The sequence below is a fragment of the Macaca fascicularis genome, chromosome 15, assembly GCF_037993035.2.
Source record: "Macaca fascicularis isolate 582-1 chromosome 15, T2T-MFA8v1.1".
Lineage (NCBI taxonomy): Eukaryota > Metazoa > Chordata > Mammalia > Primates > Cercopithecidae > Macaca > Macaca fascicularis.
Genome location: NC_088389.1, coordinates 9,770,889 through 9,841,713, shown reverse-complemented (window position 1 = coordinate 9,841,713; position 70,825 = coordinate 9,770,889). Strand labels below are relative to the sequence as shown.

The following is a 70,825-nucleotide window of genomic DNA, read 5'->3' as shown; positions in this document are numbered from 1 at the left end:
TGACGTCCCGGAGTCCCCGCTTCCTGGTCCTTGGCGTCCGCGGAGGCTGGCGGGGAGGGCCTGGGACCCATTTTAGTTTTCAGTTTTGTCACGAGCCGGAAGGCGACAGCACATGCGAGCGCAAGAAACCCTTTTTGTGAATCCAGCGGAAACGCGAGGGGCTGCCGGACCGCCTCGGAGACGCCAGGCGGGAACCCAGAGCACCCCCGCCGCGTCCTGCATTGCAGCAGCCGGGACCCCGCCCACGCCGCGCGGGGCACGAGGCGACAGAAGGCTTGCAGGGACCCCGCCTTTTCTTCCTCGACATGCTGGGTGGTGGCGTGGGGCGGAGTTGGGGGCCGGGGGCCCACTTAGGAAGTGATCGCGCTGTACCCTCGCTTCGGAGGGGAAGCCCGGCCCCGTCCTACAGCTCAGAGGCAGAACGACCCCCGAGGGCGCTCCAGGCGACCCCCTCTGCCAGGCTCAATTTAAAACATAAACCGGAGGGAATGGAAAGCTCACTATCTTCCGGATGGAGGTTCCTACCGCCATGTCCCTTCCTCCTCCGCCCCACCCAGCAAGGACCCCGGGGCTGCCTTGACGACTCACGCTGCCCCGCAGGTACCCCTGCACTGCCGCTCCCGGGCACCGGCTTCGACCCAGTTCTCCCGATCGCTTCCCCACTCTTCTCCCCGGTTCTTCCCATCGCTTCCCCATCTTTCCCCGGGTCCTCCCATCGCTCCCCCCCTCTTCTGCCCTGTCCCCCCATCCCCTTCGCCCCGTTCTCCCTCTCTCCCTCCGTCCCTCCCTCGCCGCCTGGAGGAGGTCACGCACCTTGAGCATCCCCGCCGCTGGTCAGCACGCCGATGGCCTTGCCGGCCCCGGAGAGGTGCTCCAGGAACTTCCGCAAGGAGCCCTTGGGGGCCCAGGAGTCGTCCGCGTCTTTGGCGAGGAGGCCGAGGGGAGTCGCTAGTCCTGGTGTGCAGCAGGCAATGGGGACCCTGCCCGCGCGCGCCCGACTCGGAACCGCTGCCCCGCCCGCGCCCCCGCCCGGCACCAGCGCCAAAGGGCGGAGACGGGCGGGGCCAGAGCGAACGGGAGGGGCTGCGGGGGCGGGGGCGCGGCTAGGGGCAGGATCAGGGAAAGGGGCAGGGGCTGGCGGGGGGGGGCGGGTATGGGCAGGAGCACCTACGCGGGGGTCGTCCTAGGTGGGGGCCGCGCTAGCGGTGGGGGAGGTCGCAGAGGCGGTGGTACCGCCACAGGTGGGCGGGGTCCCTGCTGGTGGGGTCGCGTTACTGGTGCGCGAGCCTCGCGGGTGGGTTGGAGGACTCTGGTTGGGGGTTTAGAGATGCCCGGAGCGCCACGGGTGGGGGCAGGGGCAGCGTCCGGGGGAGGGGAGTCCGCAGTGGGGCGAGGTCATATCGTTTGCGGGGCGCTCCAGAACGGGGCGGAATGGAACACGGGGAGCGTCTCTCGGGAGGGCAAGGGAGACTTTGAGTGGGCGCGAACGCCGGGGCGGGTGGAAACCCCGCACTTGCGGGGTGCTCCGATGGCGGGGCGGGGTGGAATTGGGGCGCGGAGACCCCACCTGGACGCGGAGGCTCGCGGCAGGCCCGGCTGCTCCTGCTGTTGTCGGCGCCGAGCCCGAGCGCACGCACAACTTCTTGTTAACCGCAGGATTCCTCCTGGGGCTGCGCTGGGAGCACCGGGGCGCGGCTTCCTCGACCCCCGCCCCCAAGTTTTCTCTGCAGCCTGAGGTCGGGCAGGACGCGCGGAGAGTGAATCCTTCAGGTCGTGGGAAAAGCTGAGCGCGGCGGGCTTGGCTATGACGAAACTGCGATTTCCCGGGCCCACGGGGGCTGTGGCGCTCCTGGGCCACCAGCCCGACCCTATGGGAGAAGCAGCCTTGGGGTGGAGGAGAGTGTCTGGGCGCGACCCTCAGAGACGCCTGGGCGCGTGAAAATCAGAGTGGGGCAAGAGGAGACGCAACAGGACTGGCCTGGCGGGGAGGCGGGACGACCCTTCCTCCCCACGGACACGCGCGCTGCTGTACGCTGTGCCGACCTGGGCTGACTTCACTGGCCAACTCCACGTGCTGAAATACGCACATGCAATGCGCTGTGCGGTTGTGCATCCACAGCTTAACAGCCTGGTGCCAGTTACCCTGCGATGGGAGAGGGGACAGCCCCGACAAAAGCAAGGGCTCATGGGGCCCCGGTTCCTTCGGTGCCACCCCCACGAAGTAGGGCTCCCAAACGGCCCCACTCGACGGCTTACCGGAAGATGGTCTTGTGCAGTGAGTGTTTGTTGAACAGATAAGAGACAACAAAAGAGACTAAGAAGAGGTTTGTTCTATGAACCGGGGAAAGTGAAGCAATCGCAAAGGAGAGTATCGCCAAAGGGCAATCCTGGTGAAAAGATGGAGAGGCATGGATTTTTCTTGGATGTGTGCCTCATCCTGGGGCTGATCCCGCTGAGCATCAAATATTCATTGCAAAAGAGGAAAAAAAATATGCTGCGGACAATGCTGGATGGTCTGCTCTCTCCCTTGGCCAGAATGAACGGGGAAATTCCTAACCTCTCGTGGTCCTCAGAATCACCTGTCCTACGCACATCCCCACTAAACCACTGAAGTCCAGTTTCTGGGAGAGCAGCCAGGGAATGTGTATTTTTAAACAAGCCACCTAGGTTACTCTGATGAATGCAAAGTCGGAGAGCGTTGCTCTCATGCACTGAGCCTGAGCATTATTCTATTAATAAAAAAGGAGAGGAAAATCCTGGGTGTCTGAAGGTGGCAGTTGAGTGGCCTTTGCATTCTGGCGGGCAGAAGAGCAGACCGAGGCTCTAAGCACCTGCACCCACCGCTGGGTTCAGGATCCGTGCTGGAGAATAGAAGGGCTAATTTAATTATTCATGCCTTTTTAGAGCATATTACATGTGGAGAAGGTGGGGCACACTGAATTTTATTTTAGCCAAATACCCCTTATCTCCTTATACAATTGATATTTTTATATTGAACATTAGGGGCTTGGTCATTTGTCATCAAATTGTCTATAATACAGAAAACGATAGACACAACCTAACAGTTCAAACACAATGAGTTAAATAAATGATGGTAAAAATAGACGCTGTAATAATGTTTATTTGCTGTTACCGCTACGAAGATAAGTGTCTACTGACACGGAAATATGTTGAGGACATACAAATAAGTGAAAAGGCAGGCCTAGACACAGTGCGAGCCTGTGCGTGCGAGTGTGCGAGTGTGTGTGTGTGTGTCTGCATATATATGTAAATGTTTCTGAGCATTTTATTTCTTTTCTTTTGCTTAGTATAGGTAATGCCATTTTTTCTCTCCGATGAACAGGTATTGCTTAGGGAATAGAAATAGTTAATGAAAAACAATAAAATTTAGAGTGTCAAGACCCCCAAGGTTACAGATTATGTTCAAAACTTTGTCTGTATATAAGGGCTGGGGTCAGGGTGGTCACTGACGGTCCTCACACATCTGTTCTCATGAGTTTGGCCCATTGCTCAGTCAGTCAGGGAATTAACATATATTAATATATACCTGTAGCTAAATGGAAAAGAATAGCTATGGCTCTTTTTTTTTTTTTTTTTTTTTTTTTTTGGCAAGTCATGTATTTTAATGGTGCTACAACTAGAGGTTTTTTTTTTTTTTTTTTTTTTTTTAATCTTTGGCCTTATCAATTAATCTTCTTTTTTTTTTTTTTTGAGAGGGAGTCTCGCTCTGTCGCCCAGGCTGGGATGCAGTGGCCGGATCTCAGCTCACTGCAAGCTCCGCCTCCCGGGTTTACGCCATTCTCCTGCCTCAGCCTCCCGAGTAGCTGGGACTACAGGCACCCGCCACCTCGCCCGGCTAGTTATTTTTTGTATTTTTTAGTTGAGATGGGGTTTCACCTTGTTTGCCAGGATGGTCTGGATCTCCTGACCTCGTGATCCGCCCGTCTCGGCCTCCCAAAGTGCTGGGTACAGGCTTGAGCCACCGCCCCCGGCCAGCAATTAATCTTCTAGTTCAACAGGAAGATATTGTCATGCGTGTCCCTGTGAAGAGACCACCAAAGAGGCTTTCTGTGAGCAACATGGCTGTTTATTTCACCTGGGCGCAGGTGGGCTGAGTCCGAAAAGAGAGTCAGCAAAGGGAGATAAGGGTGGGACCGTTTTATAGGATTTGGGTAAGTAAAAGAAAATTACAGTCAAAGGGGGGTTGTTCTCTGGCGGGCCGGAGTGGGGGTCACAAGGTGCTCAGTCGGGGAGCTTTTTGAGCCAGGATGAGCCACGAAAAGGAATTTCGCAAGATAATATTATCGCTTAAGGCAAGGACCGGCCATTTTCACTTCTTTTGTGGTGGAATGTCATCGGTTAAGGCGCGGGATTGCATTTGCACTTCTTTTGTGATTCTTCAGTTTGTTCAGGCCATCTGGGCGTATACATGCAAGTCACAGGGGATGCAATAGCTTGGCTTGGGCGCAGAGGCCTGACAGATATTACATGCCGTGCTGACCGTACAACTTCCCCCCAGTAGGACCTGAGGTGTGTGTTTGTTCTTTATTGTCCCTTGACAGGTTAGTCCAAACTGTGGCCCACACCAGCACACAGTTATACCACAGGAGTGTTTACTCCTTGGGCCAGGAGTTCAGGCTTCACTGGGCCCTCTGCCCCAGGCGCTCTCCGCGGCTGCAGCAGGTGTCTGTCCAGGGCTGCCGTGTCTTCTGAAAGCTCAGGCTCATCAGGGGAGGAGCTGCTTCCACGCTCGCTTCTGTGTTGCTGGCAGGATTCTATTGCTTGCAGGCTGTTGGACTGAAGGCCCCAGTCTCTCCGTGGCATCAGCTTCAGGCCGCCCTCTGCCCTGTGCAGGTGACTGGCTATGCCAGAACTAGCACCTATGAAGACCCAGGGGGAGAGTACCAGTGGATGGAACCTGCAGCCCCTCCCAATCCAATCTCAGGAGAGATCGCCATCTCTTTTGCCTGCTTCTATTCATTAGAAGTGAGCCGCTGAGTCCAGCTCTCTTCGAGGGTCTGGCTGTGAACACCAGGGGCAGGGGCCAAGGGGAGCCACTTGGGAGGGGAGGTGCTGCCTGGGACCTGCCTAGGACAAGGTGAAGGAGAACATGCATAGGGACAGATGCCCTTCCCACTTCCCCTCTGTGGTGAGCGCAGGAGCTGCAGATGTGCCCTAAAGGAATTGTGGCATCCCAGGAGGGAAGCAGCTCCCAGCCATGAGGGCACCATGACCCAGTGCCCCAGCAGGTCGGGCTACACGTTCCAGGGCTCCCTGAGCTGCAGCCTCTTCCCCTTCCCTGCCGTCTCTGCCTGTGCATGGAGTGGGCATCTCAAATCTGCAGGGCCCACACTGAGCTCAGGCCTCTGCACCCCCGCACAACCCGCCACCGCTCAGTCTTCCTCACCTCAGCTCCTGGTGACTCCATCCTCCCAGGGGCTCAGGCTGAAGCCTTGCAGTGCTCCTCCGCCCCGGCATCTAAGTCCCTCAGGAAAGTCCCTCTTGGCTCTTCATTGCATCTGGAGTCACTGGGGCCAAGCCACTGCCTCTGATCTGGACCGGCACAGGCTCCCTCCCCATCCCATGCTCTGCCCCCACATCCACCCCACCTCCATGCCTCGGGTGTGCTCAACTTCAAAGTCAGGGTGCACCTATCAGGAGGTAATTCAGGCATCTTCTCTGCTGACTTGGAGTCACAGGCCCCACACATAGTACACTGGCCTGTCCTCTGGTCCCTTCAGATCCTGGTGCTGCCCAGAGGCCCATGCGGGCACCCGACAACCTCAGGCCCAGCCTGCTCTTTCCTCAGCTCAGGCCCTCCTCTCCCTACCCACTCTGCCCACCTTCCTCAGGTCTGTCCTGCAAGGTCTCCTGCATGGTGAGGCCTCCCCAGATCACCCTCTTAGAAATTTTGGGCTCCATGCACACTCCTGTTCCCTCCCTGCTTCTCTTAAAACATCCTCATCATTGTCACACATGGGGCATTTCACCTATCTACTGGGCTTCTCCAGAGGTCCCCCTGCTGGACTCTGAATGCCGTGGATTCAGAGATCTTTGACTATTCCCTGCTGCAGGCCCAGGGAAACAGCAGAGCCCACGACAGTCAACCTGTCATGGCTGCTGCTTAGTGAATGAATGAAGGAGTGAGTGAAGAAGTAAATGAGTGAGTAAATGAGTGAATGGGTGAGTGAGTGAGTCAGTCAGTGAATGAGTGAGTGAGTGGATGAGGGAAGAAGTAAATGAGTGAGTGAGTGGGTAAATGAGCGAATGAGTGAACGTGACTGAGTGAGTGAATTGCTGGGTGAGTGAATGAGTGAGTGAGTGAACCGGTGAGTGAATAAGTGAGTAAGTGAATGAATGAGCGACTTAGTGAATGAGTGGGTGAATAAGTGAGTGAGTGAGTGAGTGAATGAGTGAATGAGTGAGTGACCGAGGGAATAAACGAGTGATGAGTGAGTGAGTCAATGAATGAATGAGTAATGAATGACTTAGTGAATGGGTGAGTGGGTGAATGAGTGAGAGAACAAACGAGTGGGTGAGTGAGTGAATGGGTGAGGGAAAGAGTGAGTGAATGAGTCAATGAGTGAACAAGTGAATGAGTGAGTGAAGAAGTGAGTGAGTGAATGAATGAATGAGTGAGTGAATGAGTCAATAAATGAGTGTGTGAGTAAAGGGTGAGTGAGTGAGTGAGTGAGTGAATGAGTGAAGAGGTGAATGAATGAGTGAATGATTGAGTGAGTGAATGAATGAGGAAATGAGTGAGTGAGTGAATGGGTGAGTGAGTGAAAGAGTGAGTTAGTGAATGGCTGAGTGAGTGAATGAGGGAATGAATGAGTGAGTGAATGGGTGAGTGAATGAGTGAATGAATGGCTTAGTGAATGAGTGAATGAGTGAGTGATTGAGTGAGTGAATGGGTGAGTGAATGAGTGAGTGTGTGAGTGACTTGGTTAGTGAATGAGTGAGTGAATGAGTAAATGAATGAGTGAGTGAGTAAAAGGGTGAGTGAATGAGTAAACGACTGAGTGAATGAGTGAGTGAGCGAGTGAATGAGTAAACGACTGAGTGAATGAGTGAGTGAGCGAGTGAAGGAGTGAATGAGTAAGTGAGTGAATGAGTTAGCGAGTGAATGAATAAGTGAGTGAATGAGTGAGTGGGTCGCTCATAGGAGATGAGGACTGGAGCTGCCCTCTGACTCTTACAGTAGACAGGAGTTGAGGGAGGAGTCTGAAGGGCGGGATGTGCCCACTCGGTACATATACCCTGCTCCACACATCCCCAAGAAACCCAATCTCACCAGAGTTGTCTCTTGAGAATTATTAGTAACAACCTTTTTTCCCAGTATTTCACATGTGCAGGATGATTTCTTTCTTTCCTTTAAAATGCCAATCGTTTTTTGGACTTGGAATTCTCCACTGCTGGTCCACGCCACTGTATTCTCCCATAGGGGCATCCTCCGAGTTGGAGAAAGAGTCATTCCCAGGAATGGATAAAAGCCAGAAGGGCATCATCAGGTGGGGCACCTTCTCCTATCATCCTCCCCTTCCTGCCTGGGTTACCCTGAGTGACTTGGTTTGGAGGTCTACAAAATGCGGACGCATCAAATTTGGATAAAAGCCTAAGCAGTTTAAGAGGTTGCAGTGCTAGCAGGAAGGTCTTTGGCTCTCAGCACCCTCCTCCCCTCCAGTCTCTGCTGGACCCAGGACTCTGACTCCACCTTCGGCCTTGGGGGTTTCCTTCCTTCCTTCCCAGCCACTGAGCCGCCTTGGACTAATCTGCAACCTCAGAGACACAGCCTTCCTCCTTTCCTCCTGCCTCTTCCTCCCTTCTCACTTTCCTTCTGCATCTTTCAGGACTTTGGAAAGTCCAAGAATAAGCAAAACCGTAGGCCAGAAAACGCTGCCTTCAGCCCATTCCCCTCCCACCAGCTTCCCTTCAGATTCCTTGATCTTTCAAAATGATTTTGCTTTGTATCTAGATGCTAAACTTTATATAGAAAACAGGTGGGGTTGGTTCCTTGACCGGGTACAGTGGCTCACACCAACAATCCCAGCGCTTTAGAGGCCAAGGCGGAAGGATTGCTTGAGGTCATATGTTTGAGACTAGCCTGGGCAACACAGGGAGACCTCGTCTCTACAAAATTAAAAAAAAAGAAAAATTAGCCTGGAGTGATGGCACTTCTGTAGTCCCAGCTACTTGGGAGGCTGAGGTAGGAGGATCACTTGAACTCAGGAGTTTGAGATTACAGTGAGATATCATTATATCACTGCACTCCAGTTTGAGCAAGAGAGTGAGACACTATCTCCTAAAAAAAATAAAAATAAAAAGTGCTGGATTCCATATCCAAGCCGACAGCCAACTGCGACATGCGGATCTTTTATTTTTATAATCCGCCTCTCTTGTCTAAGTGCCAAATGGAACTCACATCGTGTGTAACTACTTCCACCTTTGTCTGGCTTCTCTTTCCTTACGTATTAAGAATCAGGTTGCATAGAGTTCTGAAAAAATAAAATAATAAATCAGCTGTGTGCCGTGGTTCAGGTCTATAATCTCAGTGCTTTAGAAGGCTGACACAAGGATTGCTTGAGACCAGGAGTTCGAGACCGGCTTTGGACACATAACGAGATCCTGTCTCTACAAAAAATAAAAAAATAATAATACAACATTAACAGGACATGGTGGCACACCTGTAGTCCCAGCTATTCGGGTGGTGGAGGCCTGAGGATTGGCTTGAGCCTGGGAGGTTGAGACTACAGTGAGCCGTGATCATACCACTACACTTTGGCCTGGGTGACACAGTGAGACTCTATTTCTAAATAAATAAATAAATAAATAATAAACAAAATAAAACCAGGTAGAAGCTTCCCAAGACTTTGATGCAGAAACAGGTTGCCCTGAACCAATTAAAATTAATACCTGAAAACTAGAAATGAAAGAAAGAAGTTGCATTATTTCTGTAAAGTATGAGGCCATTACAAGTTTTACTTTCTCTAGGACATTTTCTCAGTGTTGTTAACGGAAGTCCACTTCACAGAATGACTTCATCTCCTGAGCACGTTGGAGAACGATGATTAAAGAGACTTCCTGGGACTCCCGATACTTTTAGTGTCACATGGAAACAGCAAGAGCCGTATGTGTGAAAAGGATGGTATAAAAGCGGAAGACACTGGTTTGTTCTTTCACGAACATCATCAGAACATTTCCCTAATGACTAGCATTACATCAGAAAATGGGGGGAGAGAGAGATGGTTCTTTATTGGCAAATAAGTTACATGAATTTCCCAGTTAGAAAAACAATCATGATTTAAGCCATGTCAGATGAGGTCAGATATGTCCTATGCTTCAGTTATGCAATGCTACCTCTGAATATTGATTGACAGGTATCTTCCAGAGACCTGTGACCTGTCACTGTGTACAAGCTTGAATTCATAACTACCAGTCCTTGAAGCTCCCTTGCTGCCCGAGCTGAACTGAAGTGGCGCCCGACTGAGGCATTCAAGGGAAAATTCACTGAAATATTTGAAACCACCGCCATGAACAAGAATGCTCTTCCTGTGTGCCAGGATGTACACCCACAGTGTTATCTTGTTAGTTGTATATGCCAGCATCCTGCAGGAGCTTTTATGTTTTTTGGGTGTCAACATTGAGATTCTAATGTAAGCTGCAGACCTCTTCCTCTGCCTGCAAGCACGCCCACCCACAACCACGTGTTGCCTGGTTTAGAGAACTCCCGAGCCTGAGGCTGCGGCCCCCTGCAGGAGGAGGAGTGAAGCCCAGACCAGGGACAGGGTCAGAGCTGCGGTCACTCATCCAGGGGTGGACAGCTCTGCATTCTTGGGTGAAGGGGTGGCCTGCCCCTCCACACCTGTGGGTGTTTCTCATTAGGTGGAACGAGAGACTTGAGAAAAGAAATAAGACACAGAGACAAAGTATAGAGAAAGAAAAGCGGGGGCCCAGGGGACGGGCGCTCAGCTTACAGAGGACCCACGCTGGCACCGGTCTCTGAGTTCCCTTAGTATTTATTGATAATTATCTTTACCATCTTAAAGATAAGGGAGTGGCAGGACAATAGGATCATTGTAGGGAGGAAATCGGCAGTAAGACATACGAACAAAAATCTCTGTGACATTAATAAGTCTAAAGGAAAATGCTGTGCCTTGAGATGCATATGCAAACATCTCCATAAACCTTTTAGCATTATTGTTTCAGTCTATCACATGGAGAGAAACCTTGGACAATACCTAGCTTTCCTAGGCAGAGGTCCCTGCGACCTTTGGCTGTGTACGTGTCCCTGGGTAGTTGAAATTAAGAGAATGGTGATGACTTTTAACCAGCAAGCTGCCTTCAGGCACTTCTTTAACAAAGACACATCCTGCACAGCCCAAAATCCATTAAACCTTGAGTCACCGCAGCACATGTCTCTTGCAAGGACAAGGTAGGGGGTAGGGTCACAGATTAACAGTGTCTCAAATACAGAACAAAATGAAGTCTCTTATGTCTACTTCTTTCTATATAGACACAGTAACAGGCTGATCTCTCTTTCTTTTCCCCACACTTGGGAGGGCCCAGATACCTTCTTCTCTTGGAAGACCAAGCCCAGAGCCTTGGTGGTCTTTGAACCCAAATAGACTTTGTGGTCTAGGGAATGAGAGCCCCACTCACCAGGGAAGAAATTGGGAATCTTGGTCCTGAGTTTGTGGGGCAGACTTTTGCCATTTTCCTCCCCCTTTCCCTGCCATGCCCTATTTGAAAAGAAGTCACTTCCATTTCAGTAAGCCAAGATTGCGCCACTGCACTCCAACCTGGGCAACAGAGTGAGACTCTGTCTCAAGAAAAAAAAAAAATCAAACAACAACAACAACAAAAAAAAACAAAAAAACAGATCACTTCAAAGCCTCCCTGTTCAAACAGTTGATACTTCAACAACAGCATTTAAACCGTGTGGGTCACTTACTTACACATGGATTTTCTTTCACTTCTGTCACCCCTTAGACAGCAAGACCAACCCCTCCTCCTCTCCTCCCACCTCCTCCTCCTCAGCCTACTCAATGCAAGAATGAGGAGAAGAACCTCTATGATGAGGCACTTTATGAATAGTAAACACATTTTCCTTATGATGGCTTTATTTCCTCTAGCTTACTTTACTGTAAGAATACACTATACAATACATATAACACACAAAATGTGCGCTAACCGACTCTCTACGTGATCACTGAGGCTTCCACACAAGAATAGGCTATTAGTAAATTCCTTTTGGCGTAGTCAAAAGCTATTTTCCGAATTTCAACTGTATGGTCGGTTGGTACCCCTAAGCTCTGTATTGTTCACGGGTCAATTGTATTGCTTAAGAGGTGGTCATTGGAACACTCCTTAGGGGCTATTTTTTTTTTTTTTTTTTTGAGACGGCGTCTCGCTCTGTCGCCCAGGCTGGAGTACAGTGGCCGGATCTCAGCTCACTGCAAGCTCCGCCTCCCGGGTTTACGCCAATCTCCTGCCTCAGCCTCCTGAGAAACTGGGACTACAGGTGCCCGGTACCTTGCCCGGCTAGTTTTTTGCATTTTTTTTAGTAGAGACGGGGTTTTACCGTGTTAGCCAGGATGGTCTCGATCTGCTGACCTCGTGATCCGCCCTTCTAGGCCTCCCAAAGTGCTGGGATTACAGACTTGAGCCACCGCGCACGGCCCAAGGGGCTATTTTTTTGTTTAAAAAAGTTTTTGCCACAATGGGCCACTCATTTAAGGCCCTAGGATTCCTCACTTCTGAGCTCCTGCTGCCATAGACCAAGTGCTGGTCATTTCTGTTGCTCAACATACTTGTCACTTCCATCCATCACAGGACCCACTCTGACCTTCCAGGAGCTGCTCCTTCCACTGCCTGTGATCCTGAGGGTCAGCACGTCCAGTCAGGCCAAGTAGCAAGATCAGTCCTCTCCTCTGCTCCAGTTCATGGATGGGCACAGGATGCGAGTGGTGGGGGTAGTCCACACAGTTCCTGCTAATACCACTGGATCATCAGGTGGGGAGAGTCAGCTTGCATAGTGAAACCAAAGAGAGCTGCGAGATGGAGAGTGAGAGTGAGAAACCAAGAGAATGAGACACACACACATGGAGAGAGAGAGAGAGAGACAGAAAGAAAAAAAAAGAAAGAAAGAAAGAAAGGAAGGAAGGAAGGAAGGAAGGAAGGAAGGAAGGAAGAAAGAAAGAAAGAGAAAGAAAGAAAGGAAAAATAAAGAAAGAAGGAGAGTGAGAGAGACAGAGAGAGAGAGACAGAAAAAGTCAGAGAAGCAGGGACACAGAGAGACATGGAAAGATGGAGAAAGAGATGAGGGGAAGAGAGAGACAGAGACACACACAGAGTCTTAAAAAGAGACAGAGAGAGACAGAGCAACCAGGAGAGAGGCACAGAGAGGGAGAAACAGAGACAGACAAAGTAAGAGGCACAGAGAGATGGAAAGAGAGATGGGGAGAGAGATGGAAAGAGAAATGGGGAGAGGGACAGAAAGAGAGAAGCAAAAGCACAACATTCCTTGAATTGCTTCTCCCTGAAGTCACCATTCTATTTCTGTACTTCCAGTTGCCACCAAGAATCTTTCTAAGTCACCTGTCCTCCTTCCTTCGCCATCTTCCTCACGCACTCTTACTAAAGCCTCCTGAAATCTGCCTTCCCAATGACAACTCCTTGAAATGTCACCACTGACTTCCAAACAACCAGCAAATAAAAAAGGTTTTTAAAGCAATTACTTCCACCAGTTTCTCAGTTTAACTAATGTTATGGTGCTGTTTCTGAATACCTCTCTCAAAAATCTTTCTCTTTGTTTTTTATTTCTTTGCATGAATTCACATGAAAATAGAGCACAACATATTATAGTGAATATAGACTATAAATGATGTTTTGTGCATGCCTTATTATTAGTGATAAACACTGTATAAATAATTTATGTTTGCCATTTCTTTCTTACTATGGTTTGAAAGTGTCCCCCAAATTTCAAGTGTTGGAAACTGAATCCCCCATGCAGTAGTGCTGAGGGGAGGGATCTTTAAGGGGTGATCAGGTCATGAGGGTTTCGCCCTCATGTGTGGACTAATGTTGTTATTGGGGGAGTGGGTTCCTTATCACAAGAGTTGGTCTGTTACAAAAATGAGTTTGACCCCCCTTACTCCTTCATGTTCTCTTGTCCTTCCACCTTCCTGTGGGATGACACAGCACAAAGGTCCTTGCCAGATGCCCACCACCCCTTCACCTTGTACTTCCCACTTCCAGGACTGTGAGAAGTGAATCTCTGTTTTTGTAAATTACCCAGTCTCAGGCACTCTGCTAAGAGAAGCAGAAAACAGGCTAAGACAAAATGTTTTAGGATTCTCTTCCCTCACAGTTACAGTGAGAAGTTTATAGCTTTGTTTTGCTTTGTGGAAGATAAAATGCTAAATAATAGGCATCATTTTGAAGGTTTCTCCTTGCATCCAAATATTTGATTCATTTTAAAATTTCTATGACACTGAGTTGTTGACCCTTGCTTCTGATGCCTCAGAGATGTCTGGAAGAAAATCACGGAGGAAGCCTTGAGTGCCATGTAATCCGTCTTATCTAAGTGCCCTCTGGACTTCGAGAAGGCTCTTTCTGTGAAGCAGAGAGCTAACAATGTAGCCCAGCTCAAGACACTTTCCTGGAAAAGTTTTCAGAACACAGCCATTCCTGGGGAGCATCACAGCTTTTAGACTTCACAACAGGCACCAGAGAGCAATCAGAAGACCATCGAATATTTTGCCTGAATTCCTTCCAGCATTTTGTTCCAGGAACCTTGAAACTCCCTCCCCCTGCACTTGGGTCTTAGGTTTCTCTTTCCCAACCCAAAGAGACTAGTGTTTAAACAATCCCCAAGACGATGATGTCTCAGCGTTACACATAATTGAATTGTAAATCTTCTCAATTCAGAAAGAAAAAGTATGGAAATAATTCAGAAGCCCTTGAGTTTTTAGCAAGAAGAATCTACAGTGAGGGAGAGACTCTTTTTATCCTGCGAATTTCCGACGTGCTTCTTCCACACACGATCCTTGCTTGTGTCTCTCTCCAAGCCTGTCTGTGAATAACCCACTCATCCTTCCAAGTTCAACTAAAACGCCATGTGACAGAAACAGTTGGTTCAACATCCATTTCTTCCTCCTCTTCTGCCCAAAGCGCTGCACTAAATGCTTCAATTCCCAGCTGTCTTTGTACACCCATGTGGCCATGTTGGTGCATTCTGGCCCATGTGATATAAGTAGAATTGTTGAGCAGGACATCCAAAAGGACTTAAAAGAAGCCAAACTACTGAGTACGACGTTGTTTTATTTTTTCTTTTTCCTGCTGCTTTGAATGCAGCTGTGATTGCAGGAACAAAGCTGATCTCTTGGGCCATGAGGTGACCTAGAAGATACAACCACCTTCAGTCAAAGTGCCTGAAGGAATGATAGGAGAAACTGGGCTCTCTGATAAGATCACAGATCCAGTGCACAGGGGAGGACTGCCTGCCTTCAGATTCCTTTCATGTGAAAAGACAGACCTTTCTATGTGTGAGCCTCTGTTAGCTTGAATCTTCTGTTTTATGCAGCCAAACTTAAGCCTAACTGCCACATACTGTCTACTTCTATTTTAGGATGCTCTCTCTAATCTTTTAGGTAATTGTGTCCCCCTAGAAACCTATGGAGAGCTGAAGGGGTTTTAGGATCATGGAATTCACCCTCCTCCTTTGGTAAAAGAGGACAAAGGCCAGAGAGCCGTGCGATGGCTGAGGCATGCGATTATAAACCAAAAGGTACCTGAGACCGATCTCAATCCATTTAAAAGTTAATTCTGTCAAGGTTAAGGACATGCTTGGAAGAAAAAAACCCGGAATCACAGAAACAGTCTGTGGTCTGTGCCTTCCTCCCAAGATGATTTTGAGGGCTTCAGTAGTTAAAGGGGAAGGGTGGGCTGGAGGAAAAGGGTGGGCTGGAGGAAAAGGGTGGGCTGGAGGGAAGGGTGGGCTGGATGAAAAGGGTGGGCTAGGTCGGGCGCGGTGGCTCAAGCCTGTAATCCCAGCACTTTGGGAGGCCGAGACGGGCGGATCACGAGGTCAGGAGATCGAGACCATCCTGGCTAACACAGTGAAACCCCGTCTCTACTAAAAAATACAAAAAACTAGCCGGGCGAGGTGGCGGGCGCCTGTAGTCCTAGCTACTCGGGAGGCTGAGGCAGGAGAATGGCGTAAACCCGGGAGGCGGAGCTTGCAGTGAGCTGAGATCCGGCCACTGCGCTCCAGCCTGGGCGACAGAGCAAGACTCTGTCTCAAAAAAAAAAAAAAAAAAAAAGAAAAGAAAAGGGTGGGCTAGAGGGAAGGGTGGGCTAGAGGGAAGGGTGGGCTGGAGGGGAAGGGTGGGCTGGAGGAAAAGGGTGGGCTGGAGGGGAAAGAGGGAGCCTGTGGTCATCCTCAGGTTGCAAGAGAAAGAGAGCAGGTGGGGAATGGTCAGTTATGTCTTCATCTCACAGGCGGTAAATCAGTCCTTTACATAAGATAAGGTGAACATAGACCAGCTTCCTGTGGAGATACGTAACGCTTTATCTGTAGCTATCCGCTTAGGAACAAAAGGAAAGGCAGTTTCTTGCATGATTCAGCTTCCAGCTTAATGCTTTTTTCTTTTTGGCTGTGAATTGGGGTCCTGAGGCTTCATTTTGCCCTGCACACTATATTGTATGTGAAAATTGTTGTCCAGGACCTAAAGTTGTTTACTTACTCTAGCTACATCCCTTAGCTCAATTTCCATTTGGAGTGGCTTCTGGAAGGCTGGAATTGAAATCCACCAGTGCCCATTTCAAGGTGTTCCCAACACCGCCTGGAAAAAAGGAGCCCAGATACGCTTCCCTGTGGATGCAGGTCAGTCATCATAATGCACAGAAAGAGCATTGACCTCAGCCTGGAGCCATTGTCCTGAAAGGGGATTCTTCCCAGCTCAGGCCTGAGACTGATCCCTGAGAAGCGGCCGCTCCATCCCTGAACCCTTCCTGCTTGTGTCTCCTCACTTCCTAGTGATCACGGCATTCAGGTTCAGAATGCCACAAGCCCATCCCACTGGAAGTTTCCGAGGTGCCTCCTACCACACAGGACACCCGGCATGGCAGCAGCATCAAGGGACGAGCAGGGAAGAGGCTGCAGTGATTTTGGGGAACAGCCTGAAAATCACCTGGAGCCTGGTGGCAGGTGGTCCCACCTCCTCCCCAATATTGGTTCCCAGAGAAAATGGCAATATGAGCAGCTCATGTCATCATTATTAGCAGAGTCTTTTTATTCTTTCCTTAAATTTTGCCATCAAATTGAGCTCTATAATAGGCCCATTTTCTTTTCTTTTCTTTTCTTTTTCTTTTTTTTTTTTTTTAAGACAGAGTCTTGTTCTGTTGCCCAGGCTGGAGTGCAGTGAGACAATCTCAGCTCATGGCAAGCTCTGCCTCCTGGGTTCACGCCATTCTCCTGCCTCAGCCTCCTGAGTAGCTGGGACTACAGGCGTCCGCCACCATGCCTGGCTAATTTTTTGTATTTTTAGTAGAGACGGGGTTTCACCGTGTTAGCCAGGATGGTCTCGATCTCCTGACCCCGTGATCCTCCCCCCTCGGCCTCCCAAAGTGCTGGGATTACAGGCGTGAGCCACTCCACCACGCCTATAGGCCCATTTTCTGCTTTTAATGCCACCAATACATGAAATTCCAGAGCTGCTTCTGTAAAAAAAGTTTCATTTTCATTATTTTATTATTCATTACATTAATTCTATTCTTTTATTCTCTTTGTTTTTTTTAGAAGAACTTCAGCGAGAGAGGGGCTATCCCTGCTGCCTTGTGGCTGCAGAAGGAGAGAGAAGGAGCCTCTCCAAAAAAGGGTTTCATGAAAGCCCTGAGGCGAGATACTCACTTCAGAGGGTTCAGGACAAGGACACTCACTTTGTTCTCTGCGGTGTGGAGACACGGGTGAGCGTTCCTCAGTGGCACCAACTGGTTCCCTCTCGTCCTCAGCTGCCAGTGCCCTGGGGCATGTCATTTGGACAGAACACTTTTCCATGTCCTGCCATCCATTCCACGGAGGCCGGAGAAAAGGGTCTGGAGGCAGGAACATAAGGCTGATTCACCCTGACTTCGGAGAACCAAATCAAATGGAAACTCTTGAGCTATGACAGGAAATATCCTCTCCATTTACACAGGACATACACCGAGTACATGTCATTGTAATTGTACTTCCTCCTCTTCATTTACATAGGGTGCACACCAAGTAACCAATGGAAACCTCTAGAGGGGATTCCAACCCCACAGACTTCAGTAACGGGCTCCCTGTGCTCAGGCGCTCCCACCCTGTGGAGTGTGCTTTCCTTTTCCGTCAATCTCTGCTTTGCTGCTTCATTCTTTCCTTGCTCCATTTTTGCGTTGTGTCCAAGTCTTTGTTCAAGGCAGCAAGAACCTGGACACCTTCAACCAGTCACATTATCTTAATATCTTGTTTGAAAACTGAATTCTGTTTTTCATCTGTTCACCTAGTTTTCAGAAAATGACAGTGAAATACAACTTGGAACTTACCACAGCTTAATACGAGGGTCATTATGAGCTATACAACAGGTTTGATGTTTAAAAGTTTGCAACATTTTTGTTGCTCTTTCATTTACAAACTACAGTAAATATTTTATTTTTTATGTTTAATTATGAAATATATGACACGTAAGAGTCTATAAAATTTGGGTGGGCACGGTGGCTCATGCCTGTAATGGCAGCACTTTCGGAGGCTGAGGCAGGTGGATCATTTGAGGTCAAGTGTTCAAGACCAGCCTGGCCAACACGGTGAAACCCGTCTCTACTAAAAAAATACAAAAAGTTGGCTGAGCATCATGGCAGGCACCTGTGATCTCAGCTACTCGGGAGGCTGAGGTGGGAGAGTTGTTTGAACCCAGGAGAGAGGAGTTGCAGTGAGCTGAGATCATGCCATTACACTCTAGCCTGGGCTACATGAGCAAAACTCTGCCTCAAAAACCAACCAACAAACAAAACTGAATGCATAATACCAAAGATTAATAATTGCACTGATGTCATCATCCATTAGTATCAACTGTCTTGAAAGGCTACAATATGCCCTTCCTTGATCACCTGGGTCTCCCTTCTTCACCCAGACATAGGACTAATGTGTTAATGTTTGTCTTGCTTTTCATAAGGTTTATCATTTCTGTGTATATTATTAAGCAATGTCATATGTTATGGTTTGTGAACTGTATATGGAATAGCAGTGTATTTTTCAGTAATTTCCTTTGTTTACTCTAATTTTTCATTGTTGATGCTTCTAACTGTAGTTCATTTTCACAGCTGTATCATATTCCACAATATGACTATGCCAGCTTTTTTCCTTGATAGAGGTGTGTTTGGATGGCTTTCAGGTGTTTTCTATTTCTACAATCACAGCCTAAATATTCTTGCCCCGTACGTGTCTCTTGGAGAAGACAGTGCAAGGGCATTTCTGGGGCAGACATGCCTGACAAGGCAAGTGTGAGGCCACAGAGGGGCGTGTTTACTTTTTTATGAAATACAGTCTCTTAGCAGGAGCAACAGCAGTGGATCCTTTGCCAGCAGTTGATCTTTTCCACCTTTTGAATTTTTGTGGCTCTGTTGAATTTGTTTCTTGAATTATTGGATGTATCCACAGTACTTTGTTGACTTAAGTTTTGTAACTTTTTGCACACGGACTTATCTTCCTTGGAATTTTATGTGGGGAGATGTTTTGAGGACAGGGTTGCATTGTTTCAGCAAAGATGTTCACTCACATGGGGTAGAGGTGAAGTGAGCAGCCGCCTGGTGCCACGTCGATTTGACCCATGCTCTCCAGGTCTTCCAGCATGAACTCCTGGAGGACTGTTTCTCGTCGGTTCTCAGGGTCAGGGTTTTCCCTCCACCCAGCAGCAATGCAGGGACAGCTGCTCTCCTCGCTGCTCCTGCTCTGAGGTGGGCTTTCATTTTAAGTCTAAGATGTCAGATTTCTGACCTGATTTTGGAGAGACATACAGTTTTGTTTCTGATGCCTCATCCTCTGTGCAACTGTCTAAAGGGAAAAAAAAATTCCACTTTAGTTCCTGCCAATTCTTTATTGACTGCTGTGGATTCTATCCCTCATTGCCAGCTCAGTAACACACTTACAAAGATGCATTTTGGTAGGTTTTATCCAACATCTCAGTTGTTTTTGTTGGGAAAGCTATTTAGTGTCCCTTATGTTGAAAGTTTAAGTGCCTGGCCACACCATAGGAGAGAGAACTGCTCTTACCCCTTTTCCTCATCTTCGTGCTGGGTCCGGGCCTTCTTTTCCTCTATGATTAAGCTGCCACAATGGGCCGGGTACTGTGGCTCATGCCTGTAATCTTAGCACTTTAGGAGGGCAATGTGGGTGAATCACCCGAGGCCAGAAGTTCAAGACTAACCTTGCCACCATGGTGAAACTCCATCTCTACTAAAAGTACACAAAATTAGCCCGGCATGGTGGTGCATGTCTGTAATCTCAGCTATTCGGGAGGCTGAGGGAGGAGAATTGCTTGAACCAGGACCCGGCAAGTGGAGGATGCAGTGAGCCAAGATCATGCAACTGCCCTCCAGCGTGGGCTACAGAGTGAGACTCTATCTAAAAAATATATATATCTATATATATATACACACACACACATACGTATATGTATATTTGTATATATATGTATATGTATATTTATATATATATATGTATATGTATATATATACACACACACATATATTTGAAGTATTATCCAATGAGAGCAGGTGTTCTGGAAGACCTCATCTAAATACAGAATCTGAATGCGGGCCCATGTCACACCTGCCATTTTTTTTATCTTTGCAGCTGGGCTTTTCTCCTCTTCTCTGCTGGACTCTGCTATTTCCCACAAGGTGTTCAGAGAGTCTGCCCTGAATCCTACAACCAGGAGATGAGAAGCACAGAGTGACACCAGCAGGAGAACATCAAGATGTGGTGACAGTTGTCCTCCTCCTGCAGAGTCCAGAGCAGTGCACTCCTACTGCTGGTGACCTAGCTAAGCCTGGGGGCCAACATGCCCGATGATAGTCTGGGAGTGCTGCAGTCAGGGTCCCCAAAATGGGCACCCAGCCTGTGCCCTTGCACTCTGCACGAGCGTGACCATTGTCACCTCAGAGCCCCTGGGTACAGATCAATGCATCCTACCAGAGCTGCATGTGAGGAAGGATCACGTGAGTCCCGGGAAAGAGCTGAGGCCCTGCAGGGGGAGGTGGCCAGGACCGAGATATGATGACTGTGTGGAGAATCGTCTGTGGGTGTGAGTGGCACTGTGCGGTCAGAGCCCGGGTTCTGCTGCTCTCCCTCCTCAAAGATCAGGGCCCGAGCAGGGGCTGGCGTATGTGTGGCACCTGGAACTGTAGGGCCACCACCCATGTGTGAAGCCGTCATGGGGACCTGAACACGGTGTCGTGTGCAGATCCCACCCATCCATTGGCCCCAATTCCTGGCCAGCTTCTGCCAAGGTGAGAGGGTGGAATTTGGAATGTGGGTGTAAGCTGAAGCCTGTCCCCCGGTGGCTGACATACAGTGGTGACACTCTCTGTGTGGGGGAAAGAAAGAGAGATCAGACTGTTACTGTGTCTATGGAGAAAGACGAAGACATAAGAAAGTCCATTTTGATCTGTACTGAGAAAAATTCTTCTCCCTTGAGATGCTGTTAATCTGTAACCCTAGACCCAACCCTGTGCTCACAGAAGCATGTGCTCTATTGACTCAAGGTTGAATGGATTTAGGGCTGTGCAGGATGTGCCTTAGTAAAAATGTGTTTGCACCTCCTGGGCTCCAGGCTGCCAGCTGCCTGCCCAGGGTCTGAATGTCCTACGGTGACCTGTTTCCTCACCTGGCCCAGAGGACAGATAGGGAAGGCTTGTTTTGAGGATTAGGCAGGGTAATCCCAGTAAGCCCTCATTAGCTTGCCTATCCTCCAGGTCTTTTTGATTTCTTTTTTCTCTTCTTTGTTAGGAAACTCTGGAGAATTGTCCTCCAGCATGTCTTCAGCTGGGGAGGTGGTAAGACTGGACCATGCCCTTGACTTCAGAGTCCCTTCTAGCTGCCCCCTCCTCCTAGGGTTTTTAAAAGCATATACTTAGCAACATACCCTGTACCTGAGAGAGCTGCAGAGAACCTCCTGCGTGTCCAAACCAGAACACTTTGTTCCCTGACCCCAGGCCCTCATCACACCCCAAAGCCCAAATAATTTCATGTGGCCAGCTTCACACAAGAGTCTGAACTCAGCCGGGCGCGGTGGCTCAAGCCTGTAATCCCAGCACTTTGGGAGGCCGAGACGGGCGGATCACGAGGTCAGGAGATCGAGACCATCCTGGCTAACCCTGTGAAACCCCGTCTCTACTAAAAAATACAAAAAACTAGCCGGGCGAGGTGGCGGGCGCCTGTAGTCCCAGCTACTCAGGAGGCTGAGGCAGGAGAATGGCGTAAACCCGGGAGGTGGGGCTTGCGGTGAGCTGAGATCCGGCCACTGTACTCCAGCCTGGGCGACACAGCGAGACTCCGTCTCAAAAAAAAAAAAAAAAAAAAAAACAAAAACACAAGAGTCTGAACTCAATGCTGGTTTTCTGGGGTCTACACAGGCCTGTATGATGGGGCTACCTCCAGTCTACCCCTGTGCCTCCCCCAATCCTTTAGGGGCCTCAACTCCAGTGATCCCTAACTGGGAGCAAGGTTCCCCAGGCAGGGAATGCAGCCCTCCCCAGGATGCTGGCCTGGCCATGTCCCAATGGACATCAGTCCTGGAGCAAGAGGTTCAAGACAGGGAGTTTCACCCCCATTTCACCAGGTGTGGTGACCTTTCTGAGTTCCTAGTCTTCAAGATGGGATTTTTACGCTGCCACAGTGGGGGAAATGGAGACACAGGGCTGGTGAACGGTAAAGAAAGAAAACCTCTGTGACTAGGAAATGTGTCCCTTGCCCAGCACAGCCACTCCAGGATAACACCCTTTGGGATGTACCGCTGAGCTATTCCTGGCACGTGGCATGGCACTGTGGTGGAGGTCAGCAGCTTGTGGAGTTGGGGGTGGAGGTGTTGGCAGGAACAGGTAATTTTGGACCCACCATGGGAAGGAAGGGGACATTGCCCCTTTCCCCACACCTTGCACACAGCAGCAATTTTCTTCTCTGATGTGTGTGGGCACCAATGCCTATGTGGGTGTGGGTGCGTCCTCTCCTTTTATTGATGAAGAACCTTCCTGCAGCCATTGGGGTGGGTATGGGCACCACACATGCCTGGGAGCAGGGTGGTGCCTGTGGAGGCTTGGCTACTATATGTCTCACTGCCACCTCCCCAGGGGAAGCAGACCCTGTGCCCTAGTGCCCCTCATACCCAGTCCCTCACATTCTTCACTTGGCATCTCCCTGCCTGATTCTCCCAACTCAGCCCCTGCCAGGTTTCTGCAGGCCCTGTGGGCCCTGGGATGGGATCAAAGGAGGCAGCAACTGTGCTGTCTGCCTCTGCCTGAAGTCAGGGATCTCTGGCCGCTACTGACATCTGGTGGGCAGGGTAGGTGGGGAGGTCAGGGGTCAGCTTTTCCACTCCCCAGCCTGCACTGGCTAAGTCACCAGGTGTAACTGGTCTGGAGGCTGATCTGTGTCCTCCACAGTCCCTTGATGCATTATATTGAAGCCAATCCTTGTGTGAATGACTTCACCTGTTGTTACCGCCCAGATCAAACCAGAACCGGAAGACTGTTGCACTTGGGCCCGGAGTCTGGGACAGAGACTGCCATGACCGCTCTGTTCTCTTCCTTCTGTTGCGCTTGGGCGCAGAGCCTGGGGCTGAGGCTGCCATGGCCACCCTGTTGTCTTCCTTTTGGGGTCCCCAGGAGGCTCCCAGGACTGAATGATTCCCATAAAACACAGTGGCCAGGATGGGAGGGCTGGAGGTCAACACCCCCCCACCCCTGCCACCACAACCAAGAAAACCCCATGGAGGTTGGCCCCGAGATGTGGGTCCCTGTGGGATGCAGGCTCCCACAGATACTTCAGGGGATGAGCACGGGTCCTCCTGGCTGACAGGAGCCTGGTGGGCACTGGGTGTGTGGGACCTGTTTAGGTGGGTTGGACAGCACTGGGTCTAACCAGGGAGCCAGGGACTGGTGTGGCCAAAGAGGGCAGCAATATGTTGCCAGTACCAAAACTACAGTGCCGCCAGCCCAGCTGGTAGGGAGAAGGAGGCCTGGCTAGCAGGACCACCCACCCCTATCCTGGCCCCTAGCCCAGACTGCCTGCCTGTACTGGACATTGCCTGGTCCAGGAGGCCTGGGCATAAGGGTCAGGTGGTGTGTCCCTGGGTTCCAGGCCTTGGTGGTCCCTTGGGAGCTGAGCATCCTCTGGGCAGGAGGAGGGCCCGCGGTCCACTGTTTGCATCGGCCCCTGGGGGTGTGCCCCCACCTCAGCTTCTCAGCGCACAGGGGGACGTAGCCAGGGCTCCTCCCCTGCTCTGTGGCTCCAGCTCTGAGCAGCTCACTGGGTGACTCTGACAGCTTCCTCCCCAAAGCTTGGGTCCTCCTCTGTGGGAATGGGGTGTCCCAGGCCCCCTGCAGGCAGGAGCCCACCCCCAGCGCCTCTGGTGGGCCCTCCTGGGCTTTCTTACCTACTGGCTTGTGAGACCCGGTTGGCCAAACTTGGTGTCCTATTTTTATTTTGGCCTTTTTCTTAGTGTGTGTTTTCTGGAACTACTGCTGTGTAGATCTTCTATTTGACTTTTAGGTAGAGAATCTTGCCCACCCAGAGGTCCCCCACCAGAGAGCCTCCACTTCGGTCCCCCGGGCTGGTCTTGCCTGTGCTCCGCTTGGTGTGAATGTTGAGTGTGATGGATCCACACGGCTGCTTGACCCTGCATCTCCTTCCTTCTTGTTGCTGAGGCCGGTTCTGTTCTCTTTCTCCACCTGAACTGCACTTGAAGCCAAGACGAAGGATGAGAAGTGGTTGCTACGAAGGACCCTCCTGCAGCGAATCCCCTGTGAGTAGGCTGCGCTGGCCCAGCCTGTCCATTCCTTCTGTAAGCTCATTCCAGAGGTCGGCAAGGGGCAGCCTGTCCCTGCCTGTTCTTGTGGCCCGTGAATCAAGAACAGATTTTACATTTCCAAATGGTTGAACAAATAAAAACCTAACACTTCATGACACTGAGAAATTTCCATGTCCATAAGTAAAGTTTGATGGGGGTGCAGTCATGCCCATCTCTTCACAGGCCACCTGCAGAAGGCAGCTGTCGTGCAGCCATGGCAGAGTTGCATCCTGGAGGCAAAGATCAGTTGGCAAAGCTGAAAATACTGTCTCCTGGCTCTTTAGGGAAACAGTTTCCAGTCCCTGGTTTAAGGGCTGTGTGGCAGGACCCCAGGATCTTGGTCAGATTGTTCCTCTCTCAGGGCTTGCTGTGGCCTTTGCTAGTATGTCTGCAAAGTCTGCGTGCTATGGTGCCTCTCATGGGGCGTTGAGCTCTGTCGTGCTAGATTTCAGGGTGTCTGCCTCATGGTCATTTGTCTCACCAACAGAGACCCTGTATCCAGATTCAAACTAGCAGGAGCAGTTGGTCTTTGGCAGCAAGCATACCTTTGAGCTGAGCTGCCACCCACCCTGAGGTGGTCCCATGACACCCACTGTCTGGGTCAAGTTTGGGGCAGGGCTGGTGTCCTGAATTGCCCTGCGATGTGGATCGTAAGAGCCAGTGGGGAGAGGGGGTTGATATTACTCCCCATATAGTGGGGAGTTCCTCACCCCTTGCGATGTGGATCGTAATAGCCAATTACTCCCCCCTGCAATGTGTGTCCATTACTAGCAGTTTCTTTTGTTCAGGATATTAGGAAGAATTTCACAGGTTGTGTGTACACAGCCTGCGACAGGAGAACGAATACCATCCTCTACACCTCCGGATATTAGCAACCATATCACACAATGGGTGTACGCTATTTGGGAGATTTGGGGTAATGTCCTCCAGTGTTTCCCTGAATATTCGGAGACATATCAGAGGGCGGCTGTACACCCACTACTCTCTTGGCAGGAACATTGTACTTTACCTACTGGAAATTAGGAGCAATATCACAGACTGGGTGTCAAGCCACTGTCATACTGGAAGTAATATCATGCTCTCCCCCACAGGTTATGAGGAACAATATTACAGGGGGGTATGTACCTCCTCCGGTAGTGGGAGTAGTATCATCATCTCTTCCTTTAGATGACAGGAACAATATCACAAGGTGGGTGTACACCCCGTGAGTTTTTGGAAGCAATGTCATTCTGTCTTCTTCTAGGTTTTACGATTCACATCACAGGCGGGGTGTACACCCCTTGTTATATTGGATGGAATCTCATCCTCCTTCAACCTGTATCTTTAGAACAATATCCCTTGGGGGCTGTACATCACTTCAATATTGGTAGTAATACCATCTTCTCCTCTCCTGGATATAAAAAACAATATCACAGGAGGGGTGTACACCCCTTGCAATGTTGGTAGTAATATCACCTCTCCCCTGTGCTTATTAAGGACAAAATCCCAGGGTGGCTGTACGGTTCCTACTTTTTTGAGAGTAATATCCATTCACCCCCTGGATATCAGGAACCATATCACGGAAGAAGTGTCCACCCCCTTCGATATTGTCAGCCATGTCATCTTCTTCCCGCTTGGATATTAGGAACGATACCCCGGGGTTGGGGGCGGTGTACACCCACTGTGATATCGAAAGTAAAATCAGCCTCTTTCCCGCTGGATATTAGGAACTCTATCACAGGTGTGTGTGCACCTTCTGGGATATTGGGAGTACTATCAGCCTCTACCCCGCTGCATATGAGGAACAACATACAGGGGGCAGGGTGGTTACACCCCCTGCGATATTGACAGCAATATTCTTCTCTTTCCCCTGTACATTAGGAACTACATCACAGGGGTCTGTACCCCTTCAGTGATATTGGGATTCAGGTTATCCTCTCCCCAACTGAATGTCAAAAACGATATCACAGAAGGGTGTTCACCCCCTTCAATATGGCCAGTAACATCATCGTCTCTACCTTTGGATACTAGGGACAACATCACAGAGGGTGTGACACTGCCCCGCGGTATTGGGCATAATGTTATCCTCTCTTCCTCTGGATATTAGGAACGATATACCTGGTGGTGGGAGGTGCAGTACATTAAGAACAATATCAGGCCGGGCGCGGTGGCTCAAGCCTGTAATCCCAGCACTTTGGGAGGCAGAGACGGGCGGATCACGAGGTCAGGAGATCGAGACCATCCTGGCTAACACGGTGAAACCCCGTCTCTACTAAGAAATACAAAAAACTAGCCGGGTGAGGTGGCAGGCGCCTGTAGTCCCAGCTACTCGGGAGGCTGAGGCCGGAGAATGACGTGAACCCGGGAGGCGGAGTTTGCAGTGAGCTGAGATCCGGCCACTGCACTCCAGCCTGGGCTACAGAGCAAGACTCCGTCTCAAAAAAAAAAAAAAAAAAAAAAGAACAATATCACTGGGTGGGTGTACTCCCCCTGCAATATTGGGTGTAGTATCATCCTCTCGTCCCTAGCATATTAAGAACAGTATCACAGGAGGGGTGTACAGCCACAGTCTCTGCGCTATTGGGAGCAATAGCATCTTCTCCCCCTCTCTATATAAGGGACAATATCCCAGTGTGGGTGTACATCCCCTGAGATATTGGGCATAGTGCCATCGTCTCCCAAAGTGGATATTAGGCATAGTGTTCTGGGGGGTGTATGCCTTCTTCGATATTGGGAGCAATATCATCCCCTCCCCTCAGGATTACAGGCAAAATATCAAAGGGGTTTTACAACTCGAGCGGTATGGGCAGTAATATCATCCTCTCCCCACCCAGATGTTAGGAACTATATCACAGGTGGCTGTACACTTCTTGCGTTATTGGGAGTCATATCATCCTCTCCCATCGTGGATATTAAGAACAATATTACAAAGTAGGTGTACACCCCCTACGATGTTGAGAGAAATATTATGCTCTCCCCTTCGGGATATTAGGAACAATATCGCAGGAGGTGTGTGCAACCCCTGCCATATTGGCAGTCATATCATCCTCTCCCCCTGAATATAAGAAACAATATCACAGGAAGATGTACACCCCCTGTGATATTGGGAGTCATATCATTTTCTTTCCCTCTGGATATTCGGAACAATATCACAGTGGGTGTGTACACCCCCTGCGATATTGCCACTGGCATCATCGTCTCCCTCCCAGGATATAGGAAACAATATCACAAGGTGGTGTACACCCCCTACAATATTGGGAGTAATGTCTTCCTCTCCCCTGCTGGCTATCAGGAACAATGTCACAGAAGGAGTGAACACCCCCTGCTCTATAGGGGGTGATATCCTCTCCATCGCTGAATATTACGAACAATATCACCCGGCAGTGTACACCTCCTGCAATATTGAGACAATTTCTCTCGCTGGATGTTAGGAATCATATCACAGGGGTGGTGTACACCCACTGCGAAATGGGAAGAAATATCATCCTCTCCACCTTTGGATGTTAGGGAGAATATCACGGGGGTGGTCTACACCCACTGCGATATTGGGAGTCATATCATCCTCTCCCACGCAGAATATAAGAAACAAGACCACTGAGGGGATAGACACCCACTGTGATAGTTTCAAAAATGTTATCCTATACCTCCTGGCTATTGGGAATAACATCATAGAGGGGTGTACACTTTCTCCGATGTTGGGAGTAACATCATCTTCATCCCGCCGGATATCAGGACTAAATCTATTAATTATTAATATTAATAAATATAAAAATTAATCATAATTATGGATATTAATAATCATAATAAAGATATTAAAAATTAATACTCGTTAAAAACTTTAATTATTAATATTAATAATTGATACTAATATCATTATTAATAAAATAATGATATCAGCAACTAATGTCGCTGAAATAATTACTAAGAGATGTTGGTAATAAAATAATGATTCTTATTAAGAATTAATAATACTGTTAAATGACATTAATATTAATAATTAATTTTAAGCGTGCATAATCATATATATAAAAGAGTTATCCAAAATTAATAATGGTATCTTATTAATTAATAGTGTCATTGATAATTATTAAAATCGATCATTGATGTTTAATAATTCACCATATTATTACTGCTAATACCGAAAGGGGTATACACCTACCTGTGATGTCGTTCCTAATATCAAGGGACGGAGATTATGATATTAGATTTAATAACGCAGTAGGTGTACACTAACGCTGTGATAATAATCCAAATAACTATGGGGAAAGAGTATGACATGACACCCAACATGACAATGAAAGGACAGCCACCTGGTGATATTCATCCTAATATTCACGGAAGAAGCGTATGATATTAATCGCAATAGCCCAGGGAGGGTACAACTCTTCTGTGATATGGTTCCTAGTATCCGGAGGGGGAGAGGATGATAATAATTCCAGTATCACAGGCTGTGTTCACCCGAAATGTGATATTGTTATTAATACCCTGTAAGGGAGAGGATGATATGACTCCCGATAGAGCAGGAGGCGTACACCCAGCCTGGGATAGTGTTCCTAATATTCATGGAGAGGAGAGGCTGACATTACTCCCAGTATGGCATTACTCCCAGGAGGCGTACACCCAGCCTGGGATAGTGTTCCTAATATTCATGGAGAGGAGAGGCTGACATTACTCCCAGTATGGCAGGGGGGTGAGCCACCCCCCTGCGAGGTGGGGACCAATAGCCACCCCCTCTCCCCCCCTTGGCTATTGGGAGCCACCTCGCGGGGGGGTGAGCCACCCCCCTGCGAGGTGGGGACCAATAGCCACCCCCTCTCCCCCCCTTGGCTATTGGGAGCCACCTCGCGGGGGGGTGAGCCACCCCCCTGCGAGGTGGGGACCAATAGCCACCCCCTCTCCCCCCCTTGGCTATTGGGAGCCACCTCGCGGGGGGGTGAGCCACCCCCCCGCGAGGTGGGGACCAATAGCCACCCCCTCTCCCCCCCTTGGCTATTGGGAGCCACCTCGCGGGGGGGTGAGCCACCCCCCCGCGAGGTGGGGACCAATAGCCACCCCCTCTCCCCCCCTTGGCTATTGGGAGCCACCTCGCGGGGGGGTGAGCCACCCCCCCGCGAGGTGGGGACCAATAGCCACCCCCTCTCCCCCCCTTGGCTATTGGGAGCCACCTCGCGGGGGGGTGAGCCACCCCCCCGCGAGGTGGGGACCAATAGCCACCCCCTCTCCCCCCCTTGGCTATTGGGAGCCACCTCGCGGGGGGGTGAGCCACCCCCCAGCGAGGTGGGGACCAATAGCCACCCCCTCTCCCCCCCTTGGCTATTGGGAGCCACCTCGCGGGGGGGTGAGCCACCCCCCTGCGAGGTGGGGACCAATAGCCACCCCCTCTCCCCCCCTTGGCTATTGGGAGCCACCTCGCGGGGGGGTGAGCCACCCCCCTGCGAGGTGGGGACCAATAGCCACCCCCTCTCCCCCCCTTGGCTATTGGAAGCCACCTCGCGGGGGGGTGAGCCACCCCCCTGCGAGGTGGGGACCAATAGCCACCCCCTCTCCCCCCCTTGGCTATTGGGAGCCACCTCGCGGGGGGGTGAGCCACCCCCCTGCGAGGTGGGGACCAATAGCCACCCCCTCTCCCCCCCTTGGCTATTGGGAGCCACCTCGCGGGGGGGTGAGCCACCCCCCTGCGAGGTGGGGACCAATAGCCACCCCCTCTCCCCCCCTTGGCTATTGGGAGCCACCTCGCGGGGGGGTGAGCCACCCCCCTGCGAGGTGGGGACCAATAGCCACCCCCTCTCCCCCCCTTGGCTATTGGGAGCCACCTCGCGGGGGGGTGAGCCACCCCCCTGCGAGGTGGGGACCAATAGCCACCCCTCTCCCCCCCTTGGCTATTGGGAGCCACCTCGCGGGGGGGTGAGCCACCCCCCTGCGAGGTGGGGACCAATAGCCACCCCCTCTCCCCCCCTTGGCTATTGGGAGCCACCTCGCGGGGGGGTGAGCCACCCCCCTGCGAGGTGGGGACCAATAGCCACCCCCTCTCCCCCCCTTGGCTATTGGGAGCCACCTCGCGGGGGGGTGAGCCACCCCCCTGCGAGGTGGGGACCAATAGCCACCCCCTCTCCCCCCCTTGGCTATTGGGAGCCACCTCGCGGGGGGGTGAGCCACCCCCCCGCGAGGTGGGGACCAATAGCCACCCCCTCTCCCCCCCTTGGCTATTGGGAGCCACCTCGCGGGGGGGTGAGCCACCCCCCCGCGAGGTGGGGACCAATAGCCACCCCCTCTCCCCCCCTTGGCTATTGGGAGCCACCTCGCGGGGGGGTGAGCCACCCCCCCGCGAGGTGGGGACCAATAGCCACCCCCTCTCCCCCCCTTGGCTATTGGGAGCCACCTCGCGGGGGGGTGAGCCACCCCCCCGCGAGGTGGGGACCAATAGCCACCCCCTCTCCCCCCCTTGGCTATTGGGAGCCACCTCGCGGGGGGGTGAGCCACCCCCCCGCGAGGTGGGGACCAATAGCCACCCCCTCTCCCCCCCTTGGCTATTGGGAGCCACCTCGCGGGGGGGTGAGCCACCCCCCCGCGAGGTGGGGACCAATAGCCACCCCCTCTCCCCCCCTTGGCTATTGGGAGCCACCTCGCGGGGGGGTGAGCCACCCCCCCGCGAGGTGGGGACCAATAGCCACCCCCTCTCCCCCCCTTGGCTATTGGGAGCCACCTCGCGGGGGGGTGAGCCACCCCCCCGCGAGGTGGGGACCAATAGCCACCCCCTCTCCCCCCCTTGGCTATTGGGAGCCACCTCGCAGGGGGGTGAGCCACCCCCCCGCGAGGTGGGGACCAATAGCCACCCCCTCTCCCCCCCTTGGCTATTGGGAGCCACCTCGCAGGGGGGTGAGCCACCCCCCCGCGAGGTGGGGACCAATAGCCACCCCCTCTCCCCCCCTTGGCTATTGGGAGCCACCTCGCAGGGGGGTGAGCCACCCCCCCGCGAGGTGGGGACCAATAGCCACCCCCTCTCCCCCCCTTGGCTATTGGGAGCCACCTCGCAGGGGGGTGAGCCACCCCCCCGCGAGGTGGGGACCAATAGCCACCCCCTCTCCCCCCCTTGGCTATTGGGAGCCACCTCGCAGGGGGGTGAGCCACCCCCCCGCGAGGTGGGGACCAATAGCCACCCCCTCTCCCCCCCTTGGCTATTGGGAGCCACCTCGCAGGGGGGTGAGCCACCCCCCCGCGAGGTGGGGACCAATAGCCACCCCCTCTCCCCCCCTTGGCTATTGGGAGCCACCTCGCAGGGGGGTGAGCCACCCCCCCGCGAGGTGGGGACCAATAGCCACCCCCTCTCCCCCCCTTGGCTATTGGGAGCCACCTCGCAGGGGGGTGAGCCACCCCCCCGCGAGGTGGGGACCAATAGCCACCCCCTCTCCCCCCCTTGGCTATTGGGAGCCACCTCGCAGGGGGGTGAGCCACCCCCCCGCGAGGTGGGGACCAATAGCCACCCCCTCTCCCCCCCTTGGCTATTGGGAGCCACCTCGCAGGGGGGTGAGCCACCCCCCCGCGAGGTGGGGACCAATAGCCACCCCCTCTCCCCCCCTTGGCTATTGGGAGCCACCTCGCAGGGGGGTGAGCCACCCCCCCGCGAGGTGGGGACCAATAGCCACCCCCTCTCCCCCCCTTGGCTATTGGGAGCCACCTCGCAGGGGGGTGAGCCACCCCCCCCGCGAGGTGGGGACCAATAGCCACCCCCTCTCCCCCCCTTGGCTATTGGGAGCCACCTCGCAGGGGGGTGAGCCACCCCCCCCGCGAGGTGGGGACCAATAGCCACCCCCTCTCCCCCCCTTGGCTATTGGGAGCCACCTCGCAGGGGGGTGAGCCACCCCCCCCGCGAGGTGGGGACCAATAGCCACCCCCTCTCCCCCCCTTGGCTATTGGGAGCCACCTCGCAGGGGGGTGAGCCACCCCCCCCGCGAGGTGGGGACCAATAGCCACCCCCTCTCCCCCCCTTGGCTATTGGGAGCCACCTCGCAGGGGGGTGAGCCACCCCCCCCGCGAGGTGGGGACCAATAGCCACCCCCTCTCCCCCCCTTGGCTATTGGGAGCCACCTCGCAGGGGGGTGAGCCACCCCCCCCGCGAGGTGGGGACCAATAGCCACCCCCTCTCCCCCCCTTGGCTATTGGGAGCCACCTCGCAGGGGGGTGAGCCACCCCCCCCGCGAGGTGGGGACCAATAGCCACCCCCTCTCCCCCCCTTGGCTATTGGGAGCCACCTCGCAGGGGGGTGAGCCACCCCCCCCGCGAGGTGGGGACCAATAGCCACCCCCTCTCCCCCCCTTGGCTATTGGGAGCCACCTCGCAGGGGGGTGAGCCACCCCCCCCGCGAGGTGGGGACCAATAGCCACCCCCTCTCCCCCCCTTGGCTATTGGGAGCCACCTCGCAGGGGGGTGAGCCACCCCCCCCGCGAGGTGGGGACCAATAGCCACCCCCTCTCCCCCCCTTGGCTATTGGGAGCCACCTCGCAGGGGGGTGAGCCACCCCCCCCGCGAGGTGGGGACCAATAGCCACCCCCTCTCCCCCCCTTGGCTATTGGGAGCCACCTCGCAGGGGGGTGAGCCACCCCCCCCGCGAGGTGGGGACCAATAGCCACCCCCCTCTCCCCCCCTTGGCTATTGGGAGCCACCTCGCAGGGGGGTGAGCCACCCCCCCCGCGAGGTGGGGACCAATAGCCACCCCCTCTCCCCCCCTTGGCTATTGGGAGCCACCTCGCAGGGGGGTGAGCCACCCCCCCCGCGAGGTGGGGACCAATAGCCACCCCCTCTCCCCCCCTTGGCTATTGGGAGCCACCTCGCAGGGGGGTGAGCCACCCCCCCGCGAGGTGGGGACCAATAGCCACCCCCTCTCCCCCCCTTGGCTATTGGGAGCCACCTCGCAGGGGGGTGAGCCACCCCCCCGCGAGGTGGGGACCAATAGCCACCCCCTCTCCCCCCCTTGGCTATTGGGAGCCACCTCGCAGGGGGGTGAGCCACCCCCCCGCGAGGTGGGGACCAATAGCCACCCCCTCTCCCCCCCTTGGCTATTGGGAGCCACCTCGCAGGGGGGTGAGCCACCCCCCCGCGAGGTGGGGACCAATAGCCACCCCCTCTCCCCCCCTTGGCTATTGGGAGCCACCTCGCAGGGGGGTGAGCCACCCCCCCGCGAGGTGGGGACCAATAGCCACCCCCTCTCCCCCCCTTGGCTATTGGGAGCCACCTCGCAGGGGGGTGAGCCACCCCCCCGCGAGGTGGGGACCAATAGCCACCCCCTCTCCCCCCCTTGGCTATTGGGAGCCACCTCGCAGGGGGGTGAGCCACCCCCCCGCGAGGTGGGGACCAATAGCCACCCCCTCTCCCCCCCTTGGCTATTGGGAGCCACCTCGCAGGGGGGTGAGCCACCCCCCCGCGAGGTGGGGACCAATAGCCACCCCCTCTCCCCCCCTTGGCTATTGGGAGCCACCTCGCAGGGGGGTGAGCCACCCCCCCGCGAGGTGGGGACCAATAGCCACCCCCTCTCCCCCCCTTGGCTATTGGGAGCCACCTCGCAGGGGGGTGAGCCACCCCCCCGCGAGGTGGGGACCAATAGCCACCCCCTCTCCCCCGCTTGGCTATTGGGAGCCACCTCGCAGGGGGGTGAGCCACCCCCCGCGAGGTGGGGACCAATAGCCACCCCCTCTCCCCCCCTTGGCTATTGGGAGTCATTGTGGTCTCAGAGCCTGTTTTGCATAATGTGAGTAGCATCGTCTCCTCCTGTGGAAATAGTAAACTCTTTCGCAGATGGGTTTGCACCTTCATTGTATTGCTCAGGTAACAATGATATAATTAATTATTAAACATCAAGAGTCGATTGTAATAATTATCAATAATACTGTCAATTAATATTTTCCCATAATATTGATAATTAGTTTAAGTAGATTATGATGTATGGCAAAAATTAATTTTTAATAATTATGTCATTTATTAATATTAATTTTTAATATTAATTATTGCTTTTCTGCCAGCATCAGTTAGTATTGTTTTAAGTAACATTAATTGTTGATATCATTATTTTATTATTAATAGTGTTATTATTATTAATACTAATCATTAACTTTTTTAAGCAGTGTTAATATTTAGTATCTTTATTGTCATTGTTAATGTCGATTATTAATATAATTATTATTATATATATTAATATTAATAATTAATAGACTCATTCCTGATATCCCGTGTGGAGGAAATGATATTCCTCCCAATATAGCAGAAAATATACGTTCCTCTGTGATGTTATTCCTAATAACCAGGCGGTAGAGGACAACATAATGGAAACTACCGCAGTGTGTGTACATCCTTTCGGTCATCTTGTTCCTTCCATCCAAAGTGCGAGAGGATGATATTACTCCCAATATCGCAAGGGGCGTGGACCTCCACTGTGATATTTTCCCTCACATCCAGCCGGGAAGAGGAAGATATTATCCCCAAGATCACAGGGTTGTACATCCCCTTGTGATACTGTTCCTTATATCCTGGGATGGGGAAGATAATACTAGTGGCAACATCGCTGGGGTTTTACACACCCACTGTGCTATTGTTCCAAATAACACGATATGACGCCCAGTATCACAGGGGTGGTACATCCTCCTGTGATATTGTTTCTTATATTCAAGGAGAGAGAATGCTATTACTCCCATTATTTCAGGGGTTGCACACACGTCCTGTGATATTGTTCCTAATATCCCGAAGAGGAGAGCATATTACTCTCAATATCTCAGCGGGTGTACACCTCGTTTCTAATATTTTTCATAATATCCAAGATGGGAGAGGATGATAAGACTCCCAATATGCCAAGATGTGTACAGCCGCCTGTGATACAGTTCCTAACATCCAGGTGGGGATAGGATGATATTACTGCCCATATCGATATTTAGCCTACGATCCTGAGGGGAGTGAATGATATTACTCCCAATATCGAAGAAGGTGTACACCCCCCTGAGACACTACACCCAATATCCACGTTAGTACTCCCAATATCCCAGAAGGTGCACACACACCTGTGATAGAGTTCCTAATATCCAGCGGGAAAGAGGCTGATTTTACTTTCGATATCACAGTGGGTGTACACCGCCCCCAACCCTGGGGTATCGTTCCTAATATCCAGGCGGGAAGAAGATGACATGGATGACAATATCGAAGGGGGTGGACAACTCTTCTGTGATATGGTTCCTGATATCCAGGGGGTGAATGGATGTTATTACTCCCAATAACGTAGGAACTGTAGAGCCACCCTGGGATTTTGTCCTTAATAACCACAGGGGAGAGGTGAGATTACTACCAACATTGCAAGGGGTGTACACCCTCCTGTGATATTGTTTCTTAAATCCAGGAAAGGAGAAGATGGTATTACTACCAATATTGAAGAGATATACAACCCCCATGGGATATTGTTCTAAAGATACAGGTTGAAAGAGGATGAGACTCCATCCAATATAACAAGGGGTGTACATCCCACCTGTGATGTGAATCGTAAAACCTAGAAGAAGAGAGAATGACATTGCTTCCAAAAACTCACGGGGTGTACACCCACCCTGTGACATCGTTTCTGTCATCTAAAGGTAGAGATGGTGATACTACTCCCACCACCAGAGAAGGTACACACCCCCCTGTGATATTGTTTCTCATAACTTGGGGGAGAGCATGATATTACTTCCAGTATGACAGTGGCTTGACACCCAGTCTGTGATATTGGTTCTGCACATCAACTCTGTGCCCCTCGTTTCCCATGCGTCCTCCCCACACTTTTGGAACCTCGGGGAAGGCTTTGTCTTTGGGTACAGATGAAGAGACGAAGGGTCTGAGAGGTGAAGCAAGTTTGTTACTGGAAAGTGGTTCCGATCCAGACCCCAAGAGAGGTTTCTTGGATCTCACAGAAGAAAGAATTCGGGGCGAGTCCATAAAGTGAAAGCAAGTTTATTAGGAAAGAAAAGGAATAAAAGCATGGCTACTCTGGCCGGGCGCAGCGGCTCACTCCTGCAATCCTATAACTTTGGGATGCCGAGGCAGGTGGATCACCTGACGTGGTAAGTTCGAGACCAGCCTGGTCCAACATGGCAAAACCGTGTCGCCACTAAAATACAAAAGATTAACTGGGCGTGGTGGCAGGTGTCTGTAATCCCAGCTACTAGGAAGGCTGAGGCAGGAGAATCGCTTGAACCCAGGAGGTGGAGGTTGTAGTGAGCCAAGATCACGCCACTGCATTCCATTTCGGCCAACAGAGCGAGACTCCATCTCAAAAAAAAAAAAAGAAAAGAAAAGAAAGAATGGCTGCTCCATAGGCAGAAAGGCACCAAAGGTCGCTGGTTGCCCATTTTCATGGTTATTTCTTGATCATACGCTAAACAAGGGTTGGACTATTCATGAGTGTTCTAGGAAAGGGATGGGCAATTCCCAGAAATGAGAGTTTCTGCCCTCCCTTCTTCTGAGACCATGTAGGGAAACCTCCAGATGTTGCCATGGCATCTGTAAACTGTCGCGGTGCTGGTGGGAGTGTCTTGTAGTAACTAATTCGTTATAATTAGCACATAATGAGCCGTGAGGACAATCAGAGGTCACTCTCGTGGCCATCTTGGGTTTGGTAGGCTTTGGCTGACTTTACTGCAACCCGCTTTATCAGTAAGGTCTTTAGGACCTGTATCTTGTACCGACCTCCTATCTCATCCTGTGACTAAGAATGCCCAGCCTCCTGGGAATGCGGCCCAGCAGGTCTCAGCCTCCCTTTACCCAGCCCCCATTCAAGATGGAGTCGCTCTGGTTCTCGTGCCTCTGACAAGTTGGCCTGGGTTGAGTGTTCCCTAGTGTGTGGTGGTTGGAGCTCTTCCTAGGAGTAAGAGGTATTGTCAGTAGGAAACAGGCCTCTGTTAGCCCGGGGGCTGGCACTCTGCCCCATTATATCGGCCTCATTTTAGTGGTGACAAAACTGGGGCTCAAAGACATCAACTCCCTCATCCCGAACCCCCAGACTGTCAGTGGTGGGCTGGGGTTTGAATGTGGGGCTTGAAGACCCATCATCTCCTCTGGTCCCCCAGACTCTGCTGCCCAAGAGGAACAGGATCCCAGGATCCAGGCCCCTCATGGCACCAGCCAGGGTGGGCGTAGATGGGGAGGCAGAGGTCCAAAGCCCCCCGGACTCTGAAGCAGGTCAGGGACCAAGAGCAACCCGGACCTACGGGCCCCACCCCGAGAATGGCTGCAGGCCCGGCCCAGCGGACAGGAGGTCTGTGTCCTCAGTCAACGTGACGGCGCTTCCGGCTGCTCCAGCCAGGCCGTGCTGTCTTCACATTTCCAATCATGCGGCCTCCTCTCCAATTCCCAAGCCCAACCCACAGAGACAGCGATCTGGGGTCCACGTGAGGTTTGTCAGCAGCTCTGACCGCTGCTTCCCGCCAGCCGCGCGGCCAGTTCTGAAAGCTCTCTGCTGCCCCCTGGTGGGGAGGCTTAGGGAAGGGCTCTGGCTGCAAGCATGGGGTCCCAGAACCTCCTGGCTCTGTCACCTCTGCTGAGTGGAAAACCAACCCAGGACTGAAGCAGTGACACCTGTGGCGCTCCCTGAACCTCCTGGCTCTGTCACCTCTGCTGGGTGGAAAACCAACCCAGGATTGAACCAGCAGATGGGTGCCTGATTCCTTATTATCAGAGCTCCGCCCAATGACAAGTCTCTCTCCGGGCCTCAGCTTCCCCTTCCATTAAACGAGGGGCTTGGGGGATACCAAGGAGGGGTAACTGCTTAGTGAGGATGGGAGGTTTCTTCTGGGGAGATGAATACATTTTGAAACTAGATGGCGTGGGTGGTTGCACAGGACTGTGAATGTACAAATGCCATCACATTATTTGCGTTGAAATAGTTAATTGCATGCGATGTGAAAATCACCTCATTTAAAGTGTTTAAAAGAGGGGTCTGGGAGAGTGCAGTGTATGTGAGAATCACGTGGGACACCCACAGTCTCTGAACGTCAGTTTCCTTGCGTAAACTGGCAAAGAGACTGTGTGAACTGTATTCCCTGGGGCCAAGAGATTCCAAGAAGGAAAACCTGGGATTCCTGGGACTGGAATGACGGCCGGAGGCCGGAAGGGGAGGGGGTTGGTGGGGACAGCTGGGGGGCAGCCCAGATAAGGCTTTCAATACTGGGTAGCAGCGTCTACACAGGCAGAGATCCCTGCATATCCCTTCCCGCAGGGCTGACCAGTGGCCAGAGGTGGGACTGGCCAGGCTCGGCCCAACCAAGTCTGGGAGCAAAGGACACTGAGGGATCCCCGGGGCCACCCTCACTGGCCTTCGGCTCTCCTGACACCACGAGAGAGCTCCAGGAGCTGACCTTGGGTCCTAATGGGGGACATCTTCCTGGCTGCAGGCTGGCAGGGTGGTGTGGTGGTCAGTGTACTGGGCTCTGCGTGTCCGCCTCTACCTGCTGTGTGACGGTGGGCCAGACTCCTAACCTCTCTGTGCCTCTATTTCTTCAATGGCGAACAGGGACACTAGCAGCCCCCACATCCGGGCACAGTGGCCTGAAGGTTAAAGGCAAGGGCGGCACGAGATCTACAGCAAGAACTCTGAGCAGGGAGAGCAGGGAGCTGCCCAGAGTTCAATCACCATCTCCCCTTTGGCCGCCAAGAAAACCGAGGCTCATGGTGACCTGGCCCAGGTCTGTTGGACTCACGGTCCTTCTCATCCCCAAGATCAGAGGGCTGCCACCAGGGAAGGAGCTGTCCCCTAGACACAGCCCAGGAAGCACACAGGGAAGGATGCCATGGGGACTTCGGTATGTTTTTGCAAAAAAAAAAAAACCATTTATTGCTATTTGAACCCTGCTTTTATGCTTCCATTACCCAGAAAACGAGCTACGGGAGACACCAGGAGAGGCAGGAGATCATCCTCCTTGCACAAAATCCACTCCCTCGGATACTGTCCTCAGCGAGGGTGGCTGGAGGCCAACCAGGGGGCCCACCCGCAGAGTGGCAGAGGAGGTAGGTTGACCCTGTGGACACTGAGCTCTGTGGCGAAGGTCCTGGCCTTCTGGTAGAAGAGCCACTTCTCGCAGTCCAGGAGGAAGTTGTGGGAGATGGTGATCGGCCGCGTGTAGATCTTCAGCTGTACCTTCTTGTTGCCCAGGTCCACGGCGGCTGCCAGTGCCAGCTGGTAGTACCCGGCTACATCAAATGGATCCTGAAGGGGACAGGTCATGGTCAGCAAAAGGGGGACTCGGAGCCCGTCTTCCCAGAGGCCGTTCCTGTCTCCAGGTCATTCCACATGTCCATCCGATGCTGGCTCACCCCATGAGCCCCGAAGCCTGTGACACTGCTGTGGTCTCAGCTGCAGGAGGTGGGGACGACCCTGACACCCCTGGAAACCTTCCTGACTGTCCCTACGCCCCACTCACCCCAAGCCTCCTGCCCCAGTGCCACCCTCTCTGCAGGCAGTGGCTGCTTTCCCCATGGGCTGAGGTCAGGGCAGATCCTGCCTGCTCTGAGAGTTCCATGCAGGACCCGTGGCTCCAAGCCACAGCAGGGCCACTGCGTTGAGTGACCCAGGCTCCCTTCTGGCCCCTGTCCATGCTGACCATTTCCAGGCCCTCCACGGGCCAGGCCAGGTACAAAACCATGTCACAGGTGTCCTCTCTGGCAATGTTCCCTGAAATATTGACGGAGTGTGACTCCCCAGACATCCACTCCCATTTTCAATGCGTCTTTGGCTCAAACTCACCATCCCTGGGTTGGGATGCCGCCTCCCAGACCTCCTCCTTCACCCTCCCATCCCCCACCCGGCTTCTCCCCAGGCACCTCCTCCACATGGCGGTCACCCAAGTGACCTCTCTAAGACCATGCCTGGCCTGTCCCTCTTTACCATCTCAAGATGGCTCCCAGGGCCAATGACAAAGTCCAAGATGCAGCAGTCCATTCCCTCACTGCCCCGCCCCACACACGGAGCAGGGGCGTGAGAAGGCCCCGAGTCACCGCCACCGCTCATCCAATGCCCCCTGGCCCAGCCGAACACTGGACTCTGTGCTGGGTGCATGGTTGAGCCTAACGTCCTTGCTTCCAGTCTGAGGGACGTGGGAGTGAACACTGACCACACAGGGTGGCCCGGGCTGTGGCAGAGGGAAGCCCAGGAGGCCCCAGACTCAGCCGGGTGTGGAAGGCAAAGGCTTCCTGAAGGGGTGGGGGCTTCCCAACTAAACAGGAAGGAGCCAGCCAATGCATATGTCTCTGTGTGTGCCTGTGCATGTGAATGTGCGTGTTTGTGTTCCTGTGCGTGCATGTCCCTGTGTGTGTGCCTGTGTGCATGCCTGTGTGTCCATGTCTGTGTGTGCGCGCCTGTGTGTGCGTGTGCCCGTGCCTGTGCGCATTTGCGTGTGCATTTCCATGTGCCTGTAGTGAGTGACAGCCTGAGCCAGTAAACACCTAATCCACCCTATTCCAGGGCTCACTCTCATGTGTAGACTAAAGGGGACCCCATTTTAGAGGCAATTGGCAAAGATGCCCATTTACCCCTGCTTCTCTGCCAGCCTTCCAGGTCCCATCCAGCCCGGCTTCTTCTCCCACTCCTCTGGGCCCTGGGTCCAGAGCCTCCTATACATGGAGGAGGGTGTAGCCTTGGAAAGACACCGCCCTTGGGGAATTCCAAGGGGGCCTCCCTGTGGGAAGCTGGCCTGTGCTGACAGCATAGTCACGATGAGGCCCAGAGGGCTGTGCATGGGAAGGAGGACTGTGCACGGGAAGCAGGGCTGTGCACGGGAAGGAGGACTGTGCACGGGAAGGAGGGCTGTGCACGGGAAGGACTGTGCACGGGAAGGAGGGCTGTGCACGGGAAGGAGGACTGTGCACGGGAAGGAGGGCTGTGCACGGGAAGGAGGACTGTGCATGGGAAGGAGGGCTGTGCACGGGAAGGAGGGCTGTGCACGGGAAGGAGGACTGTGCATGGGAAGGAGGACTGTGCACGGGAAGGAGGACTGTGCATGGGAAGGAGGACTGTGCACGGGAAGGAGGACTGTGCACGGGAAGGAGGACTGTGCACGGGAAGCAGGGCTGTGCACGGGAAGGAGGGCTGTGCACGGGAAGGAGGACTGTGCACGGGAAGGAGGGCTGTGCACGGGAAGGAGGACTGTGCACGGGAAGGAGGGCTGTGCACGGGAAGGAGGGCTGTGCACGGGAAGGAGGGCTGTGCACGGGAAGGAGGACTGTGCACGGGAAGGAGGACTGTGCATGGGAAGGAGGACTGTGCATGGGAAGGAGGGCTGTGCATGGGAAGGAGGACTGTGCATGGGAAGGAGGACTGTGCATGGGAAGGAGGACTGTGCATGGGAAGCAGGGCTGTGCATGGGAAGCAGGGCTGTGCACGGGAAGGAGGGCTGTGCATGGGAAGGAGGGCTGTGCATGGGAAGGAGGGCTGTACATGGGAAGCAGGGCTGTGCATGGGAAGGAGGACTGTGCACGGGAAGGAGCGCTGTGCATGGGAAGGAGGGCTGTGCATGGGAAGGAGGGCTGTGCATGGGAAGGAGGACTGTGCTACTTGGCGCTTTCCTTTCTCCTGGACAGGCAGAGTGGGCGGCAGGCCTGACCAAGAGAGATAAAGGCCTTTTCTGGGAGGCCCGTCCCCCTGGGTCCCAGGCGTGCCCCTGAGCGGTGAACAGCGTCCCCCTGGGCCTGACACTTGGCACCTCCCTATCTGGCTGGGACTTGGGAGGCCACAGAAATCACGTCTGACCACCAGGTGTCGCCAGTACTGGGCGGGGGCCTCCGGGGCAGCCCCAGGCCTGCGGTGGGGTATACGGGGCAGGGTCTTAGGGCTGCCCCAGCTCCTCATGTTGTTCTAAGGCCCCCAAGATCTCGGCCCCTGGACTGGAGTGCCCTGGCCCCTCAGCCCGTAAGGAGCACTGACACGAGGCTGGTGTGATGCTAAGGAGGGGCGGTGCCCGCTGGGCAGATGGGTGGAGACACCACAGGTCTCAGTCTGCCAATCCCAGCTCTCCACCCCTGCAGGGCTGGGGGCAGAGGGAGCACAGCACCTCCCCTCGAGACACACCCGACCTAACAAGGCCTCAGCCTGGCTGGCTGGGGCCCCGCCCCACTGCACCTGCCCTGAGCTGGGGTTTCCCTGTCTGTGAACTCAATGGTAAGATACTGGTCCCACCCCACCCTTCCTGGGTGATGTGAAGATTCAAGGTGTCTCGGGACTCCAGGAAGGAATTGCTCAGTGCAGGCTGGCACCCTGGGCAGGCTTCCTAGAGGAGGCGCCAAGATTTGGGTTGGATCTTGCAACGTGGATTCAATGTGAGGATGATGGCGTCCTCTGAAATGTCACTCTCCCGACCCTGTTTTCTTTGTTAAATGCACCTTGACACTTGACTGTCAAGAGTCAGCTTTGGTGTCACCTCCTCCAGGAGGGCCCCCTGACTACAATCCCCCTTCTTTACCCAGAGGCCACCATTGCCCACTCATGTGTCAGCCTCCCTGGCTGAGACTGAGTTCTTGAGGGTGGGGCCTGGCCATCTGGGGAGCTGGGTTTTACCTGCTAACCTTGCCGGCTCCTCCAGCTGGGTGTAGAGCTCCAGGGAGGCCACTGGGCCATTCCTAAGAAAGGCTGGAACCCAGGCCTCTGGGGTCCGGATGGAGATCCCACTCCAAGGGGGCCAGGAACACCCCGAGCCCTGCCCCTCCCCACCCACCTTCAGGTCGTAGAAGATGATGTCACTGAGCACCAGGTACACCTTCACGTAGTAGAGGGTCTCCTGGTCGAACTCCAGCGGCGAGTTGCAGAGCTAAACGGCCTTGAGGTAGAAGTGCTCCCCCAGCTTGCCATGGCCCAGCCGGTGGTGCAGGGCGGCCAGCCGGTGGTAGGCCACACGCTCGTTCGGCCGGTCCCCTGGGGTGCAGGCCAAAGGGGCAGGTGTGAGGATGTGGCTCTCTGGGGCAGGGAGGGAACATGCCCCTCAGGAGCAGGTATACAGACCCCCAGGCAGCACACGTGGCTTGTCTCCAGGCACCTGTGGTCACCTGGGCAGCTCTGGCCATTCCCTTCCAGGTTCCCAGACTCACTTTTCCATCTGCAAAGCAGAACTAATAAGGCCTGCCCCTGTCTACTGAGAGGCTTTGGCAAAGTCGGACTTGGATGGCCCAGTTCTGTGCCTACACATAGCCACCTGCCTTTGCTCACTGGTTTTAACCAGGGGAGCCCAAAAGCCATGCAGTGCAGGTGCTCCCGGGCTCCCCGGCTCCAGGCAACCCACAGACGTGACATCCGACTCCTCCTGGGTGTGTCATGATCAGATCCCCCTACCTTGGGGAGTCAGCTGCACACCTACTGTGTACTGGGCCACCGGGCACAAGGCGCTGGGGCATGTGGCCTGCCTAGGGTTCCCTGTCTCTGCAGGGGGACAGACGACCCTGGCACAGCACCAGGGGATGCACGGCCTTAAGGGGCAGACTGCTGGAAGGGGAACTGGGATTTTATCAGCCAGAGAGCCGTGTGGTTGATGACGGTGGGAAGGGCACAAGAGAAAGGGAATGTGCCACTCAGCCTGACACATACAGGGACCAACGAGATGCCTGGGATGTCTGGAAGGCAGAGGGCACACTGGGCGGCCCTTGTGGTCAGCAGCGGGAACAGGCAGAGGAAGCAGAGCTCAGTCAGGCAGGGAGCTCTGCACTGCATGAGAGACCTCGGGCTGTGCCCCACAGCCGGACGGGGAAGCCAGTTGGGCAGAGCTGCCTGCCTGGACAGGAGACCAGGAAAATCCAGTAGCTGTTTCAGCTCCTGGCCTGCAGACCTGGAGGCTGGGCTCTGGCAAAGTGTGGGTCCTGGCAGGGCGGGGGCTCAGGGGACGCACCCACAGTGATGCTGAGTGCTAGGGCCATGTAGGCAAACTCCAAGTCCTCCTGGGGCTCCTCCAGTGTGGCCAGCAGTGACACCAGCTTGTTGCACAGCTGTAGCTGCAGCTCCACCCTGCGGTTGCCTGTAGTCACTGCCAGGGGCAGGGCCCGGTCCTCAACACAGGCAGGTGGGGTCAGGTTTCCCGCAGCACCCACCATGCCCAGCGCCCTCCTCAGAGCTCAAACATGTGCTTGGAGCTTCCCACACCCCAGCTACCCCTGCACCTCGACACAGCTCTGGGCTCTGGGATAACACACAGTTCAGACATCCAAGTTGGGGGCTGAAGAGTCACCTGAGGCCCATCCAGCTACACCCGATAGCCTCAGACCAGCCTCTCCCACCTGGGCACCGGAGGTCTGACTGGGGGGAGCCAGCACTCCTCTCTGCTCTAAAAACACCACATTGATCTGTGCCCAGGGCTGATCCACACCGTGAGCTCAGAGGAAAGGAGAAGCCGTCCCACTTCGGGGTGCATGCAGACCTGGGTCTCCCACTGATATGCTGTGTGTCCTTTGGCATGTCCCTGTGCCTCTCTGAGCCTCAGTTTCCTCATCTGGAAGATGGGGACAGGACTTCCCACTCATGGTTGCTTGAGGTCATCAGGTACAAGGGTAGAGCCATTGTCACGTCCAGGCCCCGAGCGTTTGTCCCAGGCAGGGGCATGGTCAATATCATTCCCGGTGAGACCACTTGGAAATTAATCATGTGCATGGGTGGCCCTGCCTCCATTTGGGAGGCCTCTACCCTGCCACACCTGTGCCTCAGCCCTCCAGGTGCCCCACTGAGGCCCACCCACATCAGCCCACAGGCCAGCTCACCCGGTAGAAGGACATGCCTTCCTCCCGCTCCCAGGCCCCATTGAAGAAGATGTCTCCAGCTGCCTCAAACAGCTCCAGCCCCAGGTTGGGGTCGCCTGTGTACAGGGCCACATTCTGTGCCACCTGAAAGGAGACAGAAGTTCCCTCAAGACCCACACCTAGCGAGGTGGCTACGCGCACCTTTGCCAGGCTCCTTCCTCTCACACAGTACAGGTACACTTGAGCATTTTTCAGACCCTGTGCATTAGCGCTGCTCCCACCACTGGCATGAGGACAATGAACTGATGCTCCTGAGTGCCAGGAGTTGACTGAGCAGCTGCAGCCCAGGAGCCCGACACCTGTGAATCCTACCAACAGGGCTAGCCCTAGCCCACTCCCCCTGCACTCAAACCAGTCTCCGTGGCCCCCAGATTGCTGGGAGCCCAGCCCCTGGCTCCTTTCTGCGTTGCCACATCCCTGCCACATCAGCAGTGTTTGTGGGTGGGCCTGGTCCCCTCTTGGCCATGAGCTCTTCATCCCTCTCCTCAGCTCAAGGAGGTATATAGCAGGTGCTCAATAATGAAAGCTTCATCAGGCTCGTGGGCTTCACAATTTGTTCCAGATCACACTGTGTTTGGGAAAGCCTCTGAAAACAGCCACTATGATAGATTCATTGTATAAGGAGATGTGCCACATGTCGCTTGGAGCAAGTTCTTCTGTGTGTTAATTGAGTGGTCACATTATTTGAGCATGTGCTGTATACCAGCAGGTGCTGTGCACTGTGAGGGGCCGCGCCTCTGCCCTCAGGGAGAAGATGCTCGCCACCAGGGGAGGATGTGAGGGAACCAGTTGGAGTGAGGGAAAAGGCACACAACAGGTGCTCAGCAGTGGCTTAGGAATGAGTGGATGGATGGATGAATGGATGAGGAGATGTAGACACATGGATGGATGGAAGGGTGTGTGGATAGATGAATGCTTGGATGGACGGATGGATGGATGGATGGATGGATGGATGGATGGATGGGTGTGTGGATAGATGAATACTTGGATGGATGGATGGATGGATGGATGGATGGATGGATGGATGGATGGATGGGTGGAATGATGTGGGTATGTCTGTATGTATGTATGCGTGGGTAGATAATGTATGGATGGGTGGAGGGTAGATGATGTATGTACATGTGGATGGATAGATGGTGGATAGACGAACGTATGGATAAACAAATGGACAGATAGATGTATGGAGGAATGGATTAATAGGTAGATTGGTGGGTAGATGGATGAATGATGGATGGATGAATGGACGAACAGGTGAATGGATGGATGGGTGAAAGGATGGATGATGGATGGATGGATGGATGAATGGATGGGTGGATGGATGATGGATGGGTGGATGAATGGATGGGTGGATGAATGGATGGATGATGGATGGATGGAAGGATGAACAGGTGAATGGATGGAGGATGGAAGTATGGATGGATGATGGATGGATGGATAAATGGATGGATGATGGATGATAGATGATGGATGGATGGATGATTGATGGATGGAAGGATGAACAGGTGAATGGACGGATGATGGAAGGATCAATGGACGGATGGATGGATGAACAGATGAATGGATGGATAGACCGGTGAATGGGTGGATGATAAAAGGATGGATGAATGATGGATGGATGAATGGATAGATGGATGAATGATGGATGGATGGAAGGATGAACAGGAGGTGAGCGGATGGATGATGGAAGGAGGGATGGATGATGGATGAATGGATATATGGATGAATGGACAGATGGATGGATGGAAGGATGAACAGGAGGCAAGTGGATGGATGATGAAGTATGGATGATAGATGCATTCATAATGGATGAATGGATGGATGGATGGATGGATGGATGGATGGAAGGATGGATGGATGATGGAAGGATGCATAGATGATGGAAGGATGAATGGATGGATGGATGTACAGATGAAAAAGTGAATGGATGGATACACGGGTGAATGGATGGATGATAAAAGGATGGATGAACGATGGATGGAAGAATGGACACGAATGGATGATGGATGCATGGATGGATAAATGGATGGATGGATAAATGGATGGATGGATAAATGGAAAGATGGATTGATGGAAGGATGAACAGATGAATGCATGGATGATGGAAGAATAGATGGATGGATGGATGGATGAAAAGTGAATGGATGGATACATGGGTGAATGGATGGATGATAAAAAGATGAATGATGAATGAATAGATGGACAGGTGAATGGATGGATCATGGATGGATGGAAGATGGTTGGATGGATAGAAGGATGAACAGCTGAATGGATGGATAATGGAAAGATGGATGGAAAGATGGATGAAAGGATGGATGGATAGAAGGATGGAAGGATGGATGGATGGATGAATGGATGGATGAACAGGTGAATGGATGGATGAAGAAGTGAATAGATTAATGAATGATGGATGGATGGATTGATAGATAGAAGGATGAACAGTTGGATTGATGATGGAAAGATAGATGGAAGGATGGATGGATGAACAGGTGAATGGATGGATAAAAAGATGGATGGATGATGGATGATGGATGGATGGATGATGGATGATGGATAGATGGATGATGGATGGGTGGAAAGACGAACAGATGAATGGATGGATGATGGAAGGATGGATGGATGGATGGATGGATGGACCCACAGGTGTATGGGAAGATGATGGAAGAATGGATGGATGGATGGATGATGGATGGATGGAAGGATGAACAGGTGGATGGATGATGGATGGATGGATGGACAGATAGATGGATGATGGAGGGATGGATGGATGAAGGGATGGATGGATAGATGATGGATGGATGGACGGAAGGATGGATGATGGATGGATGGATGATGGATGGGTGAATGGAAGGACCCACAGGTGTATGGGAAGATGATGGAAGAATGCATGGATGGATGGTGGATGGATGGATGGATGGAAGGATGAACAGGTAAATAGATAGATGACGGAAGGATGAATGGATGGGTGGATGGACAGGTGAATGGATGGATAGACGGGTGAATAGATGGATGATAAAAGGATGGATGAATGATGGATGGATGAAAGGACAGATGGATGGATGATGGATGGATGGATGGAAGGATGAACAGGTAAATAGATGATGGAAGGATGAATGGATGGGTGGATGGACAGAGAGTGAACAGCACAGGGGTCCTCCTGCATCCCTTGCCACTCACCTGGATGTACAGGTCCACCAGCTCACTCTGTCGCAGGATGTAATAGATCTTCCCTGCTTGCAGCCAGGCATGTGCCTCCTTCTCTTTCTTCTTGAGGTCAATGAAAATTCCCAGACTTCGTTTGGTGTAGTCCAGAGAGGATTTGTAGGCCCTGGAATCACTGGAATCAGACACAGGTGTCAGAACAAGGGCTCTCATCCTCCTGGAACCAGTCTGCCTCCTCTCGTGGGTCTGGTGACAGATGAATCTGGAATGTGGGGACTGGGAACGGCCCTCTTGTATGTGCAGTGTTCTGCCCTTCCCAGGCTGCTGGGAGGGCCAGGGTGAACACACACGGCATGGAAAAGATGAAGGACATCCTTCTGAGGGAATCGAGCATCATGCTGCCCTGTGGCAGGAGGAAAGTGCTAGTCCATCTCCCCTGCCTCCCAGATATGGCCTGTGTCTTCTCCAGACGCACCAAGAGCCGTTAGTGTTCAGAGGCTATCTAGGCCGATGGTTCTCAAGGTGTGCAGGCATCACAGTCACCCGGAGGCCTGTCCTTATAGCTTGCTGGCCCTGCCCCCAGAGCTTCTGGCTCCACAGGCCTGGGGCAGGCCCTAGAACTCCCACTTGCCACAGGCTCCTAGGTGACATGGATGCTGCTCTGCTGGTCCAGGGACTACACTTTGAGAAGCATGGCTCTAGCACACTGGCCCATTTTCCTTCTGTGAACCTGAGGCCAAAACTGGAGCCAGTCTCCCGGGTCCCCATGGAATCTGGCCCCTTCCCTGCTCTCTCAGTAGGTCTAACACTTGAGGGGCTGTGACTGCAGCAATGTCACCAGGCCCTGTGGGTGGGGTGGCCAGGGCCATGGTTACCCCACCAGGTCAGCATGCTTGGGGGAAGCCGAGTGGGCCACATATGGGACGTGAGACCTTGAAACCCTGCCCCGGGGAAGCAGGTGACACAATTGGCTCTGTCTTCTGTGGGAGAGAAGCCACAGGTGGCTGCTGTGGTCACATTTAAGGGGACAGATGAAGGCCAGGAGTCAAGACTCAGGGCAGGCAGAGGTCAGATGACAAAGGCCACCATAGTAGGAAGAACAGCCCAGAGTGCACGTACTGCCTCTGCTGGGGTTGAGATGACCTTTGACCCAACAAGGGAGACTCAAGCTGGGACTCACAAGCCAGCAGCAGCCCTGGGACGACCCCAGACCCACCAGCTCAAAGCATCTGATGCCAAGGAACCAAATGATCCAAAGGAAAGGGGCTGAGGAGGCCCTGGGCCAGCTTCCCTGTGCCCCCCTCCCTGCCACCCCAACCCCCTTGCTCCCCTCCACACCCCCACCACTGCAAAGCCAGTCCTCACCACTAGGTGCCCAGGGACAGGTAGAGCTGACTGGTGGTCTCCAGGAGCTGCTCTCTCCAGCACCTGGTCGGCCACCTCGCGGGCAAGGGAGAGCTGGAACTCGTGGTAGATGACACACTGGGTCTCGCTGGGCATGACGACGCTGTAGAAGTAGCACAGCCGCTGGACGGCCCGCAGCTGGCCTGGGCAGAAGACAAAATGGAAGACGTCAGCCTCCCAGCATCGAAGCGAGGCTGGCTGGGTTCAGAGGCCCCTGCTCTGTGCTTGTCTCTTTCACACCTCTGTGAACCTGGGCCCCATAGGCAGGGAGCCTGGGCTCAGACAGGCCATGCACCTGTGCAAGGGCAGGCGTCGAGCACACCGTGACATGGGCACAGCTTGGTGCACATGCTCATGGTACAGGCTGGCCTTCTTTACAACTCCCAGGGCCGAGGTCCTGGCCAGGCTCGGCCCCTGCACCAGGCCATCTATTTCTGCTTCACAAAGCCCCTCTGGCCAGGACCAGGGCCACCTTCAGCCTGAGATGATGAGACCAGGGACACAAGTAGCCTCTGTCGCAGATGGAACCCTGAGAGAGCAAAGCCAAGCATCACGTCTGCCACACACGGCATCATGTTGGGGGAATGGGGTTCAAAACCGGCCCCTGGCATTTCCACACATGCTTCTCTCATGCAACAAGGCTCCAAACCCACAGGCTCACTGGCCTCTCCCAAAGCCAGGGCGCTGGGAACGGTGGAAAGCTTCTGATTTTCTAGTGTCAGAAACATTCTGAAGATTAACAAAGGAAACCAGGTACGCCGAATGGACATCTGTCACACACGCCCCCCAACAACAGTTGAATACACAGTCCTCTTGAGCGCCCATGGGACATTCCCCATGACAGACCATGTGCCAGGCCACAAAATGAGCCTCAGTGAAGGGAGAAGGACTGAGACCAAAGCAGAGGTGTTCTTCAGCTGTACTGGCACGAAACTGGAAATCGACAGTGAAGGAAACGTGGGAAATTCAAAAATATGTGAAAACTACACACTCCTAAACAACCAGTGAGTCAAAGAAGAGACCATCAGGGAAACTGAAAATTAATTTGAAAAGAATACAAACAAATGCACAGCCCGGGCCAGCACGGTGGCTCACACCTCTCATCCCAGCACTGTGGGAGGCCGAGGCGGGAGGATCGCTTGAGTCCAGGAGTTTGAGATCAGCCTGGGAAACATGGTGAAATCCTGTCTCTATAAAAAAAAAAATACAAAAATTAGCCGGGTGTGGCGGTGCACATCTGTAATTCCAGCTACTCAGGAGGCTGAGGCATGAGAATGACTTGAACCTGGGTAGAAGTTGCAGTGAGCCAAGATTGCACCACTGCACCCCAGCCTGGGCAATAGAGCAAAACTTTAAAAAAAAAAAAAAAAAAAAAAAAAAAAAGCACAGTGTATCAAAAACACCAAGATGTAGCTAAGGCAGTGCTGAAAGGGAAATTTATAACTGTAAATGTCTACATTCAAAGAAAGAAGAAAAATCTCAAATCAAAAGCCTAACTTTCCACCTTGAGAAACTAGAAAATGAACTAAACCCAAAGTGAATAAAAGGAAGAACATAATAAACGTGAGAGTGGAAATGGGAAGTAAAAATACAGAGAATGGAAAAACAAAAGAGATAATCAACAGAACCAAAAGTGGGTTTTTTGAAAATAATAACAAAATTGACAAATCTTTCACCAGACTGACCAAGAAAACAAAGATGGGGCACAAATGACGAAAATCAGAGACTGAGCACCATGGCTCACGCCTGTCATCCCAGCACTTTGTGAGGCCGAGGGGGAAGGATCACTGAGGCCAGCATTCAAGACCCCCCTGGGAGAACATGATGAGACCCCATCTCTAATAAAAATAAACAAACAATTACAAACCCAAGTTTCTAAAATCAGAAATGAAAGAGGAAACATGATTGCCGACCTGACAGAAATAAAAGGATTCCATGAAAACACTACGAACAATTGTAAACCAACAAACCAGACCATCTAGACACAACAGCCAAACTCTTAGAAGGACACAAACTACCGAAAGTGACTCAAAAATGACCCCAAGGAAGCATGTGGGGTATCAGCCCCGCCCTCGGTCTCCCCGACCGTTCAGCTCAGGGTGGGGAGACAGGGAAGCATGATCCCCGTTCCCTGGCCTGCATTTCCAAGTCTGAATCCCCCAGCACCCAGGGGAGGGCCTCGTAGGAGGAGGTACCACAGGCTATTGTGCCAGGAGCCACCGGAGGCTGCAGTGGGGGCTGCGGCGCTGGGTTCCTGGAGGGTCTCCTTCCATTCAGAGAATGTCCCTGGGGAAGAAGCCTGGGTCTGAACCCCCCAACCCTCCTTGGGCAGATGTGTGGGACCGGGGCCCCTTCACACGGTCCTTTCCAAAATCTCATCACTCCTAGGGCCAGGAGTGGGTGCCAGGCCTGTGCTGGGAAATGAGCAGATTCAGATTTGGGCACAGCCCCTGCAGCTCTGGTCCAGGCCACAAGAGGCACCTCTGAGTGGTCTCACTATGCCATGACAAAGCACTGCAAGGCAGACGGGACTCAGCAGTATCCCTTGTCTCAGCCATTTCCCTGCACTCAACTTCCTCATCTATTCTCTGTGGCCTAGATTTTGGACAGCCCTGCCCACCTACTGTCCGTTCACTGCTCGGTCTGCAGTGACTGTTCGATAGCACTCCGTGGCTCCCCAGTGCTCTTGGGGAAAAGGCCAAGCCACAGCCTGAGGCCCCAGGCCCTGCTTAGCTCTCCAGAAGAGCTTCTCACCATCCAGCACCCAACCCACCCCCTCCCAAATCTGCACCTCCCTGCATAAGCCCTGTTCACTCACCCCAGCTCACACTGCCGCTCACTCACCCCCCACTCACACCACACTCATCCCCACTCACACTCCCACTCACTCACCCCCACTCACACCACACTCATCCCCACTCACACTCCCACTCACACACCACCACTCACACCCCACCCATCCTCGCTGACTCACCCCCACTCTCTCACCCCTGGGCCTTCACACAGGCTACACCATCAGCCCCTCATCCACACCTATTACTTGACTAAATCCTCTCAACCCTCTGGGCCCAGACTAAAGAGGCTTCCCTAACCCGGGGCCAAGTGCTGCTCCGCCATCACGCCACTCACCCTTTTGTGGCTTCTCTGGCCTGAAGCTCACATTCCCACGCTCAGCACCTCCCTCCCGAGGACCCCACAAGCCCCTTTTGTGGGTGGGGCCTGGCACACTCAGCACGAGCTGCTTTTGCGTGAACTGTTCTGTGGCTTTGGCCAATCACCCGCCCCTGTGTCCTCTGTGAAGTGGGATGACCGGTGCACAGGGCTGCCGAGATACCAAGCAAACACAGGCACAAGAACTGGCGTTCAGGGCCTGGCTCATGGAGGGGCCCCAAGTCCCAGCTCAGCACAACATGCCTTGATCCCAGGGTTATGTCTAGGGATTCCCAGCACGCAGGACTTTCCGTGCTCAAGGCAGGATGGTCCCTGGGCAAACCAGGAAGAGCTGCCTGCCTCAGTAGGGCACAGAGGGCCTGGCCCTGCATGGGAACGGCCTGTCTCCAGGGCGTTTGCCAACATCTGCTGCTGGCCATGACTCAGCGCTTTCGATGGTGGAAAAACCACCACTTGTTTCCGAATCACAAACCCCAGGTGTGCCCTGACCCAAGTGGCCCCAGAAGGCTCACAGGAGGAACTGGGGCACTCACTCTCCACGTGGTCCATCTCCACGGCCACCAGAAGGACCCACTCGTAGTAGCCCTTGCACTGCTGGGCCGGGCCCTGGCGGGTGAAGAGGTAGCCCAGGAGTATGTGGGTGAAGTCCCGGCCACACTCCCCACAGGGAAGCCTCAAGAACAGACGTACAGCCTCCAGGAGGTAGTGCTGGGCCAGCCTGCTGGCACCCGTGTGCAGGCACAAGGTCCCAAAGTTGGCCAGCGCCACTGCCTGGTTCCTCCGCTGGCCCAGGTCCCAAGCCACCCGCGTAGGGCATGGTAGTAGCCCTCGGCTGCCTGCCTCGTCTGGCCCGTCCTCTTCAGAGCCATGGCCACCAATGTTGGCAATCACACCCTCCTGGTCCTCGCTGACCACCACTGCATCCTGGACAGACTGCAAGATGTTCAGGGCCACCAGGCTCTGCCTATGAAGCACATGCAGCCAGGCCAGGGCCACCAGGAAGTCCACGATGGCACGTACTCCGGCAACAGCACTGGCTTCCACCGCCTGCGTCATGAAGGTGATGGCTGGGCCATGGTAGCCATGGTGGCTGTAAGGGCGTTCTGGAGCACCAGGTTCACGTTCCTCAGTGAACCAGCCAGCGAGTCCTGTGTCCTCAATGAGGCCACCTTGACACAGTTCAGCACCAGGTGGGGCAGGCACTCGCGGCTGTAGATGTCAGCCAGGAGTATGCAGCAGTCTGAGAGCCACGCAGCTTCTGGGGCTCACGAGTCCCTGTGCAAAAACAACAGCTGCTCTAGGAAGGGCAGGGCCTCCTCAGGCTGCTTGAGGTGCACGTGGTGCCTGGCCAGCAGGAAGCAGGCCCGGGCCTAGGCCTGCTGGCTCTGGCCACCCACCGCCCACTGCAGCACCAGCTGCAGGACCTCCCCGTCCGCCTCGGTGCTACAGATGTGGCCAGGCGTCCCCAGGAGCAGGGCCATGACTCTGGGAACCACCTGTGTACACTTCTCCTGGTTCTGCTTCCAGTAAATGCAGGCCAGGTTGGCGTACACAGCCACCACCAGGAACGGGTCCCCGAAGCTGCCCTCCAGGGCCCCCAGTGTTTCCTCCAAGTACACCCGGGCCTGGGACAGCTTGAGCCTCCTGCTGCACAGCCGCCCCAGAAGGAAGCAGAGCCTGGCCAGGGCCATGAGGAGGCCACCTTTCTTGGCCGCCCCTCGGGCCTGTGCCAGGCGCCCAGTCAGCTCCTCCTCGTCGCTAAAGCTGCTGAACATGCTGCTCAGCCATGGCAGCGCCAGGTTGTACAGGCCACAGAAGCTGGCCTTGAATCCAGAGGTGTTCAGGAACAGCAGCAGTGAGCTCATGACCTCTGGATCCTCCCAGTTGTCCTCAGCTTCCAAGCAGAAGGAGGGCTCCTTGGGGTCATGCAAGCTCACATTGCTGGATGCTACACAGAGACCCCAGGACGCTGGCTCCTGGGGGCAGCCTGGGCAGGTCTTGCATTGTTCCAGAACATTCTTCACCTTCGGCAGGGTCTCCTGTGGCTCCAGGCCCAGGCAAGGTGGAGGTATTTCTGAAAATCACAAAAACACCTAGACAGATTAGAGTCCAACAGTGAGTCCTTGGTCCACTTGGGGCAGGATCCCCGCATCCCCGTCCTCTGTGTCCCTGGCGCAGCTTGCCATGAGCCCTTGAGAATTATGCGCAATGCAAACCCAGGGTCTGGAACACGTACGATCTCCGGGGACACAGAGAACACGCAGGCCCGTGGCCCTGCTACAAAATCACCTACAAAATCACTCTCCTACAAAATTGACTCTCCTACAAAATCACCCTCCTGTCCTGCTTTGTCGCCCACCTGATAGCATGGTTTTAGGAGACTATGTCAGCTCAGTGATCCCTCAGAGATGCCTTTCCCTTTAGATAGAATCAAAGCCTTCTAACTGGACCCATGTATATGCAGCACTACAACTACAAATGTAACTTTTGTCAGCATATTGGGCCCCCCGGTGGGGTACAGGAATCCATGAAATCCTCAACAGCCAATCAGAGCTATTGATCAGCTCAAAAGCTGCTATGCAAAATTGGTAAAGCCACTGACGGCACAGGACAGGGGTGTTGTACCCATGTACCCAGCTCCGTGCAGGGAAACGGACCATCCCTTCAGGAAGGATGGGAAAGCTTCCAGGCCCCTGTGGCCACCTTCACCTTGGATGGTCTGAAAACCTGAAGCCCACGGTTCCTAAAGGGTTAACAAAGGCCAGACTGCTCAAGCAGCCCACTGGTGTCTGCTGGTTTTGGTGGATTCCTAGCCAAAGCCCCCTCCCAGAGGTGAGCAAACAAGCGCATTTCCTCTTGGAAAACCTGGGATGAAAGGAGGCATTACTGGGAAGGGAAAAACTAGATTTAAACAGACTCTCTGTTTCAAGCTCACATGTAAAACTATTTTCAATACAAACTGTCTCCTTATTCATCTGTAAAGCCTTGGAATTAAAAAAATAAATAAATATGATTTAGAGGCAAATGTGACTTGACTACACTAGATTAGCTAAGAAATCTCCCCCACCCGGCAGAGGCACACAGCCCCTCCCAGCCACTACCCTGGCCTCCGGGGCAGCTGGAGAGCCACGTGCCTTTGCTCCAGAGACTGTGGCAGAGGGTGGAACCACCCCCTCCCCAAGGCAAACCTACAACAGTCTTCCCTTCCCCAGTGGCTTCCCGGGCCTCCTCTGGGACCTTGTGCCTGCATCCCAAATGTACTGGGATGGATCCCATTCCCAGGGAACTTCCAAGGGCCCTTGGTGCATCCACATCACCAGGCTGTCCACATGAGGACCCTGTGTGAGGGGAAGCGACAGAGCCACAGAGGGGAGACGGGAGGGCCTCCCTGAATCAGCCCCTCAGGAAGGAGCAGACCCTTCAGGGACCTCAGTTGAGGCCCCTGCAACCTAAGACTCTGAATTCTGCTCCCCGCTGAGGGCTGTGTGGCCTCCCATCTCTGAGGCAGAGCACAGGGTGAACTGCAGCTTCTCCAGGTCATGAAAAAGGAACCCACAGCTACATGTGGGCCCCAGCAGTGGAAAGGATGCCCCACCTCGGTCGGGGACCAGGCGGGGGTCAGCATGTTCATTGGAAGAAGTGTGGGACCCCACAGCCTCCAGTGCCAGAGTAGACGGGAGGTTCAGGCCCACCTCAAGCGATGTCCCTCAAATCCCCGGCCCACACCACAGAGGTGTGACAGCCGCATCCAATGCCCACTGTACTCACCTCTGTCCCCTCCCCCGGCGTTACTCCAAGGCCCAGCTCATAACCAGAGGAAGCCTGAACCACGGGCAAAACCTACCTTGTTCCTGCGGCTGCTCGGTCTCAGTTTCCTCTACTGAGTCTACCAAGGGAGAAAAGAGAAGCAATGAACACCCCCAGCCACCACCTCTGGGCCCATGTCAGGTTGAGCTGGTGTCGGTGTTGCAGGGTGAGAGCATTGCAGGGTGCAAGGGTTGAAAGTCATATCATCCTCTTCCCTCCTGGATCATGGGAACAACGTCACTGTGCGGTGTACACTTTCTGCGATATTGGGAGTAACATCGTCTTCTGTGCCTTGGAATATTAAGGACAATATCATGGGGGGGGCGTGTACATCTTCTGCAATATTGGGAATAATATTATCCTCTCTCTCCCTGCATACTAGGAAAGATATCACAGAGTACGTGTTCACCTCCTGCGATATGGGGATTAATACCATCTTCTCCCCTTCATCAGGAAGAGTATCACACGGCGGTGTACGGTGTCTGCAATACTAGGAGTAATATCAACCTCTCAGCCTTGGAATATTAAGAAGAATATCACAGGGTGGATGTACACCCCCTGCCATATTGGGAGTAATATCAGCCTCTCCTCTCCATGAATATTAGGAACAATATCCCAGGCTGGGTGTACGCCTCCTGCTCTATGGGGAGTCATATCATCCTCTCCCTTCCAGGATATTAATAACAATATCACAGGGTGGGTGAAGACAGCCTGCGATACTGGAATTATTATCATCCTCTCCCCCTCCAGATACTAGGAACCATATCACAGAAGAGCTGTACCCTCCCTGGGATATTGGGAGTAATATCATATGCTTCTTCTGTGAATATTAGGAGCAATATCACCGGGTGGCTGTCCATTCATTGTTATGTTGGGAGTCATGTCATATTCTACCCCTCTCAATACTAGGATCAGTGTCACAGGGTGAGTGTACACCTACTGTGGTATTAAAACTAAAATCATGCTCTCTGTCCCTAGATATTAGGAATAACATCACAGGTAGGTGTTCACCCCCTGCAGTATTAGAAGCAATAATATGATTAATTAGTAAACATCAATCATCGATTTTAATAATTATCAGGCTAGTCTCGAACTCTTGACCTCAGGTGATCTGCCCGCCTCAGCCTCCCAAAGTGCTGGAATTACAGGCGTGAGCCACGGTGCCCAGCCAACACTTCTTCACATCCCTTTTTGGACCTCAAATTTAGCATGCCAAAAACACACTTTTGATTCCCCCTGCTATAACCCACTCCTCCCATAGTCTTCCCGATCCCAATAACAGCATCTCTAGTCTTCCAGTTACTCAGGCCAAAATCCTTGACATCATCCTTAAAACTTCTTTTTCTCTCTCTTGTCATCCAACCCATTTAAACTCTCCTTTCAAAATATATGCCAGACCTAACCACTTCCCACCTTCCTCATCATTTCCAACCAGGTCCAGCCCTCATCATAGCGCTCTGGGTTACTGCAAAAGCCTCCCAATCGCCAGGAACAGTGGCTCATGCCTATAATCCCAGCACTTTGGTAGGCCAAGGCAGGTGGATCATCAGAGGTCAGGAGCTCAAGACTAGCCTGACCAACATGGTGAAACCCCTCTACTAAAAATATAAAAAATTAGCCGAGCATGGTGGTGGGCACCTGTAATCCCAGCTATTCGGGAGGCTGAAGCAGGAGAATCACTTGAACTCAGAAGGCAGAGGTTAGAGTGAGCCGAGATTGTGCCATTGCACTCCAGCTTGGATGACAAGAGCGAAACTCCATCTTAGAAGGTTAAAAAAAAAAAAAAAAAGCCTCCTAACCCACCTCTCTCCTTCCGCCTTTCACCCTGCTCTGCATTCTACCTTCCACTCTCAAACATTTCAGAAAAAAAAAAAATTATATCCACAGAGAAAGTACAAATGGGGTGAAATGTTTGGGGAATCTGAGGGAAGAGTATATGGGAATTCTCTGTACTATTTTTGCAACTTTTCCATAAGTCAGAATTATTTGGAATTCAAGAGTTAAACAAAGAAAAAAAAACACACTATCTCCCTTTGCGAATCCATCCTGTCTTTCCCCTGGCAACTTAAGGACGCTCTCAACTAACACACCTATTTTTTCATGAACACTAAAAGAACCCTTGCCGAGTTTTGACTTTCTGTGCTTGGCAGTAGAAGTGTGTGTGTGTGTGTGTATATATATGTGTATGGTGTGTATGTATATATAGAGAGGGAGAAATATATATGTGTGTACATATATAAATATATATTGTATATTTAAAATGGTAATGTGTATATATATAAATATGTGTGTGTATAGATATATATAATACATACGCCATAGCCTGTCCTTAACCAGTTCTAAACTTAGTCGGAAAAACACATACCTAAGCAGAGAATTTCAAAATAATATGATGAATATTTTGATAGAGGGATGTGTTGCTATGGAACACGCTGCTAAGACACAAAACCTCCTAGATGGGGCAATGAATGAACGAAGTTTTGCACCTATAGGCACCCCCTCTGATATCCCCTCAAATGTTTATAGTTATATGCATTTGCTTCCCCCAGGACCCCTATTTCATAAGGGTTAGTCCTAGAGCCTAGCAAGTTCCTACTACAGCTGGCACACATATGCCATTCAAGAAACAGTGGTGGAGTGAATGACGAGTTAAGAACCATTTGTCAGCCAGTGCTCAGTAATACAACATGCACTGGTATGCAAATTATATTTTTGTTGAAAACAACTGCAGGATCACAAATTATCTTTCCAGAGAAAACAAACCTCAAAAGCTTCTTTACCCTAGTAAAGCACGTTATAAGAAGCTCCCCTTATATAAAAGAAAACCTCATTCGTTATCAATGGCATGTAAACCTAATAGGCCTTCACCTCTGATGACATCTCTTCCATCCCCAGGGCTAGATGAAGGAGGTTCCAGAAATCCTGGTAGTTGTGAAGGTGGCTCCCAGCTCTGACAGTCTTGAACCCTGCGGGCACGGAGGTCACACAGCAGAAGAACAACAGAGGCAAGCATCATCAGGCTTCGAGTATGTTTGAACCACAGATGACAAATAGGCTGCAGCCAACTGAAAACACCAGAGATTCATGGTGGCCACCTGAGGGGTTGTGCTCTTAAAAAAAATAATAAATAAATAAAAATTAAAAAATTAAAAAAGGAAGGGGTCAAGAATCCATCAGGTCTGACTGAGACGTGTATCAGTGACTAACACCCCGTATGGCAAAAGTACTCCGGTGCGCTTTGGGTACTCACAGCTTCAGCAGTATTCAAAGGCGTGTGCTTCCCTAAGACTAAGCTACGGGAATACCCCCAGCAAAACTGCCAGGAGAAACGTCTCCCATGGATTTGGCTAGAAAGACAGTTGTCTTTAACAAATTAACACTGAATAAATCCTGACTTATTAGAGCCTGCGAGAAGGACATTCTCAGTGATAATGGTTATCACTACAATCTCCAAACATCTGCGATCCTGCAGGAAGGAACTGTGACAGCGCAGGCCACATGTCCAGAATGCTTCCCAGACTGCCTGTTACAGAATAAAAGAAATAACACCCCCCCCAAGAATGTCTTCACACACATTTAGCCAGTTGTTCCTTTGTGTGCATCTCTGTGCTAAAATGGCCATTCTTCCCCACAGCCTGAAGTCATATGCTAACATAAATGAGACTCACATGAAGCCAGAACCATGCAGATGCCAAGGAAACCAACACAAATGAAATGGGCTGGAGAGTGTGGCCAGGAGGATGGTAGTTCCCAGGAAGCAATTACTTCATCTCTGCCCATGAAGCGGGCAGTTGTCACTGTCCCCCAGGCCCACACCAGACACTCGAAGTAGGTTCTAACCAAACTACCTCCAACAATCAACGTAAATACACCACACAATTGGCTTCTGAAAGGACACCTTGCAACCAACAAGAAACTGTAAGCACAACTTTGACAAACTGTGCAACTAAAAACCTTGGAAAAGGATAAACACTGCCACATTTTGACTCAAATACTGTTACGTGGTAGCACTGCAATAATTCACTGAAACAGAAGAATGAATGAGGAATACGTTAATATAGGAATCACAGGAAGCATGACTAATCATTTAAAGAAATAGGTCAAGAAACTGTTAGGTTCAAATGCTACCGTGAGACACTGTCAGGGCCTTAGGCAAATTCACTTCTCTTGGTCCTGTTTCTAGGTTCATCAAAAATCAGCTTTGGACTAGGGAATCTGTTGCTTCCCAAAGCCTTCCTTCTGTGATTCCAGCCCAGACTTTAGGACTGCTCTCCCACTTGGTATATGAAAGCACTTTCTATGTAGAATAGCAAGAGTACATTTCTGTGTTGAATATGGTTTGGGACCTACTCTATGAGGCAGAATATCATCATGGAACTTTAAGCATGATGCCAAGGCGCACTCTAGATAAGGATAACACATAAGATGAGGCCATACACCTGTGCGTGCCTGGCAGGGAGATGGAGAAGTCTCATTTAATGAAGCCGGGGTGCCTGTTGCACCTGAACATCCTCAGTCCACCTCAAGTTCACAACGTCCTTCTGACATCAAACCACAGGTGTCACATACTTTTCCATACTTTCCACCCAAGATTAAAATATGCAGAGCACCGTGATAAAGACGCCTCCATTCCCAGCATGTTGGCTCTCATTCTGTAGAATTACATACTTTCGGTGCAAAATGGTGACCAGGTTGCAGCGGCAAGCAAGACTGGGCTCCGTGGGAACAGCAGGCCCTGCAGGAGTCACCATGCCTGTCGCCACAGTCTGATGCAGCTGCAGAGAAGCTGTGGCTGAGGCCATTCACTTTGTGAGAGAACCGCACAGGAGGGAAAAGGTAGGGAAGGTCGGGAAGAGGACAATGTCTTGCTTCTGAGACCAAGCCAAGCCATCGCATCCCCTGTGACTTGCATGTATACACCCAGATGACCTGAAGTAACTGAAGAATCACAAAAGAAGTGCAAATGCCCTGTCCCACCTTAACTGATGACATTCTACCACAAAAGAAGTGAAAATGACCGGTTCTTGCCTTAAGCGATTATATTATCTTGTGAAATTCCTTTTCCTGGCTCATCCTGGCTCAAAAAGCTCCCCCACTGAGCACCTTGTGACCCCCCACTCCTGCCCACCAGAGAACAACCCCCCTTTGACTGTAATTTTCGTTTACCTACCCAAATCCTATCACACGGCCCCACCCTTATCTCCCTTCCCTGACTCTCTTTCTCGGACTCAGCCCGCCTGCACCCAGGTGATTAAAAAACTTTATTGTTCACACAAAGCCTGTTTGGTGGTCTCCTCACACGGACGTGCATGACAGGCAGGTGCAGAGCCAGGGAAGGACCTGTGATGAGAACAGAAAGGAATGCATCTCCCTGTATACACACTCGGATTTTATGACAACGTGCGCAGGGGGCTGAACTGGATGCCTGAGAACATTCCTAAAAGTTCTTTTGCAGATTTTCTAAATATTGGTGTAAAATCTGAACTCAGACAAAATTTTTTTAAATCACTTCAATCAACATCTTTGTCTAGTGCTCAGCATCATGTCTACATCATCATCTAGAAAACCAACTTCTGTTCTAAGGCTCACATCCTCCTACAAAGTCCCAGGGATTTTACAAGGGAATGCACCTCTCATTCGCATCAAGAACACACACAACTACCATCCAAGAAATGCTTAATTTGCTTATATAATTTTTTAAACACCCAGATTTGAAATACAATAGAGAAGATAACTTTTTGATAGCTCTGCTTTCCAACTGCGAACTGCGGGTGGAGAAAATAACCTGCCATGATTTCTAACCAGTCAACAACCTGTCTTCCCTGGCTGCAGTAGGAGCAATCTTTCTGAGCTCAGGATGAAAAAGAACCCAGTTGGTTAGGGGACAGATAATCATCAGTTCTCAGCGGGCTTCCCCGGTCCCGAATCCCCATGTGATACGTGGAAGTAAAAAGCTATCCATGACCAGGCATCTGAACACTTATCCCACCTCGCCAACTGAGAAGGGCAGAGAGGAACTCTATCTCGGTGGCCTGCAGCACTCCTGGGCCTTGGCCTTTATTTTTCTATCTGTACAAGGGATCTAAAGGCCCGTGATTCTAGGCCACGACAGCTCTTCATACACACATACGCGAACATCACTGTGAAAAGCTGTGACACTTGGCTGATTTTCTGAAGAAATTATCTTGTATCATTTCTACTCAAGTACTCCACCTCCTTCCAGACAAGTATCTGAGGATCATGGGCTATGCCACAGCCATGTGTGTAACCTCTCCTGCTTATGATCCCTGTTCACATAGCATTTTCCAAAAGCATTTGGTGTGAAGGGACAGAAGAAAGAAGAATAAGGTTCTTTCAGCCCATTCATTCATTCATTCAACAAATATTGACTATCTATGTGCCAGGCACTGGTGATATAACAGGGAACACATATTTTTGTAGGTAGAGACAGACTATCAAAAAGAATGTTAAAGAGTGATCAATACTGTAGAGGAAAATACACCAGGAAATAGGAAAGAAGAATACCCCTAGCCACCCTACACTGGGGTGATGTTAGCGTTACAAAATGGAAACAGCGGCCAGGCGCGGTGGCTAACACCTGTATTCTCAGCTCTTTGGAAGACTGAGACAGGCAGATCACCTGAGTTCAGGAGTTCAAGATTAGCCTGACCAACACGGAGAAACCCTGTCTCTACTAAAAACATAAAAATTAGCTGGTCGTGGTGGCACACGCCTGTAATCCCAGTTACTCAGGAAGCTAAGGCACAAGAATCACTTGAACCTGGGAGGCAGAGGTTGGAGTGAGCCGAGATCACGCCACTGCACTCCAGCCTGGGTGACAGAGGAAGGATCTGTCTCAAAAAAATAAATAAATAAATAAAAAGAAAATGTAAACAGAGAATAAGATACCAAAAGAAAGAACATGAACGATTAACTGTAACGAAAGCCTTTGTAAGCTGATACTTTCCTTCCTGGATCCTTGTCCCTTACAAATGGAAAAAAAGGGCAGGAAGCGGGTAGCATCAAAATGATGTTTTAAGATGGCTTCGGGTTTCAGATGTCTGACAGCCATACTCATGTACTTCAAGGAAAAAGTTCTAGCTCTAGAAGCCATCTGGGCAATGGTTTAATGTCTTTTTTTTTTCCAGAGAGTTTTTAAATACAGGAAAACGTGTGTGTTTATTTGGCTGCTCTGTGCCCGCACACGTGCAAACTGTGCTAACAGGTTTTTCCATGTTTTGCTGAATTTGCCAGCTTGCCATAAACAGGCTTCCATGTCTTAATTGTCTATAAAGAGCACAGACACACAAAAATGCAAATCAAGACTAGGACAGACACGTCCTTTGTTCTTTGAATAAATACTGCCAATGCCCAAAATACTTTCTCCATCACACTATCTATATGGAATTCAAGTTCCTTCCAATACCATGAGTAACGTCAGTGATAGACTATGTTTAGCCATAATGACCCATTAGCATTCTTTTTCCTCTAAAATGTTGAAATAATAACATTGAGTGTGCACTCACGAGGTGCCAGGCTCTGAGTTTGATCTCATTTGGTTCTCGTTGAAATCCTGTAAGATCAGTACCATATTCTCTCATTTTTCATAGATGAGGAAACTAAGGCAGAGAAAGGCTAAGTAAGTTGTCCATGGTCACAGGTATTTAGGAACTCTTCTCCAAACTTTCAAAAGTTAACTACTGCCACTATTACACATGGTTTTTGTTTGTTTTTGTTTTTTTTGAGATAAGGTCTTGCTCTGACCAGGCTGGAGTGCAGTGGCGTGATGATGGTTCACTGCAGCCTCCACTTCCCAGGCTCAAGTGATTCTCGCACCTCAGCCTCTCCAGTAGCTGGGATTACAGGCATGAGCGACCACACCTGGCTAATTTTTTAATTTTTATTTTTTGTAGGGATGGGCTTTCACCATGTGGCCCAGACTGGTTCCAAACTCTGGGCTCAAGAGATCCTCCCAGGTCGGCCTCCCAAAGTGCTGGGATTACAGGTGTAAGCCACTGTGCACAGCCCTACAAATGTGACTTGTACAAAGTCAGAGCAGTGAGCAGGAAGAGAACAGAGACTTCAGCGAGTCTCCTGGCTGTGGCAACGCCATATCCCTCCTCCATACCGTAATGTGTCTACACTCACCAAGCTCCTAGACGTTGAAGGCAGGCCAGCTCAGAGACGAAACAGCAGTCAAGAAAGAGAAGATGCAGACATGCGTCTTGATTTCGGCTCGAGCGTGCCTCTCTGCCCTGCAGCTGCACAGGCAGAAACCAGGGGCCGTGAGTCTCAGGCAGTGTGTTTGGTTCCTGGCTGGTAATTTTTTGGGAGACCATCCCATACAATTAGTGTTACACTTCTCAAAAAGGAAGTGTGAGTTTTATAGAAAAATCGATTCCATTTGGGAGAAAGGCCTAATAAAACCACAAAAGGATAGCACATTCATACAACAACAAATTCAATTCATCTGTCACAAACTGAAATCCCAAAGCCCTCTGGGCACACAGCTGTTTTTCTGAGCTGAAATTCAACTCCAGTTGAGAAACAGGTCAACTTTTCTAAAAAGATTCTTTTTCACATGCCTTAAATAAAAATTCCTTTCCCTCACTTGTCATTTTCCAGATTTAATGACTCTGTTGGCCTTTCTCTCATTTAGGCCATGAACACTGACTGCATGTCTGCTACGGCCCGGACTCCAAGGGAGGCACCCTAGGGAACACAGATGACCGCAGCACAGCGACAACCTCAAGGAGCACACACGGGGAAGGCAAGATGATAGAATCGAAGACTTCACACAGAAAAGAACTTGGCATCCATACCCCGTCCCATTTCTAGAAAACAACGATGCTGACTTAGGAACATTTACCGAACAGCCTGCAGTGTAGAGGCAGCACGAGGGGGCTCCATGCGGGGAAGAGCCCCTTCAGAAGGGGGCGGGCAAGCAACGTGGAGGCAGGAGACGCCCCCATGCACAAGGGCCAGCCTGGGGGCCTGCAGAAATGGCCATGCATCTGGGAAGAGGGAGAGAGGACAAGATACTTAAATGCTCCAAAACGAATAGAAGCCTCCCAAGAACCTCCCCCGAAATGGGGCAGGGATTTACAAAAGACCAAACCGAGCATGCGCAGTTACCTGAACATAGCGCCACCAGAGCAAGCTATCAAGGAAGAAACAGGGTCACTAGAAGCCTGAGCCTCTACTCCCAGCTCTGCGACTCATTCACCCGATGACCTTGGTGAAGGCTCTTAGCTTCTGTGAGCCACAAGAGAATCACGGGAAAACAGAAGATATGAAAGTGCTCTACCTTTTTCACAGAACTGCTGAGGGAATAAAATCAGATAACGGATTTTAAAATTCTCTGTGAATTACAAAGCAAAATGCAACCGTATGAAATCATTCTTAGCATTAATAACAGCACTGTAAAATTAAGAGTTAAGAGTTAAGACCACAGCATTTTCCATCCCCCGACTCCCGAGAGAAATAGTGAGTCCAGCCAATGTATTTGGGCAACCCCAGTATCTAGGCTTTGAGAGTCTCAAACAGCTCATGAACTCTGACAGTATCACTCCAGCCCAGTGCTCATTAAGTTCTCCAAGACAGCCAACTGACCTAAAAAACTACAGCTTTTTCAGCTGGGCTTGAAGCCCTCCAAGCTCACAGCACAGCTCAACAATGAAGAAGAGGTTTTCTGCCACTAGACTCAAAAGCTGGCTTTCGTAGTTTCCCATAGAAAGAACATTCAAGGCCAGGCATGGCGGCGCATGCCTGTAATCCCAGCAATTTGGGAAGCCGAGGCAGGAAGATCACCTGAGGTCAGAAGTTCAAGAACAGCCTGGCCAATATGACAAAGCCCCATCTGTACTAAAACTACAAAAATTAGCCGGGCATGCTGGCGGGCACCTGTAATTCCAGCTACACAGGAGGCTGAGGCAGGAAAATCCCTTGAACTCAGGAGGTCGAGGTTGCAGTGAGCTGAGATCACGCCACTGGACTCCAGCCTGGGTGACAAGAGCGAAAGTCCATCTCAAAGAAAAAAAAAAAAAAGAAAGAGCATTCTTTTTTGCTGATGTTAAATTTCCTGTGCTTAACACAGAGAAATCATACAACACTGAAATCCCGAAAAATATATCATAAAAAGCATTTAGTGACTAAAGACATTCAATATAACCTGTAACAGTGAGTTCCCCTCCTCTTTCCAGCCAGCTCCACTAACACTGTGACCCTTAACAATGCTTTCACGAACACAGAGGAAAATTAATAGGACCGCTTACCCCTCTCAGCTGACAGCTAAACCACTGTTTCTCCCTGGGCTCACTAAAGATGACCTTTACCCAAAACCAGGCTGCAACGACCCTGTAGATGTTGACTAACAATTTCAAAATTCCCATATTCTTTGTCCACTCCTAAGGAAGATGAACTGAAGCCAGGTGTCTCCAAGTCAGAACTAACAGAGGCCTTAAACATCAGATGGCCCATTCCCTTCTTTGACAACCGGGGGATCTAAAGCTGAGCTTATGGAAGAAAACAGCCTGTTTAGTAACAAAGCGAAAACCGAAGCCTGGTCACCCAACATCTGGTCCGGAACTCCTGCGACAATCCAGCACCCATACAGGATGAGTCTCCCTAACCAGAAACTCCAAAATCCACAACTTTTGAGTGCCGACGTGACGCTCAACGAAATGTTCATTGGAACAGCTCAGACTGGATTTTTGAATTCAGGATGCTCAACCAGCAAGTATAATACAAATATTCAAAAATCCAAAAATGTAAAGAAATCTGAGACACTTCTGGTTCCAAGCAGTTTGGATGAGGGATATTCAACGTGCATTTTTTTTTTTTTTCCTCTAATGAAGGAAATTAAAAACGAGGCCCAAGCAAAGTCATTCAATCCATACTAAAGTCATTCAATAGTTTAATTAGTACCCATTTAAAGTTAAGTTCTACCCGCAGATATTTAAAAGGATGAATACATACATGCCTATAATTCCAGAACTTTGGAAGGCCGAGGTGGGAGGATCACCTGATGTCAGGAGTCCAAGACCAGCCCGGTCAGCATGGTGAAACTCCATTTCTACTATAAATGCAAAAATTAGCCAGGCGTGGTGGCGCACACCTGTTATCCCAGCTACTCGGGAGGCTGAGGCACGAGAATCGCTTGAACCTGGGGGAAGCAAGTTGCAGTGAGCCGAGATCACACCACTGTACTCCAGCCTGGACCACAGAGCAAGACTCTCTGTCTCAAAAAAAAAAAAAAAAAAAAAAGAAAGAAAATTTAAATTGTGTTTTCACATGGAGCCCATGTTCCCAGAACACAAACCCTGCTCTGTGCTCCAAGGGCACGCAGGGTGCCCCTTTATCTTAATGCTCACCATATTCCATGGCAGCCATTGGCACGTGCCCTCCATCACACTAGACTTCCTGCGCATGAGGCAGGGATCATATATTATTACCTTTCTGTCCCCAATGTCTGGCCTAGAAGACACTCAGTAAATGATTCCTGAATTAAGTCACTTACTAAAATATGTTAAACTTGTATTAACAAAATTGATTTAATAAGTTTGCCAATGCAGCGTTCATACCACACAGCTTAAATCTCAACCTGCGGATTTGTCTTGTGTTCTGCTAGATTATCACCTATTAACATTCAGGAAGCACCTAGTATGTGCTAGGCATTACTAATTGCTGGGGACCTAGCAGTGACAAAACAACATTCCTTGTTCAAAGACAAGTTCTAGTATAAAGAGGAATAGAAGGAACAGGCTAGATTGATGAGAGAGCTAAGAAAAGGACAGGCTGCCATGGGAAGCACCTGGTCTTGTCTGGATGGTACACAGTTAACGAAGTCTGAGTGCTTCGTATAGCGTAAGATCATCTCCTCCAAAGAAGCGAACGAAGCTTTGATTCCCCAGTACCAGAAGTCACCATAAAGGTGTGCACAGCCACATGCTTAGTGTAGGAAGTGAAACCAAACGAACAAACAAAGCTCCAACTTCCAGACGCAATGGTCCAATTATGAAATCCTCTGGCTACGTTCAATTGAAATTCAAGGTATTCAAGAGGCCAATATTTAAGGGATAAATTAACCCAACCACTTAAAACTAAAGTAGTCAAGGGGTAAAGGTATAGTACCTTTTACAAATTTATTAGCTCTTAATATTTACATTTAAATATGACGACGATGGTATAATAACTTTATTAACCAGTTATTATGTGAAAGGCACGAAACTAAGCACTTTACACACACATTTGCACGATCCTGTGAGATGATAATGACCTCTTGTCATCCCATTTCATAGATGAAAGTTAGTTTTATATAAGCTTAAAAACTTGCCCCAAATGACACAACTACTTAGCAAAACCCAGGCAGCCTGGCTCCATAGGCCTTGTTTAAAGAAGTAATATTTATAAACTGTCCAGCACAGCGGTGGTACAAACAAGAGTTCAATAAATGCCTAAAGGGTACTTCATACCCAAAATCGTTTCCCGCCAATTAAACTAGACTTACTCTGGTTCTGCATAACCAACTGTCAAATTATTGTTCCATGAAGAAAAGGTGGAATGGGTAGAGATCAGGAAAGAGTGAATAACTGCTAAATATACTTGATGGCAGGTAGTAACAGGAGGTGGCATTTAGGCTGTTTCCACATTTGTTTGGGTAACGCTTTTTTTTCACAGTTCTAAAGCACAAGAGCCATTCTAAGCTGGTGAAAGCATAAGGCATGTCTATGATCCAGGACTCCAATTCACTGTGGATCAGTGGATCTCAACCTTTACGGTATATCAGAACCACCTGGGGGTTTTTAACAGCACTAGAGCTGCCCAGGCTCCATTCCTACAGATTCTATTTCAACTGGTCTGGAGTAAGCAAGCATGCTTTTTTCACAGCCCCCAGGAGCAGCTAGGTTTGCAAACCACTGTCCAAGATGCTCTCACACTTCCACTCAGTTCAACACACACTCACTGAGATTCTAAGCACTATGAATCGGGCTAAGTTAACAAGTCAGGCTCCACTCCCTAATAATATTGGCAAAGAAACCAACATCAGAGATATATTCCAGTCCAAACCAAACAAATTGCCAGGTGAAAAAAATGCCCTGGCATAGTTTGCCATACAGAACAGCTTCCTGTATCTTCCCGGTCAGTAGCCTAGAGACTGACTCTGAGCCATGAGAATTCAGAGTCAGAGAAAAATGCCAGTCTGAGGCATCTGCCGTACTTCTATCACACCCCCAAAAGCGCCCAGCTACATTTCACATCCACTGTCCTAACAGGGGTTGAAACAGGGAAGAGCAGTGCAATACAGAAAACAGAGCCTGCTGGGCATCAAAAGGCTGCAGAATTCCAGTCCTAGCCCTGCTATCAATCGGTCTGGTCACTTCTCTCTGGTCCTGGTGTGGCCAACAGTTACGTGAGAGGGTGAGGCATAAAAACAGATGTCAGGCAAGCTCCAGCATCCAAAATACATCGAAATTAAAAAGCATTAAGGTGATATCAAGGAATGTATGCCATCAACCAGAAAAGTAACGGAAATATTCCTTTTCCCATTCTTAAGAAATCAAAAGTGGAAGCAGAAAATTGAGCAATCAGCCTACTAAGTTGACTGCGGCAACAGAATACACTCACGGATTCTGTTCACAAAAGGAGGGGTGACAGACCAAAAGGAGAACTGCAGAGCGTCCCTCTCTCCTCTGTCCACCCATGACACCAGCACGTGAGTGCGTCCACCAGCAGCGCCCAGTCTCCTGTCCCACTGGCGCCAGAGTCCACTCACCGCAAGCCTACTAAGTGCCACATGTGCTAGGATGCTCCCTCATCTCATCACCATAGATATCCCTGCTGGACGTGAGTATGTGACAGACGAAAATCACGGAGGCCTAGGGAAGTTGAGATCCGCATTCCCACTGCGGTGAGGGTGTGCTTGAGAGGGACCCCACGGCTGGGCCCTCCATGCCGCTCTCCTCAGTAATCACTCCCAGACCAGAGCAGCGAGGGGGAATTTTCTTTCTCTCACTATTTTCAGCCTCTTGGCTGACCCAGCATTCCCCAGAAAGCTATCGAGTTCTGGCAGCTCTGAGGCCACAAAGCCACAAAGGCACGGGACACAAAGCCCATCTGTCTCTAACGGGTCTTTTACTTTGTCATGCTGATCATTTCTAAGAGCAGATGGGTTAAAAAAGACTTGGCAAGTTACCACGAAATGACCCCTCCACTCCTTCCTGGGGGAAGGCTGACTAGTTAGCAGTCAGGCCGGCTTTCTTCCCCCACTCCCTGCATTCCTGTCCCCAAGGAGCCACAGACAATCCCACCAAATAGAGGCAGGAGACAGCCTCCTCCTTCCTACAGCTGGAGGGGGAAGGGTCCTCTCAGGCCTTTCTAACTGCATGAAAACCAAACTGTGAGCTGTACTGACCCGGGCCTCACCCATGTTGCAGGCATGTACAACAAAG

General features: G+C 51.6%; 2 protein-coding genes across 4 annotated transcripts; both read right to left on the bottom strand.

Annotated features, from left to right (window-relative positions):
• Nucleotides 1-38,872: 38,872 nt before the first annotated feature.
• LOC135967346 (SH3 domain and tetratricopeptide repeat-containing protein 1-like) lies at nt 38,873-53,916 on the bottom strand. The gene is made up of 6 exons (XM_074016114.1): nt 53,102-53,916; nt 49,359-49,540; nt 48,009-48,168; nt 44,796-44,918; nt 42,773-42,969; nt 38,873-39,273 (listed from the first exon to the last, which is right to left on the bottom strand). The coding sequence occupies exons 1-3, from the start codon at nt 53,622-53,624 to the stop codon at nt 48,166-48,168; spliced, it is 708 nt and encodes a 235-aa protein (XP_073872215.1). The 5' UTR covers nt 53,625-53,916; the 3' UTR covers nt 38,873-39,273; nt 42,773-42,969; nt 44,796-44,918; nt 48,009-48,165.
• A 22-nt stretch (nt 53,917-53,938) lies between these two features.
• Nucleotides 53,939-67,606, bottom strand: LOC141406905 (SH3 domain and tetratricopeptide repeat-containing protein 1-like). Of its 3 annotated transcripts, XM_074016113.1 has the most exons (6): nt 66,279-67,606; nt 65,511-65,535; nt 65,245-65,389; nt 59,244-59,485; nt 56,413-56,454; nt 53,939-54,642 (listed from the first exon to the last, which is right to left on the bottom strand). In XM_074016113.1, the coding sequence occupies exons 4-6, from the start codon at nt 59,389-59,391 to the stop codon at nt 53,939-53,941; spliced, it is 894 nt and encodes a 297-aa protein (XP_073872214.1). In that variant the 5' UTR covers nt 59,392-59,485; nt 65,245-65,389; nt 65,511-65,535; nt 66,279-67,606. The 3 variants fall into 3 exon arrangements, 2 of the variants coding, with proteins under 2 accessions (XP_073872214.1, XP_073872213.1); XM_074016112.1 differs by lacking the exon at nt 66,279-67,606 and having other exon boundaries at nt 65,511-65,599; XR_012424185.1 differs by lacking the exons at nt 53,939-54,642; nt 56,413-56,454; nt 59,244-59,485 and having other exon boundaries at nt 64,273-65,389; nt 65,511-65,698.
• Nucleotides 67,607-70,825: the final 3,219 nt, after the last annotated feature.

Excerpts from the sequence above, each read along its gene's own strand:
- LOC135967346 (XM_074016114.1), bottom strand. The coding sequence starts at position 53,624 with ATGACGCAGGCGGTGGAAGCCAGTGCTGTTGCCGGAGTACGTGCCATC. Across the intron at positions 49,541-53,101 it reads GGAGATGGACCACGTGGAGA|GCCAGCTGCGGGCCGTCCAG; the intron begins GTGAGTGCCCCA and ends TCTTCTGCCCAG.
- LOC141406905 (XM_074016113.1), bottom strand. The coding sequence starts at position 59,391 with ATGATGCTTGCCTCTGTTGTTCTTCTGCTGTGTGACCTCCGTGCCCGC. Across the intron at positions 56,455-59,243 it reads TGGAAGAGATGTCATCAGAG|ACTCAGTAGAGGAAACTGAG; the intron begins GTGAAGGCCTAT and ends CTCCCTTGGTAG. Across the intron at positions 54,643-56,412 it reads CGAGCAGCCGCAGGAACAAG|AAATACCTCCACCTTGCCTG; the intron begins GTAGGTTTTGCC and ends TGTGATTTTCAG.